Here is a 72,089-nt window from a genome sequence, read left to right as displayed (position 1 = left end):
GGAATGGAAATGGGAAAACATTACCATGGATTTCATTACTAAATTGCCAAGGACTGCTAGTGGTTATGATACTATTTGGGTAATAGTTGATCGTCTCACCAAGTCAGCACACTTTCTGCCAATAAGAGAAGATGACAAGATGTAGAAGTTAGCATGACTGTATTTGAAGGAAGTCGTCTCCAGACATGGAATACCAATCTCTATTATCTCTGATAGGGATGGCAGATTTATTTCAAGATTCTGGCAGACATTACAGCAAGCATTAAGAACTCGTCTAGACATGAGTACTGCCTATCATCCACAAACTGATGGGCAGAGCAAAAGGACAATAAAAACGCTTGAAGACATACTACGAGCATGTGTTATTGATTTCGGAAACTGTTGGGATCGACATCTACCGTTAGCAGAATTTTCCTACAACAACAGCTATCATTCAAGCATTGAGATGGCGCCGTTTGAAGCACTTTATGGTAGAAAGTGCAGGTCTTCGATTTGTTGGAGTGAAGTGGGGGATAGGCAGATTACGGGTCCGGAGATAATACAAGAAACTACTTAGAAGATCATCCAAATTCAACAACGATTGAAAACCGCCCAAAGTCGACAAAAGAGCTACGCCGACATTAAAAGAAAAGACATAGAATTTAAAATTGGAGAAATGGTCATGCTTAATGTTGCACCTTGGAAAGGTGTTGTTCAATTTGGTAAATGGGAGAAATTAAATCCAAGGTATATTGGACCATTCAAGATTATTGATCGTGTCGGACCAGTAGCTTACCGACTTGAGTTACCTCAACAACTCGCGGATGTACATAACACTTTCCACGTCTCGAATTTGAAGAAATGTTTTGCTAAAGAAGATCTCACTATTCCGTTAGATGAAATCCAAATCAACGAAAAACTTCAATTCATCGAATAACCCGTCGAAATAATGGATCGTGAGGTTAAAAGACTTAAGCAAAACAAGATACCAATTGTTAAGGTTCGATGGAATGCTCGTAGAGGACCCGAGTTCACCTGGGAACGAGAAGATCAGATGAAGAAGAAATACCCGCATTTATTTTCAGAAGATACGTCAACACCTCCAACTGCTTAAAATTTCGGGACGAAATTTATTTAACGGGTAGGTACTGTAGTGACCCGAACTTTTCCATGTTTATATATATATATTAAATGAAATTGTTATTTACATAATTAAGTGTTTCCAACATGTTAAGCAATCAAACTTGTTGAGACTTTATTAATTGAAATAGGTTTCATATAGACAATTGACCACCCAAGTTGACCGGTGATTCACGAACGTTAAAACTTGTAAAAACTATATGATGACATATATATGGTTATATATATAGTTAACATGATATTATGATGAGTAACCATATCATTAAGTATATTAACAATGAACTACATATGTAAAAACAAGACTACTAACTTAATGATTTTGAAACGAGACATATATGTAACGATTATCGTTGTAACGACATTTAATGTATATATATCATATTAAGAGATATTCGTACATCATAATATCATGATAATATAATAATTTAAAATCTCATTTGATATTATAAACATTGGGTTAACAACATTTAACAAGATCGTTAACCTAAAGGTTTCAAAACAACACTTACATGTAACGACTAACGATGACTTAACGACTCAGTTAAAATGTATATACATGTAGTGTTTTAATATGTATTCATACACTTTTGAAAGACTTCAATACACTTATCAAAATACTTCTACTTAACAAAAATTCTTACAATTTCATCCTCGTTCAGTTTCATCAACAATTCTACTCGTATGCACCCGTATTCGTACTCGTACAATACACAGCTTTTAGATATATGTACCATTGGTATATACACTCCAATGATCAGCTCTTAGCAGCACATGTGAGTCACCTAACATATGTGGGAACCATCATTTGGCAACTAGCATGAAATATCTCATAAAATTACAAAAATATGAGTAATCATTCATGACTTATTTACATGAAAACAAAATTACACATCCTTTATATCTAATCCATATACCAACGACCAAAAACACCTACAAACACTTTCATTCTTCAATTTTCTTCATCTAAGTGATCTCTCTCAAGTTCCATCTTCAAGTTCTAAGTGTTCTTCATAAATTCTACAAGTTCTAGTTTCATAAAATCAAGAATACTTCCAAGTTTGCTAGCTTACTTCCAATCTTGTAGAGTGATCAACCAACCTCAAGAAATCTTTATTATTTATAGTAAGATATCTTTCTAATACAAGGTAATACTCATATTCAAACTTTGATTCAATTTCTATAACTATAACAATCTTATTTCGAGTGAAAATCTTACTTGAACTTGTTTTCGTGTCATGATTCTGCTTCAAGAACTTTCAAGCCATCCAAGGATTCTTTGAAGCTAGATCCATTTTTCTCATTTCTAGTAGCTTTATACAGAAAACTTGAGGTAGTAATGATGTTCATAACATCGTTCGATTCATACATATAAAGCTATCTTATTCGAATGTTTAAACTTGTAATCACTAGAACATAGTTTAGTTAATTCTAAACTTGTTCGCAAACAAAAGTTAATCCTTCTAACTTGACTTTTAAAATCAACTAAACAGGTGTTCTATATCTATATGATATGCTAACTTAATGATTTAAAACCTGAAAACACGAAGAACACTGTAAAACCGGACATACGCCGTCGTAGTAACACCGCGGGCTGTTTTGGGTTAGTTAATTAAAAACTATGATAAACTTTGATTTAAAAGTTGTTCTTCTGGGAAAATGATTTTTCTTATGAACATGAAACTATATCCAAAAATCATGGTTAAACTCAAAGTGAAAGTATGTTTTCTAAAATGATCATCTAGACGTCGTTCTTTCGACTGAAATGACTACCTTTACAAAAATGACTTGTAACTTATATTTCTGACTATAAACCTATACTTTTTCTGTTTAGATTCATAAAATAGAGTTCAATATGAAACCATAGCAATTTGATTCACTCAAAACGGATTTAAAATGAAGAAGTTATGGGTAAAACAAGATTGGATAATTTTTCTTGTTGTAGCAACGTGAAAATTGGTAACAAATCTATATTAATCATATCCTAGCTAACTTATATTGTATTATACATGTATTCTAATATATTATGTAATCTTGGGATACCATAGACACGTATGCAAATGTTTTGACATATCATATCGACCCATGTGTATATATTATTTGGAACAACCATAGACACTCTATATGCAGTAATGTGGGAGTTAGCTATACAGGGTTGAGGTTGATTCCAAAAATATATATACTTTAAGTTGTGATCTAGCCTGAGACGTATATACACTGGGTCGTGGATTGATTCAAGATAATATATATCGATTTATTTCTGTACATCTAACTGTGGACAACTAGTTGTAGGTTACTAACGAGGACAGCTGACTTAATAAACTTAAAACATCAAAATGTATTAAAAGTGTTGTAAATATATTTTGAATATACTTTGATATATATGTACATATTTGTTATAGGTTCGTGAATCGACCAGTGGCCAAGTCTTACTTCCCGACGAAGTAAAAATATGTGAAAGTGAGTTATAGTCCCACTTTTAAAATCTAATATTTTTGGGATGAGAATACATGCAGGTTTTATAAATGATTTACAAAATAGACACAAGTACGTGAAACTACATTTTATGGTTGAATTATCAAAATCGAATATGCCCCTTTTTATTAAGTCTGGTAATCTAAGAATTAGGGAACAGACACCCTAATTGACGCGAATCCTAAAGATAGATCTATTGGGCCTAACAAACCCCATCCAAAGTACCGGATGCTTTAGTACTTCGAAATTTATATCATATCCGAAGGGTGTCCTGGAATGATGGGGATATTCTTATATATAAATTTTGTTAATGTCGGTTACCAGGTGTTCACCATATGAATGATTTTTATCTCTATGTATGGGATGTATATTGAAATATGAAATCTTGTGGTCTATTGTTACGATTTGATATATATAGGTTAAACCTATAACTCACCAACATTTTTGTTGACGTTTAAAGCACTCAGGTGAATATTAAGAGCTTTCGCTGTTGCATACTAAAATAAGGACAAGATTTGGAGTCCATGTTTGTATGATATTATGTAAAAACTGCATTCAAGAAACATATGTCGATGTAATATATTTCTATTGTAAACCATTATGTAATGGTCGTGTGTAAACAGTATATTTTAGATTATCATTATTTGATAATCTACGTAATGCTTTTGAAACCTTTATTGATAAAATAAAGGTTATGGTTGTTTTAAAAATGAATGCAGTCTTTGAAAAATGTCTCATATAGAGGTCAAAACCTCGCAACGAAATCAATTAATATGGAACGTTTATAATCAATATGAACGGGACATTTCAGTAAAGGATTATGTACGTTCTGAGGAGTTTGTAGACGCTGCCGTTGGGGATCACAGCACAACGGACCGGAGCGATAAAGACGACAAGGGAAACATCAAAGGTAATATAGGTAACAAGTATAAAGGAAGTGGTAGCAGCGGCCACAGGGGCTACAGACATTCCAGTCATAAGTCTGATCACCGTAACAACTACCGTCCTTATGAACGGTACGCACCCAAGAAGTTGTCAGCGGAAGAGGAAAGTTTGGTCAAGTCATTGTTAAAAACGCCTAAAGAAATTTTGGCAATGGAAGAGATAAGTAAAGATTTTCCGCACCAAAGCCGATGCAACCCCGTTTCGCTGTAGATGAAAGTAAATGGTGTATCTTTCACGAAGATAAAGGTCACGACATGGACGATTGTAGGGAACTAAAGAAGGTGATAGTCGAACGGATGAAATTGGGGGAACTTGACCACCAAAAACCGTCACGTGTCAAAGTCCCCGGGACGAAGAAATTTGCCTGGCAACGGGGAAAAGAAAAAGCTCCAGAAAAACACATCCACATGGTACAAATGTGGCACGCGGGTCACGTTCATAAGGCGGAAGTTTTGGAGGAATGGGAGTGTGCCCCTATCACGTTTCCTGCTTTCTGGAGGGTCTGCCCCACCGACCTACCGTAACGATAACCGCCAAGGTAGGACGATGCAAGGTCTCGAGAATTTATGTAGATACGGGAAGTGCCGTTGACGTCTTGTACAGGCATTGCTTCTTACAGCTACCACAAGATGTGCAGGACAAGCTAAAACCCCCACTCCATCCCATCGCGGGGTTCACAGGCAAAACGACTTGGCCTCTGGGTCGAGTAAGCATTGACGTTACATTAGAAGAAAATACGAAACGGCGAACGGTAGCTTTAAACTTTGTGGTTATCGGAAGCCAGTCGAAGTACAACATTATCATGGGATGGGAAACATTGTGCGAATTCATCACGATAGTATCAACTGTGCATGGCATGATGAAATTCCCAACTCCGTTAGGCGTTGCAACTGTATCCTCTGATAGGGTCCCGATTGTGGGCCAGTTTGAACAACCGTTGCATCAGACGGCACCGATTAAACAAGGGGGAAGCGTTATCATCAATCATTCCTTTCCTGAGAAGACAATACAGATTGGACACACGCTATCCGACGCAACGAAAAGTGCGTTATGTGAACTCTTGGCAAACAACGCTGACGTGTTTGCATGGCAAGAGTCAGACATGACGGGAGTACCTCGTACCATTGCAGAACATCGTTTAAACACCAACCCAAGTATAACTACAGTAAGGCAAAAGAAATGGGGCATGGCTCCAGAGCGTAGCATCTTCCTAAGGAATGAAGTCGAGAAGTTGGTACAAGCAGACATATTGCGAGAGTTTAAGTACCAACATGGGTTGACAATCCTGTACTGGTCAAAAAAGCGAATGGCTCGTGGTGGATGTGTGTCGACTTCAAAGACATCAATAAGGCTTGTCCCAAAGACAACTATCCGCTACCAGAGATAGACTGGAAGGTAGCGTCATTGGCGGGCTTTCGTTTCAAATGTTTCCTTGAGGCCTACAAGGGCTATCACCAGATCCAAATGGCGGAACACGACGAGGAAAAAACCGCGTTCCACACAGACCAAGGGATTTTTTGTTACAAAAAGATGCCCTTTGGTTTGAAAAATGCCGGCGCGACGTACCAACGTGTCATTGATACTGCGTTCAAAGAACAGATCGGTCGAAATGTGGAAGCATACGTCGATGACATAGTAATCAAAAGTCACGCCGAAACGGACCTTTTGAAGGACATTCTGTAATGACCCGGTTTTTTCGACTTGTTTCTGTACCTTGTGATTTTAGCGAAACTGCGTATTTATGCGTACTATGCTACTTTATACTCTGGAACCTTTATATACATGGTTTACTTTCATTTATATGTTAAAACGTGCCTTAGAGTACGTAGGATACTTAACTTGATCATCAGATGCTTTATGACCGTTAGTGTCACTTAACGTTTCGAATAAACCGCGAACTGCGCACACGTTTAACTTTTTCGTAATCGGAATATTATGACTACGAAATATTAATTATTATTTTATAATAATAATTACTTGGGTTTATGGATGCTTAATTATGCGTAGTAATTTAATTATGCTTACTAGTTAGTCTTGTTGGACTTTCTACCTTGTTGGACTTAAGCCCACCCTACTCTAGCTAGTAGCCCATTTATTTAGCCCACTTATTAATTACTAGTGACCCAATAATAAGTAAGACAAATGCCCATTTATTAGAGGGAACATGCTAGCATTTATGTCAAGTATTATCCTTAATGTTGCATGTGATCCCAACATAAGCATCAACTTTAGACAACCATTAACCAAAAAGCAAACTTTTGTCCCCCTTGTCCCCCCTCCAATTTTCGACCAACACACCACCACCATCCCCTCACCACCTATAAACATCACCCTTATTCCATCCATTTTAAACTTGCTTTCATTTGTATTTCACACACACTCACTCTCTAATTCTCTCTAGTTCTTTCTCTCTCTAAAAGTGTAAATATTTTGAACTTTTCTTCTTCTTCTCCTTCTCATCATCACAAAATCATAATCATCATCATCACGAGTCTAGCTTTTTAGCTTTTGATCATGATTACATCTTGTAGATTCAAACATGGATTTGAATCTTTCAAGAACATGGAAGATTCAAGCTTTCTAGCTTTGAATCTTCACCCACTTTGTAGATCTATATTTTTTTAACTTTAATCTTGTTATTTTGTTATAAAGATTCAAACTTGTGTTTGTAATCTTCATGTAACTTAAAGATCCAAGCTTTATGCTTCAAGATCTTCAAGAACAATCAAGATGCAAGCTTTCTAGCTTGGATCTTCATATCTTTTGTTGGATCTAAGTTTTCTAACTTATGATCTCATTATTTTGTTATAAAGATCAAAACTTGTGTTTATGGTCTTCATATAACTTAAAGATCTAAGCTTTATGCTTCAAGATCTTCAAGAACACCAAAGGTTCAAGCTTTCTAGCTTTGTAACCTTGCAACTTGTGTGAAAAGGATCCAAGCTCTCTAGCTTAGGGTTCCATCACTTCATTTGACTTAGATTATGTTCATACTTGTTTGATTGATATAAATTTTGTAACTTTGTTTGTAAATAGGACTTGTATTTGTGTTAAGGTTAAGGATGTGATGTAACCTTGGTTCATCATCCATCTAAGACTCTTAAATGAGTTGTGTTCTTACTTGGTCTTAACATATTGTGTGTTGATGGTAGAATATTGGTCAAGGTGATGCTAACCCATCAATGAGTTGTACACTTGAAGCTACAAGCATCAAGGATGAGAACCCTGATGAGCATCAAGCACCAAGAACCCCACCGGAGCACTTGTTTACTGTTTTTTGGGATCTGATAAGTAATCTGGGCTACTGTAAAGTTGATTTTCAGTTAGTTTGGTTCGAGTAGATGATTTTCTATTTAGGCCTCGTCTTAATCCGAGTTACGGTTTAGGATTTATGGCCTTCCGAAAGTCACTACGCCCTTGTAACGTTGTGCTGAAATTTCTGACCTACTCGCACTTAAACCATCGCCACGGTCAAATGAAGACGAGTTAGGTTCTGAAAATTGGTCAGTGGTTAGAGGACTCACATACGGAGCCCTAGCCACTGATTACGCGTCTTTTTGATTTACGTAGAGGTCGTAGCAGCTGACCAAAGTCAGCCTATTGTTTCGATCTCTATTCTTGTCAAACTTACTTAGCTTTTATGATGATGAATGATGATGATGATGACACTTAAACTTATTTTATGCACTATTAGAACTTATAAAGACAACCTACTGACCTAGTAACCTTTGATTTAGGTTGACGACCTTTCGGACCGACTTGCTACTTGCTTACTTTCATTACCGACTTTACCACTTTTATCACTGTGAGTTATAGCATCCTTTTTTACTTATACTATTTTTGGGACTGAGAATACATGCGCATTTTACGTTTTACTTACTTGATACGAGTACTTAAACTTTACATATGTGTGGGTTATACAACGGCATAAAGATTCCCCTTAGCACGGTAACGTTTAACTATTGGTTTTTGAACCGGTAGACGCGAATATTAGATATGGATCCATAGGGTTTGACATCCCCACTCGGGCTAGTCGCGCTAGCATTTAACGGTTGTTTAATACTTCGAGGACATATGCACTCGCCAGGTGTACTTTCAAGGGGTGATATTTATATTTACGTTAAGTCTAGTTACCATGTGCCCACGGTTAAACATATACTTTTCATACTATTTTGGATACTGATTTAAACTGCTGGTTGAAACACTGAAATCTCGTGGTCTACATTACTTTACTGTTTACAAACTATAGCTCACCAACATTCGTGTTGACTTTTTAAGCATGTATTTCTCAGGTGCTTAGACGTTGTTGCTTCCGCTGTTTAGACTTGCTGTCTTGGTGTTAAACTTGCTGTTAAGGACCTGCTGTGCTAGAATTTCCGCTGCATTACTTAGAGATGTCTCAATCATGAAACTTTTCCTTTGCATTCGTGGTTTATGTTATTATCAAATAATGACCTTGTAACGACCTTTGTGTCACATTATCTTTTGTAAATGCTATCTTTTATGAATGCAAAACTGGTTTTCAAACAGCATGTAGTACTTGACCGTGTAAAGATCCTGTTGTTGACGAATCGTACACGATGGTTTTGTACGGGGCGTCACATTTGGTATCAGAGCATTGGTTGTAGGGAATTAGGTTGCATTAGTGAGTCTAGACCGGACCAAGTAGGATTCACTAATAGGACTAATCTACAACTTGCTTGTTTACTTGTTTCTACGGAACCTGCTGCATGCTACTGTGTTATATTACTGCATGTTACTGCTTTCTATTACTGCATGCCACTGCTTACTTCTACTGTTGTATGAACTTGCTGCATGCTACTGTTTCCTTTTACTGCTATGAAACCTCGCTGTATGCTATTGCTTATCCTCACTACCACATGCTACTATCTGCTTTCGATTGCATGTTACTTCTGTTTAATACTATTCAGATTGCCATGCTATGTACTGCTGTAGACGATCTAGGATGCTGTAGTTATTATGCCCGATTACGTTCTTACTACATGCCTGCTATTCGCTATACCGACTTGGAGAACTTATCTTTCCTAGTTCAGATGTTTTTCTGAACCTTTTTCCCACTCGCCTAACCCTATGGACTAGAAATGTAATCCACCTGTTACTACCATTCCACTGTTCCGGAGATCGAAACATTACTTCCCGCAATCTAGGAGGAGTACCCCTCGGATTACACACCCACTAAGGTTGATCCTTGGAGGAGGAGATATGCGAGGACTTGTTGGAGTAACCGCACCCCGAACTCACCCTAATTAGCCATGTACAACGTATGAACATTAGAAGGATGTTCAGTTTCCGCAAGCTAACTCGTATCCTGTACGCTTTCATGACCGTCACTTATCTCTTTCATTCTTCACCACTACTCGACGATCTAACGACACTTCTGGACCTAGGTCCCCAACACTCTTAGGCATTGGAGAAGTCGGGAGGACATCTCATTTCACAAGGTCAGAGTGCATTCTACTGATGCTCAGCCATACCCAAAGACTTATCAGTCGCCTCAAGACATATCGTATTACTACTTGTTACACGCACAACTCGACACGAGACCTAGATTGAATTTCTAGAAAGGAACCTAATGACGTTACCTGAACCCGAAAATTTTGAAGAAATTTTGAGACATTTAGGCATTGATGCATGACCTACGGAACCTACGCACCCACTCTGAGAAACCATGAGATTAATTATGTAGATTTGGTTCTGAGATAGCATAGATAAAGCACCGTTAGACAAAATTGAGTAGAACTTGGAATGATCACATTACATTGACCATATGGAGTAATATTGGAATGAACGTACGATTTAGTACAATATAATGACGCCAGACCAGCGTGGTTATATTGAAGTAAATCATGCAAAAGTTCCAATGTTACTATATAAGGAATATGAAGTTATTCAAGGGAAATTTTGGTAGGAACCACTTGAGTATACGCATTATGGTCTGTTAGAGGTAGGGAAAGAATAACCACGTAGCTCAGATATTGTACAAGGAAGGCCTTTATTACAGAATTGATAACCCGAAAATTTGTTATAGATATAGACACCCTGGATACTTAAGGAAAAAGTTCTGAAATAGGAAAAACTTTGGACTCACTTGCGGTAGAGCGATCGTTATGGAAACTCGCATGGATCCTGATTATAGTTAGGGGACGATTCGTCACAACGTTTTATTGTCTCGAGGTTGTTTAATACCAGAGCAATAGAAACCTTATATCTAAGAACCTTCGTGTTATGACTGATAAGCCATTAACAACCATGAGCATTAAGTATTCTATAGGATAAGCTAATGGTAAGCTGGCAGAGATAGAGGAGTAATTTAAGGTAGTACCTTAAAATTAACAGGTGGGTCATTTGGAGATGACCTCATGCCAAAAAAACTTGGAAGTTTTATAGTAGTAGTTGGAAGGGATTAGTTACCTGCGCACAAGCAGATGTTATTTGAGAAGATTGATATAATTTTTCACGGCAGTATAATAAGATTTGGTTGGAATGAACCTTAAGATTAACCTAATACTCATCAAGTTAGGAAGCTTGATGTAAAAGTTAGAATGAACTTTAGGGTTAACCTAATACTCATCGAGTTAGGAAGCTTTGATGAAATAGTTGGAATGGACTGGCTTTCAAGGATGAAAGCGAAAGTTATTTATAGTAAGAAGATTATTCGTATACCTCGTGAGAATGGTGAGCCAAAAGCCATCTGGGTTACTTCAACAACCCGATATCCCATAATGGAAATGGGAAGGGATGACAATGGATTTCATCCCCAAGCTACCGAAAACAATAGGCAGTTATGACACTATCTGGGTTATCGTTGACCGCCTCACCAAATCTGCTTACTTTCTAACCATGAACGGAACCGATACAATAGACCAAACTACACAACGATACATAAAGGAAATTGTATCCCGTCACTCCAGCAATTCAAATTCTATATTAAGGACTACCCAAGAATCTTATCTGATGCTCATTCTTACGCGACTCTAAATCTTAACTTATTCCGAAGGAATTCTTAATCGATGATAATCACACCATCACCCTTCTTACGTCGATATTAGTCATACCCGTGCGAAACTTTCCAAAATCAATGGGTAGTTAATTCCCATCCTCATACTCTCCCATTCGTATCTCACTTATAAGCAACAACTTCACACTTAAGCATTTTTAGTCAAAGGACTTATGCCCTACTAATAGTCATCAACCACATTTAAATTCAACAGTTTTCATTACCTCCTGACATTGATACTCAAATGTCACCCGAAATTTTCAAAAATCTTTTACTCAATCCTCATCAATCCTTTTTCCAACTTGTAACCTCCGAAATATGAAAATTTTGTTTGCCAAAAATTTTTCACACACTATTTTACGGTACGATCCTCTCAAAGTTTTATAAAAGTAAATTTATTTTATTTGTCATTCGTGCAAATTTTTGAAATCGTATATGTTATATAAAATAAAGTAAATGATTACTTATTTTGACAAATACATAAGAAATTTTACTTTCGCATTTACAAATCAAATCTTTTATTCAAAAGATATTTCACTTTGAATGGTATATGTTGTACATAACCCTAGTTTACTAAGAACTTCGTTTCTTTCCTTACATTGTCACCTAAAACAGTTTCTATAAAACTTTCGTTGCTTATTATATAAAATTTTTCGTTGCTTATTCGTATCCAAATCATCGAGAAGACTTTACAACCGTCGAAACCGAGGGGTTCATGTGTGTGTATGTGAAGAAGGCACTTACTACCACGTCATGCAGAGCCTTCGGACATCCATCAACACTTAAAACATTCAAAATTACTGCGTTACCCAGGGATCTTATTCGTCACACCTGCCGGAGCGATGCTCTAACTTACATAACTCAAAGTCCTGACCTATTCCAAGGGATTCTCATCTAGAGATATTAACACCATTAGTATTCCGACTTTAATATTAGCCATAACCTGTTTGGCATATTGCAAAGTCAAGCAGCGATTAACTTCTCATCCTCATGCTCTATCCTTCATACCTCACCTTTTAGCAACGGCTTCGCACGTGAACATTTTTGGACCAAAGACTTAAGTTCGGATAATCATCAAAACTACATTTAATTCATTAGTTTTCATTACCTAGTAACATGTCAGCCGGTGATTCAAAGATTTTTCACTCGATCTTTTTCAACTCGTAACCTCTGAAATACGAAAAACTCTGTTTATTAAAATTTTTACACGTTGCTTATTTGTCCGGTCCTCACAAGATTTATGGACAAATGAAAGTACTAAAAAAAAAATTTCAGTCACTTATGCGATTTATAAAATCATATATGTATAAATTTACCCTTACTTATTTTGGGTTAGTACATACTAAGTTATACCTTCAAGATAATTAAAAATTGCTCATCTATTGAGTTGTTTTAAGTCAAATAATTTTGTGCAAAATGGTACTCGTTATACATACTTCTAAATTTACCAAGAACTTTGTTCCATTTATGTTGTCGCATCAAACGTTTAAATATTTTTCAAAACTTCCTCGGTTGATTTTATTAAAGGTTTTCGTATTAGACTACACCATGTAGGGATCACACTTCTTCTCTCCCTCCGTTAGGGATGAAGCTCACTATTAAAATCTTTGTTAAAAATGCTTGAGCCACTTTGGGTGGCAGATTTATAAAAATTTGTTAGGAAGTCTTTGTACTCGAAAAATGTTCCTTTTAAGGTTAGACATTGCAAAATCGCGGGCCGATAAATCAGTTTTCTGAGGTACACTCAGTGGTCACGCCATTATAGGAAGGGCACTAGGTGGGTTTCTATTCTCAATATTTCACGGCTAAACGCAACATCCTCGTAAACATCACCTCTATGAATCAGTAGGTTGAGGTACAAGGAATCGTTTTTGAGATTCTTTTCACTTAGAGTAAACCGTTCTTTAAGACCAAGGGTCCACGTATCTTCTCGTCCGTGCATCCCCTTAAGTATAAGGATAAATTCAGAACAAATCGCTTGAAGAGTTCACCCTGGTTCAAAGATCACACCTTTCGTGTGATTCTCTTTCAGAAATGTAAAGTAACATACTTTAGGAATCTATTAACCTTGTTATCCTCTTGGAAGGGGACTGCTTAAAGCTTTTACAGCACTGATGTGGATACTCTACATCTTCCTTCCTTCACTGGTTACAACTACATGTTGTTCTCGATTAATGTTAACCCTAACTTCAACATGTAACTGAAAGGATAAAGTTACATTATAGAACTGTGCTTTCATTCCATCTAAGGATAAGTTCACCTGCAGTATGGTAAACTGGGTGATATCCTTCATTGTTCATTCAGACCGTCCTGAAGACACTATAAATAATTATGGCTTGCATTGCATATAAGTCCGATTAGTTACTTTCAGCTAAAATTTCAATTCATTTAGTCAAGTGAAACGTTCATAAATATCGGGTTCTTCATACCTATGGTCTCCTTCCGAAATTAAGGGATTAGTACAAAATTCGTGGCTAACACTATCCAGACATCAAATCGCATGGTTATGATCACCATGTTTTCCATTCTACCTGTCAGTTTGTATTGCGACATAAGGTGCTCAATGTTTTAGATGAGTTTAAAAATATTCATGATGTATTTCATGCATCCAGCTTACTGAAGATGCCCGTGAGGCTAAAAACATCATCATTCCTTTTGTGAGTATATATTTCGGATGACATATTTATGATAGCAAGAAACGAAATCAATTTGTTGATCTCTTAGGACAAGAAACTTAATTAATGGCATATACCTATTCTTACTTTTATACGCCCAAGTACCTTTCGAGGTAACTAACTCACTTCTGAGCCCACGAGTCTCACGGAACCATAATACGCTACTTCTTATTTAAATACGGTACCATTTTTAGTCACTCCTCAAATTTCGGGACAAAATTTCAATTAACAGGTGGGTAATGTAACGATCCAGCTTTTTCGACTTGTTTCTGTGCCTTGTGATTTTAGCGAAACTGCGTATTTGTGCGTACTGTGCTACTTTATACTCTGGAACCTTTATATACATGGTTTACTTTCATTTATATGTTAAAACGTGCCTTAGAGTATGTAGGATACTTAACTTGATCACCGAATGCTTTATGACCGTTAGTGTCACTTAACGTTTCGAATAAACCGCGAACTACGCACACGTTTAACTTTTGTCATAATCGGAATATTATGACTACGAAATATTAATTATTATTTTATAATAATAATTACTTGGGTTTATGGATGCTTAATTATGCGTAGTAATTTAATTATGCTTACTAGTTAGTCTTGTTGAACTTTCTACCTTGTTGGACTTAAGCCCACCCTACTCTAGCTAGTATCCCATTTATTTAGCCCACTTATTAATTACTAGTGACCCAATAATAAGTAAGACAAATGCCCATTTATTAGAGGGAACACGCTAGCATTTATGTCAAGTATTATCCTTAATGAAGCATGGGATCCCAACATAAGCACCAACTTTAGACAACTATTAACCAAAAAGCAAACTTTTGTCCCCCTTGTCCCCCCCTCTAATTTTCGGGCAACACACCACCACCATCCCCTCACCACCTATAAATATCACCCTTATTCCATCCATTTTACGCTTGCTTTCATTTGTATTTCACACACACTCACTCTCTAATTCTCTCTAGTTCTTTCTCTTTCTAAAAGTGTAAGTATTTTGAACTTTTCTTCTTCTTCTCCCTCTCATCATCATGAAATCATAATCATCATCATCATGGGTCTAGCTTTTTAGCTTTTGATCTTGATTACATCTTGTAGATTCAAACATGGATTTGAATCTTTCAAGAACATGTAAGATTCAAGCTTTCTAGCTTTGAATCTTCACCCACTTTGTAGATCTATATTTTTTTAACTTTAATCTTGTTATTTTGTTATAAAGATTCAAACTTGTGTTTGTAATCTTCATGTAACTTAAAGATCCAAGCTTTATGCTTCAAGATCTTCAAGAACAATCAAGATGCAAGCTTTCTAGCTTGGATCTTCATATCTTTTGTTGGATCTAAGTTTTCTAATTTATGATCTCATTATTTTGTTATAAAGATCAAAACTTGTGTTTATGGTCTTCATATAACTTAAAGATCTAAGCTTTATGCTTCAAGATCTTCAAGAACACCAAAGGTTCAAGCTTTCTAGCTTTGTAACCTTGCAACTTGTGTGAAAAGGATCCAAGCTCTCTAGCTTAGGGTTCCATCACTTCATTTGACTTAGATTATGTTCATACTTGTTTGATTGATATAAAGTTTGTAACTTTGTTTGTAAATAGGACTTGTATTTGTGTTAAGGCTAAGGATATGATGTAACCTTGGTTCATCATCCATCTAAGACTCTTAAATGAGTTGTGTTCTTACTTGGTCTTAACATATTGTGTGTTGATGGTAGAATCTTGGTCAAGGTGATGTGTTGATGCATGTTCTGTAAGTCCCTAGACATCTTGCCTACGTTTGTGATTAGTACTTCAGTTTATGGGATACCATGATCGCTCGTTATTATCCTATCTGTGTTTGTATGTGGTTACAGGTACTGCAGGAACGCGATACGGATGTTTGACTATGTTAGACTTAGTCAGACGTACGAGTGAAGCATCACTCGTACGGCTGACAGGCTCACACGCACAGTTGATGCTGAGCTAAGTCATAATTATAACCTGAATGAGAAGACATGAGTGAGTGATCACCCGTACGGCTGATGAAGCCAACTCGTACGTGTGATGGATGACTCGTACGGGTGAGTCAACAGCAGGAGTATATAAAGTCTTATGTTCTTCATTTTAGGTTAAGCCTCTCTCACACACAATCACTCAGATCTGGTTCACCTGATCTGATTCTCTCTCAACCCAAATCACTCCTGGTAGTGAATAATAGCTCTAGGCATTAATCTAATCACAATCCTTGTTGTGGTTTGACTAATTTAATCCCAAAAAGCTACCCATATTCACTTTGATTGGTTTGATTCACTAATTCTGCCTTTATGTGAATTAAACCTGTTGATCTCGAAGTTCCTAGTCATGTTTCATCATTGGTATCAGAGCGTTGGTTGTGATTTCAACACCATCAAGTGATTTTTGGTGATTAATAGGGTTTATTATTTGGGTTTTTGAGATAAAAGTGATTTTAATTAAAAAGGAATCATTTTTACGTGTGTAATTGTAATTATAGAGTGTGTTTATGTTTGTTTAGTGCTAATCCAGCTTTTGGACGAAGAAATTGAGGTTTAACATCAATTTTTAGGGTTTTTGGGTGATTTGAGCTGAACAGAAGTTCACACGAGTGGGTCAAACTTTTTGATCACACGCACGGTTGACCACACAGTTTATCGTCACTCGTGAACTCACACGCACGGATTAGCATAACCTTTTGAGGTTAAGTGACTACAGTCTGATCACACGAGTGATCAAACGGTTGATTGTGACACGTACGAGTAATCACACGGGTGATTGTCACTCGCACGGTTGTTACTTGTGTTTATTTTTGTTGGTTAAGTAGTAACACATACGCTTGAGTCTGTGACACATACGGTTGATACTTTCACACGTACGGTTGATACTATCACACGTACGATTGATAACCTGAACCGCACGGTTTACCCTTTGGTAAAGTTTTCAAGATGTTTAATTCAAATGATTACGCGTTGGCCGCACCGTTAGTTCAGAGCATTACGAATATGACTCAACGATTACTTCTTGCTGAGAGTGAATCAGGAAGTGGTACGAAATGTTCGAGGTTACTGAATATGGATAATTATTCTACTTGGAAGTCGAGGTTTAAGATTTGGTCTGATGGTCAGGACACGAAGCTTTGGAAGTACATTGAAACCGAATTTCAATGGCCACGTTCACCAGTTACGAATGAGTTGTATACATTACACAACATGCCTTTTGAAGAACGTGAGGAGTATAACTTGGAGAAAAAGATGTACTGTGTCATGATAATTCATTACACAACATGCTCTTGATGGTCCGATTTTCCATCAATTTCTGTGTCATGATAATTCATTCAAGATATGGGAAGCACTTCGTACTTTTAATGAAGGAAATTCATCTTACAGAACTAGAAAAGGCTTAGAGCTGAAAGTTGAGTTTGATCGTTTTCACTGGCAAGTTAGAGAGTCTATTACAGAATTGGTTGAAAGATATCGTCATTTGCTAGCTGAAATACATAAGCATGATGTAACTATTGAAGAGAAAGACAAAGTGACATGTCTAGCTGGAGCATTACCGTTAGAATGGAATGGTTTTGTATTAACTATGAAAACTAGTGGAGAATTAGCTACTGCTACAGTGAACTCATTTATTGCAAGACTTCAGGAAGAAGAACTAGAGTTGTTAAACAAAGTCAAGAGGTCTAAACAAGTTCAAGACACCAAAATGTACTGTCCAAATGGCTACACACCGCCTAAGTCGGCTCATGCACCATTTCAAACAGCTTTTGCTACTAACAATCAGAATATGTATGGTTTGAATGTTAGCAGTGTACCTATTCAACAAAATTCGTATCCACCACAAGTTTCACCATGTTCACTCAACAATCAATCACGGCCTACTTCGAATACTACTGAGTCATCTACGTCGACTGCATCAGATGTTCTTTCTACACTTAAGATCGAAAACATGAGGAAAGCTGGGAAACAAAAGATTAGTGAAGATATAGCTTTGCTGTCAAGCCTTGTTAATTCTTATGATAGTTATCTTGATGGTCGCGTAGGTAATATTCATCTAACAACTGAAGATTATCATGAACTTGATAAGAACGAAGCAGAGAAGATGGATATTATGTAGGGTATGGCAAATCTTGTAAGACGTGCTAGAGATTATGAAGAGCGAACTGGGAAACCGATCAGTCTGACCAAGGATACAAAACTGGGTTTTGATATGAATTCTGTTACTTGTTACAACTGTGGAGAATTAGGTCATTTTTCAAAACAGTGCACAAAACAGAAGAAGCAGGGTAATCGTAATCCATTCAAGAATCAGAACTACAGTTCTTAGAGTCATTCAACTAAACATGAGATCTACATTACTGATAAAGTATATGAAGCTGATGCAACTGAAAGTCCGAACAAAGCTTTGGTTGTTATTCATGGAGACAACGATGATTGGTCTATGAAGTTAAATGTGGCTGATCAGCAACCTAAAGCCAACATGGCAAAGATCACCGAAGTAGAAGAAGACTGTGTCACTAGTCAAAAAATAATTGAGAAACTGACTGCTCGTGCTGAAAGAGCTTAAGAATTGTCAAGAACCATTCGAAGAGAGAAGGTTCAGAAGCAAGTTGTGAGAAAATTCAAAAAGGCACGTGATTCAGTCCCTCGTACACATGAATCTGGAAGTGTTTCACCGACATCATCAGAGGACTACTACTTCAACAGTTGGAAGGATAAGTATGGTGATACCTCAGTGTTTGAAGACAATCTAGAGGCAGATCATAGTGAAGAAACATTGGTTGATGCTGATAAGGAATTAGACGAATGGGGTAGAATGATTGCTGTTGAATTGGAGATGTTAGTTCTTTTGGGTGAAGGTTCAGATCTCGAGAGTGTAAATTCTGAAATTGATGATTCGAACAAGACGTCAGAATCAGAGGTTAAAGATAAAGCTGATCATACTGGGATAGATCAAACTGATTTTAAAGCATTGAACAAGCAAGCAGTAGACTTATTGAAGATGTGCTTATCAGCTAGTGATCTTGAAAAGGTTTCCGGTTTGACAAAAGCTAAGGATATATGGGATAAACTTGAGCAGATTCATTTGGGTAAAGATGCTGATACTTCAGAGTTTCTTACAGACTCGTCAGAATCAGAAGATGAGCTCGATGATGGGAAGAAGACTGATTTCTTTGCATTTATGGCTGAGACTTCCTCATCAAATAATGCTCAACAGGTGTCTTCTGATCCATCTACTGTTATTGAATGTGTTAAATGTGCTGAATCTAAGATAACAATAGATAATTTAACTAAGGCATATGAGGATATGAAAGAAAAATGGCATACTGACCATGTGACCACTAAGGTTGAAAATGAGTTGAAAGAGCAAATCAAAGTTTATAAAAAACAACTTCACGATCTGAAATGTTATAACTTTGATATAAATCAAGCTTTAGTTAAACGTGTTGACACAATAAATGAATTGAAGAAAGAAAATGAATGTGTTAAAGCTGATTTAGAAGCTATGTCAATTAAGATGAAATGTTGGGCAAGTGCGTCACAATGGAATGCATTAATGGTGGAATTAAATGGCACCAAGGGAAAGGGTATTGGATTAAAGGCCGCAGCTCCACCGTTTTAGAACAAATTTGTTAATGCAAATGTTGTTGATGGATGACCAGAAGACTGTATTCCACCTAGTTATGAGGACTATGTTAAGAAGAACAAAAAGTGTAGCTCAACTGAGAATGCACCTTCTGATGATACCACTGAAGGATCTTTAGATCATGAGGAAGATAAGAAAACTGGTCTAGGAGATAAGTCGGAGAAAAGGAAGGTGATAACACCTGATGAGCTAATTCGGATTATGAAAAATCCAAAGTTTACTAATAGAGTGGTTCCACTGGTTACACCTAAACCTGTATCTAAACCTGTTCCTAGAAAGAGTTCAAACGATTCTCCCGTGTTTGCAAAAACACAAGATCCCTCTTCCTCTAACTCTAATAATCAATATCAATCTAGAGGATATAGAGAATTTCGACAATGTTTTAGTTGTGGTGTGTTTGGACACATTGCTGCTAACTGTCCTACAAGGTATAGAACACCAAGACGTAAGATTGACCTCACATATGATGATCACCGATCACCTCATGTTCACAGAACAGGTTCACCTGTTCGTGATGAAGTTCGCACTAGAAGACATACGACAAATGTTGTCTATGAAGACTATAAGAGAAAGAACTTCAATAGGTCAATTTCCCCTATGAAGATTAAGGTTCCTAAGAAGGATACCGAGGCAAGAGTTGCCAAATCAAGTGATCAAGGTAAAGCCTATGAATTTAAGGCACGATCACCTTCGCAAAAAGCTAGTCGTAGGAAATATTTTTCCCGTACCTGACCACGAGTGAATCGCTCTGAAGATGAGCAAAATGTGAAAAACCAGAAGAGCAATGTTACTTCTTCTAAACTGTCTAAGTTTATGGTTTCAGACGATGAGATTCCACCTGACTCAAATGGGAAATGGATGGAAGTTCAAGCTATGGGTGTTAATGGACAACCTACTGCCGTCTGGGCGTGGGTTCCCATTATCAATTAATTCTTTTAATGTGATATGCAGGGAACCAGGCTACCTGCAAACAACACCTGGATAGTGGATAGTGGCGCTTCGAGACATATGACTGGACAACTATCTCTTCTCTCGGATGTACACCCAATTAAGGGAGGTTATGTTGCATTTGCTGGAGATAAAGGAGGTCACATTTTAGCTCAAGGTTTGTTGAAGAATGATAAATTTAGTTTCAACAAAGTAAACTACTATCAAGAGCTTGCAAACAATTTGTTATCGGTTTCACAAATCTGTGAAAAATCCTTCAAAGTAGCATTTGATGACGAATTCAGCTACATTTTGAAACCAGAGTTTGTGATTCCTCCAGAAATGATTTTGATGAAGGCTCTTAGACAAGCTGATTTATACATGCTAGATATGAATGTTGCCAACTGCTGAACATCATCAAGCTTTTATTTCTAAAGCGACTGAACAAGATTCTATTACATGGCACAAATGCATGGGTCATTTAAGTTTTCAGAAGATGAACCATCTGGTTCACAACAATCTTGTAGAAGGTATTGATCTTCGATCTTTTCAGATTCCAGGAACATGTGTTCCGTGTAAGAAGGGTAAGCAAAGCAAGAAAGCTCATAAGTTGGTGAAGTACAATCCTGTCTCTGCTCCACTTGAATTGTTACATATGAATCTTTTCGGTCCAATTCGTTTTGAAAGCATTGATGGAAGTAAGTATTGTCTGGTGGTAACTGATGATTATTCAAGATTCTCTTGGGTAATGTTTTTGAAAGAGAAGTCTGATACGTTTGAGAACTTGAAAGTGCTAATCAATCGATTAGAGACAGGTTTTAATTTGGAAGTTAGTTACTAAGCCGCATGGTAAAGTAATCGACCTCAAATGGGTTTGGAAGTGAAAATTCGACGAAGATGGCAATGTTACCCGTAACAAAGAAAGATTAGTTGCTAAAGGTTATCAGCAAGATCCTGAATTTGATTATGATGAAGTTTTCGCTTGCCAGATTGGAAGCGATTCACATTTTCTTGACTTTTGCGTCTTTTATGAAGTTTAAAGTTTATCAAATGGATGTTAAGAGTGCATTTCTTTATGACAAGCTAAATGAAAGAGTATATGTCAGTCAACCTCCGGGTTTTAAAGATCATCTTCATCCTGACAAAGTTTACAGATTACGTCGAGCCCTTTATGGTTTACATCAAGCTCCTAGAGCTTGGTACGGACGGTTATTAAGTTATCTGATTGAAAAAGGATATCAAATGGGCACGGTAGACTGTACTCTGTTCACAAAAGTTCAAGATGATGACATTATTTTAGTCCAGAATTATGTTGACGATATTATCTTCGGTGCTACTAAGCAGGAACTAGTAGATGAGTTCGAACAGGTGATGAAGGACGAGTTATAAATGAGTAAATTGAGTCTCTTACATTACTTTCTTGGTTTACAAGTCGAACAGACTAGTAATGGTATTTTTCTTCATCAAGCAAAGTATGTAAATGATATACTCGAACGATTCGGTATGATTCAAGATCGTCCCGTGTCAACTCTGTTAGCTATGAATCATGGTATTTTGCTAGAGTGCAAAGGAGAACCTATTGATCCTACGTATTATCGAGCAATCATCGGATCGCTCATGTATCTCACTCCGTCCAGGCCAGATATTATGTTCGCAACATGTGTGTGTGCTCGTTATCAAGTTAATCCGAATACAGTTTATCTTACAGCTGCCAAAAGAATTCTACGTTATCTGTTGCATTTGCCAAATCTCGGCATCTGGTATTCGAACGATGAGAAGTTTGATCTTGTAGCTTATAGCGATTCAGATTATGCTGGTTGCAAAATCAACAACAAGTCTACATCAGGAGGATGTCAATTTCTAGGTGAAAGGCTGGTGACCTGGCAATGCAAGAAACAAACTGCAGTTGCTCTTTCCACGTGTGAAGCTGAATATATAGCTGCTGCTAGTTGTTGTTCGCAAGTTGTTTGGATCCAACAACAACTTCGCGATTACGGGCTAAGAATCTCTTTCTCTCCTCTTTATATTGATAATACTGCTGCTATAGCAATTACTAATAATCCTGTGCAACATTCTAAGACTAAACACATAGGTGTTAAATATCATTTTCTTAGGGATTGTCATGAGAAAAAGATTATTGAGGTTAAGAGAATAGGTACTAAGGACCAAAGAGCTGACCTATTCACTAAGGCTTTTGATAAACCTAGGTTCTTACTCCTACTAGAGATGAATGGCATTGTTGATCGAGATAAAGTAATTACGGATGTTGTGAGTGAGGGTTAGTCAAGCTTTTAGACTTTTCATGTAGGATGCATGACATGTAGATTTTTGGTTGTTAATTATCTGTATTGCATATTTTCGCTTTCTGTCTGCATTCCTCTGCATGATTTATTTTATGTTTTCATGCTAGTCTGTAGTTATTTTCTGTTTGGTTAAAATGCTAAAACACAAAAAGATTTTATATTTCAGCATTTTAGGGGGAGTATATGTTATCAGCAGAAAATACCTAAAAAGTGAAAAATGCCTCACCAGAAAATCTTAAAAAGTTGAAAAATCCAAAAATGAGCGTGTTTTGATTAATATATTGGACGTGAAGAAATTACTGTACTGAGAATTGATATATTTGATAAGTAATAACTGATTTGAATGTTTATGTCTATCTGTTGTGTGATGTACTAATAGATGTGACTTATGAATTCTTGGCATTAGACAATCATAATAAGAATAATGAGCATCTAAGATTCAGAAGTCATGGACGATCTGTAGCGTTTGAAGGTAATCACCTAATTATCTCTGAAACTGTATGAAATGATAGTTGTTGAGGAATTCAACAGTCGGTTGAGGGTATCCCCTATCATAATTGATAATCGTTAGAGAAAGTTGGTGTTGGATGTCCCCAAGCAATATTCAACGTTGCTCTACCAATTCAGCTTCACAGCTATGAATGGGACATTCAATAGATCATTTAAGGGGTTGAGGATTATCTGTTTGGCTGGTGCATACCACGTTGTCACGGGCCCGAGACTTAATAATCGAAACTAAACCCTGAAAATACAGAGAAAATTAGTTATGTCGAAAGTAAGTGTCCCTTCTCGCTTAAGGTCGAAAAGTATAATTCCTTATTGCGGACCGTTCAAGCATTTAAGGGAGAACACCTTCGAGTGATCTGAGCACACAACAAAGAAACATGAGTTCATGCATAAAAATGGGAAATCCATTCATGATGGCGTTCAAAATCAATATATCGAAAGACAGTGATATGCTGAAAAATAAAATATCAAAAGAAAATCAATGTCAATAAAATTGACGTATCAAGATGGCAAAGTCCTGAAAGTATGAAGAATGCTGATTCATGAGGTGCTCATAAAGAACTCAGATCATTCTTAGTGTGACGCCTCCGCGCAGCTTGAATTGTTTAATCACAATGTTCACACTGAACTATCAAGATTCTTGTCGTCTGCAATATAGAGTTATATCCATTAAGACTGTAAGTTGGAAAGATACTTATCTAGATATAATCTAATTAAATATATATATGAAAGTTTAACTTTCGATTCCGTTTTCCATGACAACTTGAACATAAAGAAGTTAAGGGCCTCGAGATTTATTTCGTGTGACGACTGGTCATCAGGCAAGTCTGCTTTAACTGTAGACCAATCCCCGCGGTAAATAGTGCGCCTATTCGGATAATCCAATATACTCTGAGATCTGCCGAGCCAACTAGATTGAAGATTGTCAACACATTGGTAGAAGCCAAAGGCTGACAGGGTTATTCAAAATGCCATGAGAACCATCCTGTTCAATTTTAATGAAGTACATGGAAAGAGATAACGGAAAGTTACTTGTAATGAATTGACAACCTAATAAAAATGCACAATCATAAGTGATGGAAGAATCAAAGATTAATGAACTTAGCATGATCTCAAAAATCATTGCTTTATAGTGTTCAAGTAATTAATGCCAACATGATTGTCAAAGTGTCTGGAATGAATATGTTCATGTTTAATGAGGATTGATATCAGTAATTGCATGATAATAGGCATAGACTGGATAATTAGGAATGAATAACAGAAATTGATTCAATATGTCTGTTCTGATCCATTTTTAAATAGTTAACCATCTTGCTCACAAAAAGAATGTGGATTTGTATGTCTTATATATATTTGTTCTGTTAATTTGTTTGCATTGTAATCTATAAAACAAAAAAAAAAGATTTTGGTTTGCATGTTATTGCATTTCATGAGATATTGTCTTTCATTTGCATAATTTTAGTTGCATGACTTCTTACATCAGAAAATTCATAAAATTTTTTATCATTTCCTTGTTTTTCTGATTATCCTCTGAGTGCATAACGACATCTGAAAGAACTTTGTTGAGATTAAGATATTGGGCCACCAAATCCATGAGATAGAAGTTCGTAGAGTTTGTGACTGATTGAAGGACATTGATGATTTAGATTGCTAATGAACTTAAGTTGACATTACACTGTAGGATTTACTCTTGGAATACCGAATGACTTGAGTAATAACCTTTTTTAGGTTAGGATTTTTTATCTTCCTAGGTGTTAATGGTCATTTCTTGAAGGTTTAGTGATTTTCGACTCAAGTTGAAAGTGCTTGTTATATCTATGATTGCCGAATGAGTCGAAATCCTAAGGTTGTAAAATTTTGAAGTTTTGAAATTGCCTAAGTGCTCACTTGCACGCTTGATGTGTGAACCGTACGATTGACCACACGTTTGAGGTTAACCGTACGGATGACCCTGATCAATAAAGTCCTAAGACAATTGGGTCAGACGCACGTGTGATTTAGGTGAGACGCGCGTTTGATGGTGGATCATGTGATCAACCGCACGGTTGATCACGAGAGTATAAATAGGGGTGATGAGCTCAACAGCTCACACTTATGCATCCAACTCGTTTTCTCTCTCTAAATTCGATCATCACCGATCAAGCTTTCCTTTGCATCAAATGTTAAGCATCTTTAGACGATTCCAGTGCCACCTATTAGGTATGATTTCATCGAGTTTTAGTACCTTAATTTGTTGTTTTAATGAGTCGAAACCCTAAGTGTGTACAACTCGAATTTCATGAAATTGAAGGTTGTTTTGATGTGTATCTGTAATTGTTTTGTGTTTTACGGTACCTTATAATGCTATCTTGATGTAAATCGGTCCATAAAATGCACAATTATGTGATTTTGTTGATTTGAAAAAGGCATTTAATATTCGGTTTCATCAGACATGCATGAGTGACGTCACTCGCACGTGTGAGACATGACTCGCACGAGTCAGTGCACGGTTGATGATCAACTGTGTGGACCTTTAAGCTCACTCGTTTGTCTTGATTTTATTGATTACTCGTCTGCAAGAGCTGACACGTGTGATTAACCACACGAGTCACCACACGGTTGACTCACTCGCTTAGAATTTTTGCCTCAACCGGGTACTTTGTCTAAAACCATATTACTGCTCAAACGTGTCAATAGTGATACGAGTGACTATATCACTCGCACGGTTGATCTCTCAGCCGCACGTGTAACACTGTCACTCGCACGTTTCATCCTGTTCAACACTTTTATGATGCATTGATGCAAATGCTTTAATGCTTTATGTTGATTGATTTATATATCTAACATCTCTGTTATCATTTCAGTTTCTGTTTAGATATCATCAAATGGCAGAACAACAAGTAAACGTTCCAGTTGATAACGTTGAAGGATAGGGGGAGCAACAAGTTAATCCACAAGCTAATCCTATCAATCCACCCGCTCAACAAGAGATTCCGTTAGAAATGGGAAAAATGAATAATCAAGTGGCTCTTTATGATACTACTCTTGAAAGAGGTTCTCACTTTAAGGAGATTGTCGAGTTTCTTAAGAGATCAAGGATACACACTGCTATTTCTACTGAATGCACTGCTTACTACAGTCATCAGAGAGAGTTCTGGAGAAATGCTGTGTTGGATGTTGATGAAGATAAGCTTGTTAGTAAGATTCAAGGTCATGATATTACTATTTCTAAGGATGTGATTAGAAGGATTTTGGGTTTCAATGACGAGAACTGCTCCCATATGACTATCAGTAGAGAATGAATCCATGGTTGTTTCAGAAGATGTGCTCATTCTGGTTACCTTATTGGCAAATCTGAGCTGGTGAAGACATGTCTGGCACCACAGTTTAGATATCTTGCTCATGTAATCATGCATTGTTTGAGTGGACGCAAATTTGGCTTTGATAAGTTGAACGAGAAAGTGCAGAGTATGTTTGCGGCACTTGTTCTCAAGGCTCCATATGATTTTTCGGGTTTTGTTTTCTACTATTTCAAGGTAAACCACTTCAGTTCTTCTCAGAGATACCTGATCTATGCCCGCTTTCTTTAATTAATCATTAATGATGCTGCACCTGATCTACCTAAGCTTGAAGAGGATATTATCCACCTGAAGCCGATGAATCCGATTACTTTCCGCAGAATGGAAGAGACAAGGATTGCTGATTTAAAGCCTAACTTTAATAGAAAGCTCATTTGTCATCTTATCAAGGGGAACTATCGATGCCCAGCTGGTAATGCGTGGAGAAATGAGGATTCAGACTCTGATTACGAAGTTTCTGATAAAGAAGGTGAGGGTGATAATCAACGAGCTACTGGTGAAGCTCAAGGAGGAGGTAATGTTGATAATGAGATTATCGAGGGTGATGATGAAGTGACAGAGGAGGATGCCAGCTTAATTCAGAGAAAAAGGAAAGGAAAGGATCCTATGACCGTAGAACAACTCAAGAAGAAGGAGAAAAGAACGAAGTATTCTTATGAGTTACCTCAGAAATCATCACAGGGAGGTTCAAGGCAACAAGCTCAGAGAAAGCCATCCGGTTTCATGAAGGATGCAAGGGCTGCTATTACCTCACCAAAACCTGCCACAACAACACCTCAGGTCACGTCAGATGAATATAAGACTCAACAAAATCTGTTGATGTCTTTGGTCACGAAAATAACCAATTTGGAGAATCATGCTACCGAGGAGAAGAAGATCAGTAATGCTAAGATTGAATCGTTGGTGGAAGAGAACAAGAGGTTATCTGATAGACTGGACCGTCAGAAGGAAAGGACAGATAAGTTGAAGAAGAAGTTTTTGGTGATTAAGAGTGCGAACAGGGAGAAGATGAAGAAGTTGAATGAAAAGATTGAACAGCTTACCTCTGGTAAAAAAAGTTGATTAAGGAGAGAGAAGAAGAGTATTCTTCTGATTTGGGAGAAGGTGATGAAGAAGATGCTGGAACTGGAGGACCCTCTTTTGTTATACCGTTAGTGATACCTATTCGAAGTTTTAATGAATATGGTGAGGTCTTTACTGCTAAATATTATATGAATTATTCAAATGTTTTTAATGATGCAGAAAAGGGGGACGTTCCACCAAGTGAGTTTCTGATGGAACAGCTTGCTGCTCTGGCATATGATAGCGAAAATGATACGGAGAATGCAGAGTCAGTTGAAGCTAAAAACAAGGCTCCACAAGAAGAGTCATTGTCAAGTATCCCTCCCGAATCAATCCAAAATATCAACTTAAGTGATTTCGATAATTTGTTTGCTGATGAGAAGAGTGAAGATTCTGTTGGTAAAGATAGTTTGAAAGAGGATGTGATTATCGAGTCCGAGGACGAATTTGTGACAGAATTTGATGCTGAAGAAGAAGAAGAAGAAGAAGAAGTTGAGATTGTTATGCCTTCGCTTGAGCCATACTCGCATCCGTCACTCAACACCTTAAGTGATTTCTTTAATCTGAGCTGTGAGGAGAAAAGAAAGAACTTAATTGAGTTAGAAAAGGCGAGGAAGGTATACAAACAACAAGTTAAAGAAATGGATGTTATGTTAGAAAGGAACAAGAAGATCCGACATGAGAAACTGCTCGTTGAGAAAGAAAGAAAAGAAACAGAATTGAAAGATAAGAAACTCCGAGCCGAACAAGCTAAAGCCGAGACATGGAATGAGATTAATGAATGGTTCAAACATGATAGGGTTAAAGTGAATAGAAATGTTAAGGAAGACGAAGATCGTCAAAGTTAGTGGAGACAAAACATTGTTAACCCTGATCAAGTAGATAAGCCAGAACTCGAGCCGAAGTTTGTTAGTTTCTATGAGAAAGGTAAAAGAACCAAGAAATACTCCAAGGGTAAAATTTTGAGTTGGGGCTATTTCAAGGAGATCAACTGTTTTGCGATCAAGAAGGAAGGAGGAGTAGATTATATGGCACGTCCAAGTCACTTCAAAACTCTACCGTACTTCAAGATCATGCAACTTGCTAAGCTGAAGATGTTGAACGCTGAAGATTGTGACCTTTCCAGGTTGTTTCAAAGAAAACTCAGATATGAGTATAAGACAAGGAAATGGGACATCTTTAAGTCAACGACCGCTAGGTTTTCCATACACCCGACAAAGAAAAATTCTAAGGGAGGACCTATCCGTGTTGTTAAGTTCTGTCCAGCTAAGTATATGAAACAATCTCCCTTAATGCCATTACCCAAGGATATCTGTAAGAACTTCAGATGGTGGTTCTATGATGAGTTGTCGGAAGAAGCAGTGATCTTGACTGCAATTGAGAAGGATGATGGAAGCATACAGTTCGACAATGTGAGGATTCTAGACCCTATGTGGCTGAGGAACTTGTCGAGATTTGATGTGGAGACTCTTCATTGCTATCACATTACATTCAGAGACGATCGAAAGGAGGAAGCTATGAGATATCAACGTGTGATCGATGTCCTCTATGCATACCTCAACAGAGAAAGTGATGCTACTTTTAGACTTATGTGTATTTCACGAACGTTTACTTTATTGTAATCGATTTTCTAGGTCCTAGGGGGAGTTGTTGATGCATGTTCTGTAAGTCTCTAGACATCTTGTCTACGTTTGTGATTAGTACTTCAGTTTATAGGATACCATGATCACTCGTTATTATCCTATCTGTGTTTGTATGTGGTTAGAGGTACTGCAGGAACGTGATACGGATGTTTGACTATGCTAAACTTAGTCAGACGTATGAGTGAAGCATCACTCGTACGGCTGACAGGCTCATACGCGCGGTTGATGCTAAGCTAAGTCATAATTATAACCTGAATGAGAAGACACGAGTGAGTGATCTCCCGTACAGCTGATGAAGCCAACTCGTACGTGTGATGGATGACTCGTACGGGTGAGTCAACAGCAGGGGTATATAAAGTCTTATGTTCTTCATTTTAGGTTAAGCCTCTTTCACACACAATCATTCAGATCTGGTTCACCTGATCCAATTCTCTCTCAACCTAAATCACTCCTGGTAGTGAATAATAGCTCTAGGCATTAATCTAATCACAATCCTTGTTGTGGTTTGACTAATTTAATCCCAAAAAGCTACCCATATTCACTTTGATTGGTTTGATTCACTAATTCCGCCTTTGTGTGAATTAAACCTGTTGATCTCGAAGTTCCTAGTCATGTTTCATCATGATGCTAACCCATCAATGAGTTGTAAACTTGAAGCTACAAGCATCAAGGATGAGAACCGTGATGAGCATCAAGCACCAAGAACCCCACCGGAGCACTTGTTTACTGTTTTTCGAGATCTGATGACTAACCTGGGCTACTGTAAAGCTGATTTTCAGTTATTTTGGTTCGATTAGATGATTTTCTGTTTAGGCCTCATCTTAATCCGAGTTACGGTTTAGGATTTATGGCCCTCCGAAAGTCACTACGCCCTTGTAACGTTGTGCTGAAATTCCTGACCTACTCGTACTTAAACCATCGCCACGGTCAAACGAAGACGAGTTCGGTTCTGAAAATTGGTCAGTGGTTAGAGGACTCACATACGGAGCCCTAGCCACTGATTACGCGTCTTTTCGATTTATGTAGAGGTCGTAGCAGCTGACCAAAGTCAGCCTATTGTTTCGATCTCTATTCTTGTCAAACTTACTTAGCTTTTATGATGATGAATGATGATGATGATGACAGTTAAACTTATTTTATGCACTATTAGAACTTATAAAGACAACCTACTGACCTAGTAACCTTTGATTTAGGTTGACGACCTTTCGGACCGACTTGCTACTTGCTTACTTTCATTACCGACTTTACCGCTTTTATCACTGTGAGTTATAGCATCACTTTTTACTTATACTATTTTTGGGACTGAGAATACATGCACATTTTACGTTTTACTTACTTGACACGAGTACTTAAACTTTACATATGTGTGGGTTATACAACGGCATAAAGATTCCCCTTAGCACGGTAACGTTTAACTATTGGTTTTTGAACCGGTAGACGCGAATATTAGATATGGATCCATAGGGTTTGACATCCCTACTCGGGCTAGTCGCGCTAGCATTTAACAGGTGTTTAATAATTCAAGGACATACGCACTCGCCAGGTGTACTTTCAAGGGGTGATATTTATATTTACGTTAAGTCTAGTTACCATGTGCTCACGGTTAAACATATACTTTTCATACTATTTTGAATACTTATTTAAACTGCTGGTTGAAGCACTGAAATCTCGTGGTCTATATTACTTTACTGTTTACAAACTATAGCTCAACAACATTCGTGTTAACTTTTTAAGCATGTATTTCTCAGGTGCTTAGATGTTGTTACTTCCGCTGTTTAGACTTGCTGTCTTGGTGTTAAACTTGCTGTTAAGGACCTGCTGTGCTAGAATTTCCGCTGCATTACTTAGAGATGTCTCAATCATGAAACTTTTCCTTTGCATTCGTGGTTTATGTTATTATCAAATAATGACCTTGTAACGACCTTTGTGTCACGCTATCTTTTGTAAACGCTATCTTTTATGAATGCAAAACTGGTTTTCAAACAGCATGTAGTACTTGACCGTGTAAAGATCCTGTTGTTGACGAATCGTACATGATGGTTTTGTACGGGGCGTCACACATTCAGGAAACGTTCGATTCTCTAAGAAAAATCAACATGAAGCTGAATCCGGAGAAGTGTAGTTTTGGATTTGAGGAAGGAAAGTTCTTGGGGAACGTCGTCACAACCCCTGGCATACGGGAAAACCCTAAGAAAATTCAAGCTATTGATGAAATGGCAGCACCGCGAACGAGAAAGGAGGTACAAAGTCTGAACGGAAAGTTGGCAGCGTTGTCCAGATTTCTGTCAAAGGCGGCAGAACGGTCACTTCCATTTTTCAAAGTGTTGAAAGAAAACGTGGGACGGAACTTCAACTGGACTCCTGAAGTGGATCAGGCTTTCCAGGAAATGAAGGCTTTGATAAGGACGTTGCCGACGTTGACGGCACCAGTACCGGGTAAAGTAGCCGTTCCGTAATATTTTTTACAAATTTATAAATATTGTGATGCTAACACGTTAGAGTTCTCAGGCGAAACTTTGACAATTTACTTGACGGCGGGAACTGATGCTGTTAACTCGGTGCTCGTCACGGAGCATGGCGGCACACATATGCCAGTTTATTTTGTGAGCAAGGTACTACAACATGGTGAAGTCAACTACAAACCGATCGAGAAGCTCATTTTCTCGTTGGTCCACACCGCAAGACGGTTGCAACGGTACTTTCAACCGTACCCAATGCTGATGCTAACTGATTTGCCTATTAAATAGGTACGGTACGGCGATTGAGAACGGAGTACCTTGGCAGAAAGTTATTCTAACAAGTTTTTCATGCAGGTATTGAGCAAACCGGAGGTTTCTGGCAGGCTAGCCAAGTGGGCAATCGAACTGGGTGAACATGAAATCCATTACGCCCCCCGTACCGCTGTCAAAGGCCAAATCATGGCAGATTTTATGGTTGAATTCATATGCGCCACGCCACCAGCGCCGGTCGTCGAAGAAGTACCGAATATCGTCACATGGGAACTATTCACGGACAGAGCATCGAGTTCTGACAAAGCGGGTGCAGGTCTAATTTTAATTGGTCCTGATGGAGAGGAACATACCTACGCGTTGCGTTTTGAGTTCCCCACCTCCAATAATGAAGCGGAATATGAGGCATTGCTATCTGGTTTGAGAATGGCTGAAAAGATGGGAATAAAATACCTAAAGGTGTCGGTTGATTCCCAACTCGTGGCGAATTAGATGAACGGGACGTTTGAAGCTAGGGATCCGGCTATGCAAAATTATTTGGCATTGGCAGAAGAAATGGCCAACAAATTCGAGCATTTTTCAATAACGCAAGTGCCGCGATCCTTGAACAAAAAGGCCGACGCACTCAGCAAACTCGCATCAAGCGTGTTCAGCCACTTCGCCAAGGACGTTTGGGTGGAAGTCCTTAGTCAAAAATCTACTGACGTGGTACAGGTATTGACTTGCTTAGATAACAAACACGCTATACGCATAATCTGATTATAACACAACGTACACATGCCCTGATTTTCTTGCAAAATAATCACAGGAGGCAGCCACTGTAGAAGAGGTCGAGACGTGGATGAGTCCTATCGTTACGTACCTAAAGAGCGGGATGTTGCCTGTTGACGGGGCAACGGCACGTAAGATTCGTATGAAAGCACCTATGTACATGTTAAGGGATGGAGTTCTGTTCAAGAAATCCTTCACGGCACCGCTTTTAAGGTATGTTGGCCCAAGCGAGGCAGAAACAATCGTAAGGGAGGTGCATGAAGGGACTTGTGGCATGCATTCAGGATTTAGGACCGTTGTGGGGAAGATAATGCGGCTAGGGTATTTTTGGCCGTCCATGTACCGTGACACGAAAGAGATCATCAAAGCTTGTGCTTCATGCCAACGTCACACCCCACAAATTCACATGCCAGCGCATGAGTGATAATGCTAAAAATGAACATATATTTCATAGCATTATCCCTCAAGAAAGACAAGCTTTTAGTTGCAATTGTTCTATTTACAAGTGATATTCGTTTAAATATTAAAAGGTGAAGACAAAAGACAGATTCGACGAATTGAAGACGCAAATGACCAAAATGCTAAAAAGTACAAAGTACAATTCAAGTGGTTCAATTTATTAATAAGAAACGTCTAAAAGTTACAAGAGTACGAGCCGCAAAACACAAAGTACAAGATATTAAATTGTACGCAAGGACGTTCGAAAATCCAGAACCGGGACCAGAGTCAACTCTCAACGCGCGACCCAACGGACTAAAAATTACAAGTCAACTATGCACATGAATATAATATAATATATAATTAATTCTTAAAATTATATATATATATATATATATATATATATATATATATATATATATATATATATATATATATATATATATATATATATATATATATATATATATATATATATATATATATTATATATTAAAAACCGTCGGCAAACTAGAAAACAAGAGAATGTGGTCTGATCCAGCTGGCCATGCGATCACATGGCCTGGAAGAACAAAGCTCATGCGATCGCATGACAGCCTGTAGCAGGTCAGGTCCTATAAATTTCGCGTGTTTTGGCCGAATTTAATACACCTGTTTCAATTCAATCTCTCACTCTCTACGATATATATATATATATATATATATATATATATATATATATATATATATATATATATATATATATATATATATATATATATATGTGTATATAATTTTAATTTTAATTTAAGATTAATAATAATAAGGTTATGGTAGCAAATGTTGTAAGTGTGTAAGTTGAAATTCTGTCCGTGTAACGCTACGCTATTATTACTCATTGTAAGTTATGTTCAACCTTTTAAAATTAATGTCTCATAGCTAAGTTATTATTATGCTTATTTAAATCAAAGTAATCATGATGTTGGGTTAAATATTAAAGACGGGGTAATTGGGCTTTGGACCATAATTGAGGTTTGGATAAAAGATCGACACTTGTGGAAATTGGACTATGGACTATTAATGGGCTTTATATTTGTTTAACTGAATGATAGTTCATTAATTTAATATAAAGATATACAATTAGACGTAATTATAAATAACTACATACACTCGATCGGACATGATGGGCGAGATATTTATAAGTACTAATAATCGTTCATTTGACCGGACACGGAAATGGATTAATAGTCAATGGACTCATTAAAACAGGGGTGGATTACATGCAAGGACACTTGGTGTAATTGATAATAAAGTATTAAAACCTTATTACAGTTTAAGTCCCCAATTAGTTGGAATATTTGACTTCAGATATAAGGATAATTTGACGATGACACTCGCACTTTATATTTATGACTGATGGACTGTAATGGACAAAAACCAGATTGACATATCGAATAATTCAGGACAAAGGACAATTAATCCATGGTAATAAATTAAAATCAACACGTCAAACATCATGATTACGAAAGTTTAAATAAGCATAATTAATTTATTTTTTATCTCGTCGCAATTTTATTTACTGTCATTTTATTTATCGCACTTTTAATTATCGTACTTTTTAATTATCGCAACTTTTATTTACTGTCATTTTATTTATCGCACTTTTAATTATCGCAATTTTATTATCGTCATTTACTTTACGCTTTAAATTAAGTTATATTTATTTTAAATATTTTACGTTAGGTTTTAATTGCGATTTAAGTTTTAAAATCGACAAACCGGTCACTAAATGGTAAAAACCCCCCTTTTATAATAATAATAATATTACTTATATATATATATATATATATATATATATATATATACATATATACAAATATAGTTTTTAAAAATATAGCGTTAAACTTGGCTAGCTCCCTGTGGAACGAACCGGACTTACTAAAAACTACACTACTGTACGATTAGGTACACTGCCTATAAGTGTTGTAGCAAGGTTTAAGTATATCCACTTTATAAATAAATAAATAACTTGTGTAAAGTTGTATCGTATTTAATAGTATTTCGCAATAAAAATATAACTATTTCGTACACCTCTGCTTTAACATCAAGTATTTTTGGCGCCGCTGCCGGGGAATCGACGAAGCGAAACGCTATAAAAAAAAGATTTTTATTACGTTTTAATTTCTTTTTGTAAAAATACGTTTTAACTATTAAAAATACAAAAATATAAAAAGAAAAACGAAATATATATATTTTTAAGAGTTTGTTTAAAATATAAAGTTTTTCTATTTCTATTTTAGTTTTTAAAAGATTAAGTTTTTATTTATTTTATATAAATAAATTAAAAACAGAAAAAAAATAATAAGTAAAAGTAATCGGGCCCAACTGTAGCAGCCCATCAGCTGGCCTGGATCCACACACCATGCGATCGCATGGCCCAGAAGAGTTAAAACCATGCAACCGCATGGCCTATTCTGACACGCCAGGTCTAATCATAGTACAACATTAATTACGGAATATTAATAATTATTATTATTAGTAACCCTAATTAGGGTTTAATTAATTAATTAACTGTTAATATTAGTTTTAGTTTTATTATTTTTAATTTGTAATATTAAGTTTTAATTAGTTTTATTATTTATAAAATTAATACTTTTATAAAATAAATAATATAAAAATAATATTTTTATAAAAATTGTATTTTAAAAAAAAACTTTAAGTTTTATTTTTATATTTTATATCTTTTTATTCGCAATTTGTATATTTATCGTTCGTAATTAGTTTTAGCCGTAGTTATTTATATTTCTAGATTTTTATGCTTTGCCGTAAAATCCCTTAAATACTTTTTCTTTAGACTAAGATTTAGATGCTCTAGAATTTTACGACGTCGCTTATCGCTTAAATATTTATTAGATTTTAGTGACTTTTAAGTTATTGCCGTTTTGAATATAGAATTCTTTTTAAGCTTTAATACCTTTAGACTTAAGTTTTAATTTTTAGTATTTAGTACCTTTTAAGTTTCGATGCTTTATTTTCTTATTTTTATTTTTCGACTGTTTGTTTTTCGACCTTTTATTTTTCGACGTTTTTCGACGCACTCTTTTTCTTTCTTATTCTCGACGCTCTAGTTTTTAGGACATAGAATTTTCTATTTCTTCTCTAAAATTTCAAAACGAAAAATTATTTTAAGCGGTTAAATTGATTGACATCCAAAATTTTCTGGTTCGTAGTAATAGTTGGATTTGTTTGTGGCGAGTTGTGGGCTTCCGATTTAAAGGGTCCTGGCTACCTGCTGCATCTATTGGCTATTCAAAACGTGGGCAAAATCAGAAAAGTCTATTAATTTGATAACTTATAAAATTTTTATTTTTTAACTAATAGGATATTCAGTGAATGCACCGAGCAAAACGTTCACCACCTTTCATTCGTTCATCACCTGTAACTAGTCGACCAAGTATTCCAATTCAAATTTCCGATAATCCATTTTTTGAACCCGACCTCACAATTGAGAATCCGGAGGATATTCAGAGACAATTCAGAGATCCTGAACCACTAATCATTCCTCCTGAACCACAAATGACTCATCCAGAAATTGTCGAGGAAGAAACCATTAAGTCAGAATCCTCTAGTGATTCAGATTCAACAAATTCAATCATGGAAAATCTAGAACCTCTAAGTATGGAAGACCGAATGAGGGCTAAACGCACTGGCCAAGGTCATGCAATTACTCAACTAGACATTAATGCGCCAGATTATGAAATCAAAGGACAAATCCTACACATGGTAACTAATCAATGCCAATTTAGTGGTGCGCCGAAGGAAGATCCAAATGAACATCTTCGTACCTTTAATAGGATCTGTACTCTATTTAAAATCAGAGAAGTTGAGGATGAACAGATCTATCTCATGTTATTTCCCTGGACTTTAAAGGGAGAAGCCAAAGATTGGTTAGAATCGTTACCTGAAGGGGCGATTGATACATGGGATGTCTTAGTTGAAAAATTTCTTAAACAATTTTTCCGGCATCTAAAGCCGTGAGACTTCAAGGAGAAATTGTTACGTTCATGCAAAAGCCAAATGAAACTCTATATGAGGCGTGAAAAAGATTTGGAAAGTTATTGAGAGGATGTCCACAACATGGTTTAGACACTTATCAAATAGTACAAATATTCTACCAAGGATGCGACATCACTACAAGAAAAGACATCGATATAGCAGCTGGTGGTTCCATTATGAAGAAAACCGTAACTGAAGCTTACAAAATTATTGATAACATGCTTCCCACTCACATGAGTGGCATCAAGAAAAAAATATCGTTAGATCATCTAAAGCGACTAGAGTCGATTCTAGCCATGACTTTGATTCCATTTCCGTAAAGATAGATGCTTTTGAGAGACGAATGGAAAAGATGACTAAAGATATTCACGCTATACGAATTAGTTGTGAGCAGTGTGGAGGACCACATTTGACAAAAGATTGTCTCAGTATTGAACAAACAATGGAACAAAGAGAGAATGTTTCATACATGAACCAAAGGCCTGGAAATAATTATCAAAATAATTATCAACCGCCAAGACCAATCTACAATCAAAATCAGAATTATAACCGAAATGTTCCATACAACAATCAACAAGGTCCTAACAATCAACAAGTATCCAACAATATTTATAATCAGTAAAGACCTATTTTTCCAATTAAACCACCACAAACCGATGATAAAAAGCCAAATTTAGAAGACATGATGTCAAAGCTAGTTGAATCTCAAACGCAATTTTTCACATCTCAGAAACAAACCAATGAACAAAATGCCCAAGCATTTAGAAATCAACAAGCTTCTATCCAAAATCTGGAACAAGAAGTAAGCAACCTAGCAAGGTTGATAGGTGAAAGAAAACCGGAAAGTCTACCTAGCGATACAAATGCTAACCCCCGGAATGAAACAACTAAAGCTATTACCACGAGAAGTGGTATTACACTTAAACCACCTGAAATACCTGAAATTTCTAATGACTCTACTCCTACTACACAAGAACCACAATCTGAACAAGAAAAGGAAACAGAACCGATAGTTGAAAAAGTTAATGAAGATAACACAGTTAAGGCAAAACCTTATGTTAAACCATACCAACCACCACTTCCTTACCGGGTAAAATGAGAAAATAAAGACTTGAAGCCGAGCAATCTAAATTCTTGGATATATTTAAACAAATAAATGTCAATCTTCCTTTCATTGATGTGATTTCAGGAATGCCAAGATATGCTAAATTCCTGAAAATCTAATCACAAATAGAAAGAAAATGGAAGAACTCTCGGCTGTTACTATGAATGCTACTTGTTCTGCAGTGTTGTTGAAGATATCAGAAAAACTCTCTGATCCAGGAAGTTTCACAATTCCATGTTTTCTGGGTAGTCTTAGTTCAATAGAAGCATTGGCAGAGTTAGGTGCTAGTATAAATTTAATGCCGTATTCACTATACACTAAACTAGACCTTGGAGAATTGAAACCAACACGAATAAGCATACAACTAGCTGATCGATCAGTAAAATATTCTAGAGGGATAATTGAGAGCATGCTAGTTAAAGTTGGTACTTTATTATTTCCAGTAGATTTTGTTATTCTGGACATGGAAGAAGATTCTCGAGTTCCTCTCATATTAGGAAGACCATTCTTAAACACAGCTAAAGCAATAATAGACGTGTTTGGTAAGAAACTGACCCTAAGTATAGAGGACGAGAGTGTTACCTTTTCTGTTGATAGAGCCATGCAACAACCGCAATCTGCAGATGATACATGTTATTATATTCAAACTATAGATTTACATGCAGAATTGTTAAAAGAATTTCCAGAATTACAAGGAACAGGAGAATGTTCTTTAGGAGAAGGAACTGATCCAATTGATGAAGCTGAAATGTTAGCCACACTCATGGCTAATGGATACGAACCCACAACAGAAGAAATTCAAATGCTAAAAGAAGAAGACAGATATCGATACAAATCATCGATAGAAGAACTACCGACATTAGAGTTAAAGCCACTTCCAGACCATTTGGAATACGCTTACTTACATGGTGAATCTGAATTACCTGTAATAATATTGTCTTCTCTTACTGAAAATGAAAAATCTCAACTCATTTCTGTGCTAAAAGCTCATAAACTAGCTATTGCATGGAAGATTCATGATATTAAAGGAATAAGTCCTTCGTATTGCACACATAAAATTCTTATGGAAGAAGGTCATAAAACCTATGTGCAACGTCAATGAAGACTAAATCCTAATATGTAAGATGTTGTTAAGAAAGAAATTATTAAACTGCTAGATGTAGGTTTAATTTATACAATCTCTGATAGTCCATGGGTAAGCCCAGTTCAATGCGTACCTAAGAAGGGTGGCATGACTGTCATCACAAATGTAAAAAATGAGCTTATTCCTACTAGGACTATAACAGGATGGGGTGTCTGTATTGATTATAGAAAATTAAATGACGCCACCAGAAAAGATCACTTTCCCTTACCTTTCATTGATCAAATGTTGGAAAGGTTAGCCGGGAATAGTTACTATTGTTTTCTTGACGGTTTTTCCGGATATTTTCAAATTCCAATAGCACCCGAGGACCAAGAGAAAACCACATTCACGTGCCCCTATGGTACTTTTGCTTACAAACGCATGCCATTTGGACTTTGCAACGCCCCTGCAACCTTTCAAAGGTGCATGATGGCGATTTTTCACGACATGATAGAAGAATGCATGGAAATTTTCATGGATGACTTTTCAGTCTTCGGTGAGACTTTTGAAACATGTCTAGTTAATCTTGAATGAATGCTTATTAGATGCGAGCAATCAAATATAGTTCTTAATTGGGAGAAATGCTATTTCATGGTTAGAGAAGGCATCGTTCTTGGTCATAAAATTTCAAAGGAAGGAATTGAAGTAGATAGAGCTAAAGTAGATGTAATTGCTAAACTTCCACATCCCACCAATGTTAGAGGAGTTAGGAGTTTTCTAGGGCATGCCGGTTTTTACCGACGTTTTATAAAAGATTTTTCTAAAATTGCCACTCCTATGAATAAACTCCTTGAAAAGGATGCTCCATTCATCTTTTCGGATGAATGCATCAAATCTTTTAATATTCTTAAAGAAAAACTCACTAATGCGCCAATCATGATAACTCCAAATTGGAATCTACCATTTGAACTCATGTGTGATGCAAGTGATTTTGTAATGGGAGCCGTTTTAGGACAAAGGATTGAAAAATGATTTCAACCTATTTATTACGCTAGTAAGACGTTACAAGGAGTACAAACGAATTACACAACTACTGAAAAAGAACTCCTTGCTATTGTCTTTGCTTTTGATAAATTTTGTTCATATCTCGTTCTAGCTAAAACGGCGGTCTATACCGACCATTCTGCTCTTAGATACCTATTTTCAAAACAAGATGCCAAACCATAATTAATCCGTTGGATCTTACTCTTACAAGAGTTTGATATTGAAATTCGAGACAAAAAGGGAGCAGAAAATCTCGCAGCTGATCATCTTTCTCGTCTTGAAAATCCCGAATTAGAAGTTCTAAATGAATCGGCCATACAAGACAACTTTCCTGATGAATATCTATTGAAGATAGATTATAGTGAAATTCCATGGTTTGCAGACTATGCAAACTACTTAGTATGTGGATTCCTTGAAAAAGGGTTGTCGTACCAAAAACTAAAGAAATTATTTAGTGATATAAAACACTATTTCTGGGAAGATCCACATTTGTTTAAAAATTGTCCCGATGGAATAATACGCCGATGTGTATTCGGAGATGAAGCTAGTCAAATCTTAAACCATTGTCACACAGGACCAACAGGAGGGCATTATGGGCCTCAACTTACAGCAAGAAAAGTCTATGACGCTGGATTCTATTGGCCTACAATTTTCAAAGACGCACACCTTCTTTGTAAATCCTACGATGCTTGTCAAAGGGCCGGAAAAATAAGTGAACGTGATGAAATGCCACAAAATGTCATTCAAGTATGTGAAGTATTTGACGTTTGGGGTATTGAATTTATGGGTCCATTTCCAAAATCTCATAATAATCTCTACATTCTCGTTGCCATTGATTATGTATCTAAATGGGCGGAAGCACAAGCTCTCCCAACTAACGATGCACGAGTTGTAGTCAACTTCTTAAAACGTCTTTTTGCAAGGTTCGGAACACCGAGAGCTTTAATAAGTGATCGGGGTACTCATTTTTGTAACAATTAACTTGAGAAAGTTCTCAAAAGATATGGAGTAACTCATAAAATCTCAACCGCTTATCATCCACAAACAAGTGGACAAGTTGAAAATACCAACCGAGCTTTAAAACGTATTCTTGAGAAAACCGTAGGATCAAATCCGAAGGAATGGTCCATGAAATTGGAGGATGCACTCAGGGCTTTTAGAACAGCCTACAAAACTCCAATTGGAACCACACCTTTTAAACTCGTTTACAGAAAAGCATGTCACCTTCTAGTAGAAATTGAGCACAAAGAATTTTGGGCTTTGAAGACATGTAATCTTGATTTACATGAAGCCGAACGTCTACGGTTAAGTCAACTAAACGAATTAGAAGAATTAAGACATGACGCATATGAAAATTCGTTAATCTATAAAGAAAGAACAAAGAAATGGCATTATAAAAGAATCAGAAGTTAAAAAGAATTTAAAGAAGGAGACAGAGTTCTTCTTTTCAATTCACGATTCAAGCTATTTCCTGGAAAATTGAAATCAAGATGGTCTGGACCATTCATAGTTAAAAAAGTTTTTCATACGGAACAATAGAGTTAATAAATTCAAATGTGATTGAATTTAAAGTTAATGGTCACAGAGTTAAACATTACATACATGGTCCAAAGGAAGTTGACAACGAAGTGAATCACAATTTCGACACCACGGCTAACTAAGTGTGGGGAGATTCGAGTCTTTTAAGTATAATATATATTTCTGTTAGAGTTAGATATTCTGTTTTCGTGTAGTTTCTGAAAATGGAATCCGAATGGTCTTTCCCTAGCAGACCCTAAAGAACTAGTCTTCTCCCTCCATTCTGAATTTTTATTTCTTTTAGGCTTTATGAGATGAAGAATTCATTTGATCTGAACCATGGTCTACTACTACACGCTATGATTACTAAACGTAATAATAACATCTTTTCGAGTGAACTGGTATCCTTCATAAGAGTAAAAATAGACGAAGTGAGGAAAGAACTCAGGAAAGATCATCATAAGATACATTTTAGTAAAGGAAAATCAAAATCCGCAACAAAAAGAAGAGCACGACACCTTGAAAGATGTCATAAATGCGAAAAATGGTCACACGAAGGTAAATGTTCAAACAATCAAACATATTCAAATACCGAATTTGTTACTCTATGCAGAGAAGGACCGTTCTTATGTTTAGAAGAAAAGTTATTAAAGAATCGAGGTTACGCCTACGTAGCTATGGAAAACCAAATCACACGACTCTCCTATGAGTCGGCTAAAGCAGGTCTCTGAGAATTCTTTCTCACAGGTAAGTATGTACAGTTTTTATTTTTGTTTTTATTTATTGCTTTTAACCTTTTGATAATAAACGCTGAATCGTTCGCTATAAAGTATTAAATTGGTATTCAATAAAATTAGGTACGCGAAACCGAAATTATTGATATCATACAAAAATTTATTACATCACTGCGAAATTTACTTTATTCTTAAGGTATAAATATCTTTAATCAATCAACCAAAATATTTCAAAAATTCGTCAGGAGTAAAACTAGGTTATGGAACCGAAATTACTTTACTGAAAAGAGGGGCGTATATTTTTGATAATATTTGATTGATTAAAGTGGGATAAAAGACCAAAAAGATTTTTAATTTTATCTTTACCATGTTTTTAAAATTAATATTATAAATTTTTAAAATCAATATATTTAAGTTTGTAAATATTTTAAACTAGTATTTTTAATATAAGTTTGTAAAATTAAAAATATTAATTATATTTAAATGAATTTTTAATTTTATGCATTTTAAATTTAAGTTTGGTGTGAATTTAAAAACAAAAATTTACTTGATTTCACTAAGTTAAAAATATGATTTTTAAAATTCGTCGTGAGTTGAAGACTAGGTCGTTGAACCGAAATTGCTTTACCCAAGGGAGGGACGAGAAATTTTATTATCATTATTTTTAATTTTATTGATCTAAAATATGCCAAAAACATCTAAAAACCCAAAAATCTTTACTTTTTAAACAACGCTTTAAAATGACAAATTTTAAAATGTTGTCGAGGGACGGACTAGGACAACGATCCGAAACGACCTCGTCCTAAATAACAAGGAAAACAAAATTTTAAATTTATTTAATTTTTATTTTATAAGTATAAGGTTTTTATATAAAAAAAATAAAATACCTGGGCCCAGGCGATCGCATGGGATTTGCAAGAGGGATCCATGTGATCGCATGGAGGTAAAAAGCTGGGCAGAAACATTAAACTAGCGTGCTGCTCTCTGTATCTTCACAACACACACATATTCACGAACACACCCACAAACCCACTCAAAAATTCGCCATTTTTCACCAAAATCAACCAAATTTCTCATAATAATCCGCTATAATCACGCCTTTCTTCAGATGGGGAAGCAAAAAGGTAAAGATTTCACCCCTAAAACTCTTTAAAATTGAATTTTAGTATTCTTGAGCTAAATTTTACCTAATTTGATTTTGTTAATTTCTAGTGTAATTAGAGTTAAATTGTTAGTATATTATGCATGTATAACCTAGATTGATGCTATTTAACATGATTTGAAGCCAAAAACTTCAAAATTTTTAGAAATCTAGGGTTTGTGTTCTTGAGTAATTTGGGGCTTTTTGATATAAACAGGTTATGGCCGATTTTGTCATGAATTATTGCTAAATTAAGTAGTGTAACATGTTTAGGTAGCTAAATGATCCAAACTTTGATCCTAAACATGATTTTTGAGAATTAAATTGGACTTTTCAAGTCTAAAATTCATGAACTTGATTAAATTGATTTAAATGCCATTTGAAACTTGTTTAATTACTAATAATGGTTATTTTAACATGTTATTTGAGTTGAATGCTTATGAATTTTGTAAACATTTTCATATATGCTTATTTGAAAAAGTGTAGAATTGATAAAAATATGAAAATGAGTATAAGTTTAATATGGATTAAACATGTTATTGTAATTGTTTTAATTTATTATTTTGCTAACACTAATGCATATTTGGATGCACAAATTTTGTGTTTAATGTGTTTTGCAGAGAAATACCGATACGGACGGTGCATCATCATCCAGATAACCTGAAAACGAACCACAGCCAGAAATGCAATATGAGCCACAATATGAACCAGAACCTGAACAGGAACAACAACAAGAACAACAATATCATAATGATCAACACATACCATATTATGATCCACAACAAGAATATGTTAATGCCTACATACAATTTCTGATTCATCCAATAATAGAACACCCAACGATTCATGAAGAGCTGTTGCATCCCAATTTGAGATTTGATCGAAGTTAGAGAGATTACCCGACGTACCAAAGTAACAAATTTAAACTGGTACCGAAAAATGTAGAAGTACCGAGGGTAATCGATTGGGAGCCTTTGGAAAGGGTCCAACTAGCTAACTCAGTTAGGCAGCATCTGATCCAAAGGTATGGGAACTCTTCTTTTCCCGATTGGGAACGTTTATTCACCATTGGTAGGCCTGTGTATAAGGAATGGTGTGTTGAGCTTATGAGTACTATATCACTTGATACAGATGTAGTTAGGTTAGACGATAAGAATTTTCTTAGATTTTTACTTGGCCGTAGGATGTATAGGATGTCCATGCTGGACATGGCCAGGGCTTTACAGATTTACACTCCCGCTGAATTACTATTGCCTGATTATACAAATTTGATTTATCATGGTGAAAGGGTAGATAGGAATTTTGACGCGGACGCCGTTTAGAGGCGTATGTCAAATTATAATGTTTTTACGCGGGGAGGAAGACACTCATATTTAGATATTAACAAAGCCGAGCTTCGTATAATACATAGATTCTTAGCAAACTCGATTACACAAAGAGGTAACAACAAGGAGAAAATGACTCTACACGATTTATTTTACCTTAAGTGTATTCAAAACACTAGAAGCTTTGTTAATATTCCCTACTATGTTGGTTTTTATCTGTCCAAAATGGCGGAAGGAATACAGGACGGGGGAATAATAGGAGGAGATATTTTTGTTACTCTCATTGGAGAGTATTTAGGCGTAGATAGGGATCAAGGGGGTCCACTGATGGTATGTAGAGAACAGGTTGAGACTTTAGGATTGCGAGTCTATCAGGGTGCAAAGGTATTAAAGAGCAAACGCAATCAGGCAGTACCATACCAGGGCCCTCATCCACAGGTAGAGAGAGGTTCAGATGAGGAAATGGAGGAAGCGGATGACATTAGGGATGTCATTAGGGAGGCTGTCACTGATGTTTACTAGCGTATAGATGAGGAAGAAATGACAAACGAGGCTAGACATAGTCAGTATGAGAAGTGGCACACCGAGAATGTGTACGAGCATTCCAGGAAACAACAGTATGATAGATGACACTATTATCAGCATCAGATCATGAGCCATCTATCACCTTAGGTACCAAATAACTACGTACCGACTCGACCTGCTTACTATCCGCAAAACCAGCCCGATACGCGACCACCATTTACTCTCTACGACCCCAGCCAAGCCTATCAGTACACCTATAACCAACCGTGGAACCCGACCGACGACATGAACTGGAACCCCTATCCAGATTGATATAGTTCACGTTGGTGATTTTTATCTTTTATTATTTTTATTTACTTATGTTTAAAACATATAATATTGTGATACTTTTATGTAATTTTTAACATTTTTTTATTTTGTTACTAATATTTCGTATTTATAATTTGAAAGTGGGATGTTAAGTCCCATTTCAAATTACTATGCATGTTATTATTTGTATGTATGTATATTGTCAATTGTACACAACAGGGTAAAATAGCGAACTTTCAAAGACTGGCATTAAGTTCAGCAAAAGCTACTAATTTTGATGACAAAACGAAAAAAACAAATGTGATGTAACAACAAGACGGAATGAACAAATGATGTGCACCATTTATCATTCAACAAACAAACGTCAATATGTTTGGAAACTTTTGTAAAATTTAATCATTTTTCTACGCTAATCACCCTCAATAATTTAAATTATTACTGATTTCTTGCAAATGAGGGCATTGCAAGATCTTAAGTGTGGGAAGGGGTTAAATTCTTTCGGATTTTTAAAATTTTAAATTTAAACACTTGGTTACCATTAAAAATACTAGTAACGCAGTAGTTGTATTAGAATCTAGTGCTCTCTGATAATAAAGAACAGCCCTAGTCTTATATACTGACTACCCAATTCTAGTAAAATTTTTAAAAAATTTCAAATAAATGAATTCAAAATCATGTTTATACATATTTATGAACGATAAAATTAGGTGTTAACACCGAAATTATTGTTACCTCGTAAAGGACATAAATTGAGAAACAAACCAAAATGTTAGAATTCATTTAAAATAGAATAGAGGAAAATAAAAAGGCAAAGAAAGGAAAATAAAAGCCAAGTGTGGGAAAAATTTACCAAGTTATTTAGAACATATGTCACATATTTTTGACCAAATAATTGAAGATACTTTTGTTTTGGACAATATTAATCAGTTTTACCCAGTTTATTGTAATATAAATGAAATTTAAAAGGAAGTAAAGTCTTTCGAGAGAAAAATACATGCGCTTCTTGATTTAGGTCAGGAAGTTGTCATCCAGACCAGTTGTAGAGTCTACGAAAAACCTTGAAAAGTTTTCTCGAAAATCAGCTAGAAATCCACGGACCTCAGTATCAAACTGGGTCGCCAAGTGGTCAGACTTATCCTAACCATGAGAGGATCTGTCTCGTACAATGGGGGGGCACCGTGCAAATTAGCTTATAAGACTAATGAATCAGATTCCCAGAAAGGATAATCTCCTTAAAGATCAAAAATCAGCTTTTAAGCCTGATATTACTCAATCCTTGAGATTGACCTTAAAGATTGAGAATTACAAACTCATGGAATTCGATGATATCTAAACTCGAGTTTGAACGAGAAAATATTTTGATCAAAATTACAAACTGATTTATTTTCTGAAAACCCATTTTTAATGCCTTCATTACCATTGAACGTAAAATCCTAAGAATTCACCGGAATTCATTAGGTCACCTGAACCAAATCGGGTGTCAACCGTAAGAACGGTGGTTGCATAGCATGGTCAAAGACAGGACCTTGTGCCAGACCGAAAAACTATAGGGTGATCTTTACTATTGCTCCTACCAAGGATAGTAATTGCATCCGACACGTTATAGATCATAATCAAAAGCATGTCACGGGACATTGTCTCAACAGTTGCTTGTTCAACGCTTTCCTTTACAACCGGACGGTAGTTTACCGAAAGGTAATATACGGAGCAAGTATACTGAACGTGTTGCTTTCCTAATACAAGGTTAGCAAGTGGGTGACACAAAACCATAAGTTTTGAGCTAAAATTTTCAAATCTGAAACTCACCTAACCCACAAAAATATTTTGCAAACACCGGTGAAGGGTTATTCCGGAAGACTTATCTAGAGTAAAAGCTAGATTGAAATTTTCAAAAGATCAAATATTTTCATAAAGATCCAATTTCCTAAAGGATCTAAATTTTTATAGTCATGTAGGACTGTAAACCACATCGTTACTATCATTGTTCATACCACCGTATAGAAATCACTGATGTACAAAGTGTGAAGAATAAAGAAGTGATTCAAGTATGTTTTTATTTCAAGACTATATTGCTTGAGGACAAGCAAAGCTTAAGTGTGGGAATATTTGATAATGCTAAAAATGAACATATATTTCATAGCATTATCCCTCAAGAAAGACAAGCTTTTAGTTGTAATTGTTCTATTTACAAGTGATATTCGTTTAAATATTAAAAGGTGAAGGCAAAAGACAGATTCGATGAATTGAAGACGCAAATGACCAAAACGCTAAAAAGTACAAAGTACAATTCAAGTGGTTCAATTTATTAATAAGAAACGTCTAAAAGTTACAAGAGTACGAGCCGCAAAACGCAAAGTACATGATATTAAATTGTACGCAAGGACGTTCGAAAATTCGGAACCAGGACCAGAGTCAACTCTCAACTCGCGACGCAACGGACTAAAAATTACAAGTCAACTATGCACATGAATATAATATAATATATAATTAATTCTTAAAATTATATATATATTATATTATATATTAAAAACCGTCGGCAAACTAGAAAACAAGATAATGTGGTCTGATCCAGCTGGCCATGCGATCGCATGGCCTGGAAGAACAAAGCTCATGCGATCGCATGAGAGCCTGTAGCAGGTCAGGTCCTATAAATTTCGCGTGTTTTGGTCGAATTTAATACACCTTTTTCAATTCAATCTCTCACTCTCTACGATATATATATATATATATATATATATATATATATATATATATATATATATATATATATATATATATATATATATATATATATATATATATATATATATATATATATATATATATATATATATTTTATAATTTTAATTTTAATTTAAGATTAATAATAATAAGGTTATGGTAGCAAATGTTGTAAGTGTGTAAGTCGAAATTCTGTCCTTGTAACGCTACGCTATTATTACTCATTGTAAGTTATGTTCAACCTTTTTAAATTAATGTCTAGTAGCTAAGTTATTATTATGCTTATTTAAATCAAAGTAATCATGATGTTGGTTTAAATATTAAAGACGGGTTAATTGGGCTTTGGACCATAATTGGGGTTTGGACAAAAGATCGACACTTGTAGAAATTAGACTATGGACTATTAATGGGCTTTATATTTGTTTAACTGAATGATAGTTCGTTAATTTAATATAAAGATTTACAATTGGACGTAATTATAAATAACTACATACACTCGATCGGACACGATGGGCGGGATATTTATAAGTACTAATAATCGTTCATTTGACCGGACACGGGAATGGATTAATAGTCAATGGACTTACTAAAACAGGGGTGGATTACATGCAAGGACACTTGGTGTAATTGATAATAAAGTATTAAAACCTTATTAAAGTTTAAGTCCCCAATTAGTTGGAATATTTGACTTCGGATATAAGAATAATTTGATGAGGACACTCGCACTTTATATTTATGACTGATGGACTGTTATGGACAAAAACCAGATAGACATATCGAATAATCCAGGACAAAGGACAATTAACCCATGGTAATAAATAAAAATCAACACGTCAAACATCATGATTTCGAAAGTTTAAATAAGCATAATTCATTTATTTTATATCTCGTCGCACTTTTATTTACTGTCAATTTATTTATCGCACTTTTAATTATCGTACTTTTTAATTATCGCAACTTTTATTTACTGTCATTTTATTTATCGCACTTTTAATTATCGCAATTTTATTATCATCATTTACTTTACGCTTTAAATTAAGTTATATTTATTTTTAATATTTTACATTAGGTTTTAATTGCGACTTAAGTTTTAAAATCGACAAATCGGTCACTAAACGGTAAAATCCCCCTTTTTATAATAATAATAATATTACTTATATATATATATATATATATATATATATATATACACACAAATATAGTTTTTAAAAATATAGCGTTAAACTTGGCTAGCTCCCTGTGGAACGAACCGGACTTACTAAAAACTACACTACTGTACGATTAGGTACACTGCCTATAAGTGTTGTAGCAAGGTTTAAGTATATCCACTTTATAAATAAATTAATAACTTGTGTAAAATTGTATCGTATTTAATAGTATTTTGCAATAAAAATATAACTATTTCGTACACCTATGCTTTAACATCAATGAGCTAATTCCCGTGACATCTGCTTGGCCCTTTTACAAATGGGCAATTGATTTGGTAGGCCCCTTCCCGGATGGAAAACACTTGGTCGTTGCAATTGACTTTTTCACCAAATGGGTTGAAGCCAAACCTTTAAAGAGCATAACGGGTAAACAGATTGTGAATTTTGTCTGGGAGGAAATCATGTACCGTTTCGGAATACCACACGAAATTGTAAGTGATAACGGCAAACAGTTTGCTCACGATCCGTTTTCATGGTGTGACGGGTTGAATATCAAACATACATTTAGTTCTATCGCCCATCCGCAGGAAAATGGGCAAGTCGAAGTCACCAACAGGGATATCGTTGCCGGGATAAGGGCAAGGTTGGACACGGACAAGAAAGGTTGGGCAGATGAGCTTCCACAAGTATTATGGGCGTTCCGGACCACGCCAAAGGGAAGTAATCGAGAAATGCCATTCAGCCTTGTATATGGTACCGAGGCGGTGATACCCGCTGAAATTGCTGTCCCAACCCAATGTGTAGTGCAATTCAATGATGAGTCCAACGTCATTAGCTTGAAGGAAAATTTGAACTTGTTGGAGGAAAGGCGTGATGCTGCCGCTATCAGGGAAGCGTCAAACAAACAGAAAATTGCCAAGTATTACAATCATCGTGTGAAGGAACGTGCTTTCCGCCCCGGTGATTATGTGTGGCATAATAATAACGCCAGTCGGGTCGAGAATACTGGAAAATTGGGATCCAATTTGGAAGGCCCGTATGTGATTGCAGATGCACTTGGCAACGCAGCGTATAACCTAAAGATGCATGATGGCAAATTTGTGCCGCGTACTTGGCACACAAACAATTTAAAGAAGTTTTATGTTTAAATATTTCGAATCGTTTCGTTGTTGAATTTTTTTCTTTTTTCTACCAAGTTTGTGATTGATCACCACAAATGTAAGCGTATCGAGCATTAGACTTCTTTGTTTTCAGTTTTCAATTAAATGCATTTTTCAATCTTCATTATTAATGTATTGTGTAACTGTTATGGCCGCGCTTCAGTGTTATAAATGTAAGTCCACTCGCAAGTTACTTATGCCATGAACAAGGACATCATCTAATCTTTGGACGGCATTGGCGATGCTAGGCGTATTGGAGGTACGCCTAGCCCTCAGAACGGGATGCCTTCAGATTTCGTATCTGTTGCATTAATCCCAGCACTAAGTAGATGAGTGCAATGTCAACAATCATCAAGTGTAACCTTGACAAATGGTACGTTACCGTGACGACGGTACGTACATATTTATATAAACATGTTTTACTACAGTTGGAACACAGTAAAATAACAAGAATCATAAGGAAATGATATTTCATTGACTTAATTACAATCATTACATTAGGATTAAAAATGAATACAGAATTACAAAAATCCCTACAACTACGGGATCATCTTCTTCACTTTAGCCAAAGTAAGGTCCGGCGTCGACCCAATCTGTTCAATAAACGGTACCTTAATGGCCGCGCAAGCATTGACCGCCGCATCATGGAGGTTGTAGGCGTCCTCATCTGCCATGTTTCGGAACACCTCTGGAATTGGTTCTGCTATTTAAACTTGTTCCACCAACGTGGTATACGCGTCCAAACGCTCCACTTTCCTCGTAGCGTCAACCAAATTCTGGAACGGCTCCTTCACCTCCGGCACTTTGAGAGCCTTATAAAAAATAGAGGGGATGAGGATGCAAAACTCTTTAAAATCGTCCGCTACCTTTCGGTTGGCAGTGGACAACTCTTGGTTCTCGGCGGTGAGGAGTTCCTTACTGGCTCTCTCCTCCGCCAGCTCTTTATGCGCTGCCTCCAGGTCCTTTAGCGCAGTTTGTTCTTTTTCGACACACAAGGCCATCTCTTTAATAGCCTTTTGGGCCTCCCTCAGGGTCTGCTTCTTTTCAACCTCTGCTGCGGCAGCGGCTTGCTTAGCCTGTTCCAGCTCCTCCTTGACCTTGACAATTTCAACATTCAGCTCTTTACCGTCAGCCTCCGCGCGACGGGAACGTTGGTCCAGATCAATAGTCCGTTGTAGCTCGTCCCTGGTCAAAACCAACCCTTCATAAATGTGCTGAACCCTGGCGCAACGAGCGGCGCTATCGGGCATTTTTCGGACCGCCTCATAAAGTACCGGAGGGCAAATCCTTTGCAGATACTCAAATTGCGACAGAGCGTCACTGTGAGAGACGTTCCACATGGTCTCCATATGGCTGAAGGTGGGTTGTTTCCCAAAACTAGGAGAATAAGGCTCCTCCAAAGAAGTAGAACGTTGGCCGGACGCGCCGCCAGAACCGAATGCCGTCAGTATGTCTTTTTCCGACGCCTTTCCATGGGCGTCGGATGAATCTTGGAGATGGACGATAGGGACTCCCATGCGTAACCCTGGAGAAATAACAAACTTGATTATTTTCTCCCATTGGGATTCTGGTGACGTAGTGGGGTTATTATCAGGGTTTTCATAATACCCACCTTGGCTGGGAATCTCTTCAAAAGTTTTTAAGTTGCTTTCTGCAACTTCTCGTGGCGTTTTCCTCTTCTTGTGACCACCAGCTGTGACTGTCACTTTTGGGGGAGAATGGGGGCGTTTCTGCTATTGAAGTTGTTGTTCCGGCTGAACCGGGGGAGCAGCGACGGATATCGGATCCGGATTGGTGAAAGGAGTTGAGCCGGTTGTAGGTTGTGTCGTTGCCATGTCGCTGGCAGTGTTGGTGGATGAACCAGCAACAACATCATCTCCCTTCAACGGATGACCTTCCGGAAGGTTGGCTTTTGGGAATCTCTTGAAGGAGACGCCGTCAAGAGATGGGCGGCGGAGAACTCTGTTGAAATCCATCTCTGCAAAAGAAATTGAGTTAGAAAAATTACATGAGTAGAATACTTACAAGTTTAAAGACATAGCGGCACGAAGAGCATACCCCTTCCGTCGCACATGATTAATGGCACTCTGTCACTCCATGGCCAATAATACTGAACATTGCAGAGTTTCAGCATCACCTCGCCGTAAGGACGCATCTCTAACGTAGCGTCCTTACACAAATTAAAAAGCTCCCACTCCCCTTGGTCAAGGTCTAGAGTTTTGGATACATCCGGAGAACGTTTGGAATGCCATTGTGCGAGGTGGGCACGCCCTTCACCCAGCATTTCGGTCCCGGCAAAAAAAATCATTCCCCTCCAATCATGGAGGGACGGAGACTTCTTGGTGGTAAAGTTGCACTTTTTCTCAAAAGTGTACCATCCCTTTCCGGAAGCAGTGAGTTTGAACGTCGCTCGGAAAACGTTCAGACTGGCGGGTCTATTTTGTGCCCTAAAAAACATCTCAAAAATAGTAACACGCTGCCATGCGTGAGGATGTAATTGCGAGATGCTAATGTGATAATGGTCTAGCACAGCCGCCACGAATGGGCTCAACGGAAAACGCAAGTTGCCCAGTGCCACCGCTTTCCAATACAAGGTAAAGTATCCTTGTGGCGGCTCGTCAGCACGATGGTCGGGTATCACTACCATTGTCGGTATGTTTTGAAGTACCGGATACTCGGCTATAAATTTCTCCATCTCTTCCGTCGTAATGGTAGTGTTTTCCATAGAAACATTAGCCTTAGACATTTTGGTTTACCTTAGAATGAAAACGGCACGCGTATGGAGAGGAGATAAGAATTTTTTAATAACAAGGAAGCCAAGATAGAGATGTAACAATGAGAAGGTAAAAATGCCATATTTATAGAAGAAACTTACTATGGGCCCAGTTCATGGGCTTTGATCCTGATCGAACACGTGTCCTGGGGATGTTGAACCATAGCCATTGGATTCGTGGCGTTTCATTTTTACAGTTGTAAAACATAATGATTGCTAACATCATCCCCTAGTACACCCTACGAGGAAACAGGATTTGACGTTTACAGCATGTCAGTAATGATGGCCTTTTATAATATTTTATTCAATATAGTTCGGTTACAATTAAAGGCAATTTGATTACAACCAAACTGGGGGGACTTAATGACGTACGTCCCACCATGGCCGTCACGTGTGACGCATGGCGTATCCTGTAGCTGGACGTTAGCTTCAACTCCTGGTTGAATACCAAGTCAACGCAGCTATTAGGCCACGATTACTCTTACGCTACGTCACCCGTAGCGTGCCGTTAGCATTTGACTTGGTTTGCACAGATACTTGTCCGTCCAAAAAATTAGGAGAACGTGGAGCAGTTAGTGGGCATGATTAGAGGATTCCAGGAGTGGTAATCGTGGTCTAGTGGGCTAGTGGTTGTTATCCTTGGTAACCGCCATCTTATGCCTATAAATACTGCTCATAATCACACATTTGGCAATTAATCAACACTTTACACTTACCACAGCTGATTACTCTTCTAAGCTCACCTTGGAGGCTCCGCAAAAGTTAACCACCACAAAACCCCTCATACTCATCACGCAAACCGAAGGAAACCCTTCCGAAGGTTAGTCATTCAACTAATTGCACTCAATTCAATTTTGGCTTGATCAATTAACAAATTTAGTTTTGATCCATCAACCGACGTTGACCGATTAATTAAACGAATTTTTGAAATTTGGAACTGATTGTTCTTAAAGATGAGTAATCGGAGAATAATCGAGAGTAATTAGAATTTTTTACAGTGGTGAATATTAGTGCAGACAATACACTAACATAGTAACATACAACATTGTTGGGAAAATGAAAATAATAATCTGATGAGTCAAAAGTATTTTGCAGATTTTAGAGTCTGGAGATTTAGAGTCTGAAGTTGCAGACTCTGGATTTGCTGAAGTCAACGTTTAAAGATTTCTTGAAGCCAAAGCTAAAGATTATTCTGGAGATATGTTTGCAGATTAAGAAGATTTGTTTTGAAGATTCAGTTTTATCTCCAGAGTTGACTTTCGATTTATTAGCAAATTAGTTTGATTTTTAGTTTATCTTTTCCATTTTTATAGCTAAGTAGTTTTGGAAACCAGATATCCAGATTTGGTCTTTATCTGTATAAATAGGGACGTATGGTTCATTTGAAAGATGTACTTTGTACGATAAACATTATCAATCTTTATTTCATTATCGTGTTCTCTCATTTTCTGCACTTAAATTCTTTATATATAGTATAAAGTGAGAGTCTGGTATTCATAGTTATATTACTGTGAACTAATAACTAGTATCAGAGCGGGAAAGGTGTAAATCCTATCACGGTGATCTTTAAAAACGATCCATATTGTTATCAAAATGTCTACCAGTACCATTCCTACCCCAGTTATGGCTGGAAAAGGTGTGCCAATATTCGATGGCACAGATTTTGCAACTTGGAAATTGAAAGTCCTATGGTTTTTAGGATCTATTCATGAAGAAGCTGAACAAGTTCTTACAACAGGACCCATTATTCCTGGTTCTATGATAGCTGATGTTCCTGCCTCAGATACTGTTGTTGCACAACCTGCCTATTTTCGTGAAACACCTAGAGAAAGGTGGACTGAAGCAGAAGCCATAAAGTTCAAACTAGATAGCAAGATAAGGAGTATTATTGGAAATAATGTTACTGTTTCAATTCTCAGAAAGATCAGTCATGCCAAGACTGCTAAAGTTATGTGGGATCTGTTGCTTAATGACTATGAAGGAGTCACTGTTGTTAAGGCTCAGAAGAAGAAGAATCTGATTAGATGCTATGAAAATTTTGCTGCTAAGCCTAAAGAATCTTTAAGTGATCTTCATTCAAGATTTCAGGTTCTGATAAATGATCTTGAAAGTGTTGGTGTAGAGAAAACACAACAAGTGTTGTGTCAAAAGTTCATTGAACTGCTACCTTCAAACTTTGAATCTGTGATTACCTCTATGATAATTAGTGAGAAGATAGATGATTATGAGCTAAGTGAGTTGTTTGGTATACTATCAAACTTTGAGAAAACACAACTAAAGAACAAGATCAATGCTAAGAAAACTGCTAAAGATCCAGAAGCTGCATTGGTGGCTACCACAAAAAAGAATAAGCAGTTATTCTCTAGTTACTCCAGCAAGGTTGAATCTGAGAGTGATGAAACTTCTGATGATGATAGTGAATCTGATGTTGATGAGGAGATCAAAGATCTGGAAGTCCAGATGGCTCTTTTGACTCAAAGAATTGAGGAGAAAAAGTTTAGTTTCAAGAAGGGTAAAGGCAAGGGTGCTTTTGATCCAAAGAAAGCTAAATATTTTAAGTGTGGAAAATTAGGTCACATAGCTACTGACTGCTGGTCTAAGGGTGAAGGAGGTTCAAACTCCAACAAGTCTGTTGACAAAGCAAGAAAGTACAAGCTGAAGTACATGAAGTTAAAAAGTGAAGTAGAAAAGTCAAAGAACAAGAGAAAGCTTTGTACACAGAAGCATGGGAAGATGAAGACTCATCATCTGATGAGGAGGATGACAAGTGTCTTATAGCTATAATTGAAAAGGATGGTGGTTCTAGCAAGTTTGAGGAGGATCTGAAAGCTGTTGAGAAGATGGATAAGGACACTACTTGTAATAAAGTTTCTGCCTATAAGGTACAAAACTTTGTGAACTATCTTGATAATGAAAAAGTGAGAATGTTTCAGTACTTGCTGCTTGACTTTCAATGGTGTTTAGATGATATTGATAGGTTAAGAACACAAATTTTTTATCTTAAAAATGTTATCAAAGACAAAGATGCTGAAATTAAAGTCTTAAAAAAATGTGAGGTTGAACTTGACACATATAAAATGGCATATACAGAAGAAACTAAAATATATATATTGAATTAGAAAGATCCATTAAAAGGTCAAAACACTATGAATTAATTTGTAAATCTTGGTGTGTATCTTCCAAAAAAATTCTGATGCTATTGCCAAACAAATTCCAAATGATGTCAAAGCTATACTAGGTGAAAACTACATATTAGATAATAATGTGGAAGTTGATCCAAGTGTATTCAAACCTGACATCCTACTAAACACATTTGTAAAATTTGATGGTGACAAAAAGATTTTAACCAATGCTTTTGTAAGGTCATTAGATCCTGTTGAGCCTTCTGAGACTATAATACTTGAAAGTAAAAATCCATTAGAGTCTGAACTTTCGAAACCTTCAGACTCTAACAGTTTACTCTCTCAAAATAAAAGTGTGTGTTCTGACATAGAGTCTGACACTCAAGAATCAAGTTACAAGGACAATTCTGAATCATCCTCTGACACTTGTGTTTGTTCAGATCCAAAAAGGTCAACTAAGAGAAGGTCAAAGTCAAATCAAGCTAAGACTATTCATAAACTCAAAAAGAAAATCTCAAAACTCAATGAAAAAATCAAGAGTCAAGAAAAACCTTCAGTTAAAAGAACATCTTGTTTTCCTAAGAAAATTAAGAAGGTATGGAAACCCAAAGCTTGTGAAAATATAAGTGTCTTAAAATCTATCAAGGACAAGTTGATCTGGATTGGAAACAAAACTTTTGTCCGGAGAGTGAAGAATACTCCAATTGAACCCACTGAAAAGTGGGTTACCCTTAAAAACTAATCATTCTCTTTTGTTTGTGTCTTGTGTAGAGGGTAATATGTGGTATCTGGATAGTGGCTGCTCAAGACACATGACTGGATGCAAAGAGCATCTAGTAGGGTTTGTTGAAGAAAAGGGTCCCTCTGTAAGATATGGGGATAATTCTGTTGCAAAGACTATTGGTTATGGTACTGTTAAAGCTGGAAGTGTAACATTTAAGAAAGTTACTTTAGTTGAAGGGCTGAAACATAATCTGCTGAGTGTGAGCCAAATTGTTGATGAAGACTGTGAAATCAGAATTAGGAAGAAAGCTGGTATTATTTATGATCCTAAAGGAAGACCAAAACTTGTGGCCTGGAGATTTCAAAATGTGTATATGTTAGATCTAGAATCTGTTGATGCTGGAATTGAGATATGTCTGTACTCTCAGACTGTTCCAGAGCTCAATTGGCTTTGGCACAAAAGGCTTTCTCATCTTAATTTCAAAAATATCAATGAGCTTTCCAAAAAGAAGCTTGTAAGAGGTCTTCCACAATAACCTTTCAAGAAAGATAAACCTTGTTCTAATTGTATTATGGCTAAACAGACCAAAACAAAGTTTCCCTCAAAAACCCTAGCTACCATTAGTGTTCCACTTCACATGCTTCACATGGATCTGTTTGGTCCAATAAACACTAGTAGTCTGGGTGGAAAAAGATATACTTTGGTAATTGTTGATGAGTATTCTAGATTTACATGGGTTATTTTCTTAGCTGTAAAGAGTGATGCTGATGTGTGCGAGGTGTACTAGGAAATAGTATTATTTTTACAAGGAAATACTATTAAATACGATACAATTTTACACAAGATATTTATTTATTTATAGAATGGATATACCTAAACCTTGCTACAATACTTATAGGCAGAGTACCTAATTGTACAGTAGTGTAGTTTTTAGTAAGTCCGATTCGTTCCACAGGGAATCTTTTAAACAAAGCTTAACGCTATATTAGTTTAACTTATAAAAAAACAAGTATATATATAAGTAATATTATTATTATAAAAGGGGGTTTTTACCGTTTAATGACCGGTTTGTAGATTTTTAAAACTTTAGTCGCAGTTAAAATCTAATGTAAAATATTAAAAATAAATATAACTTAATTTAAAGCGTAAAGTAAATAACGATAATGAAATTGCGATAAATGAAATTGCGATAAAATAAAATTACGATAATTAAAGAGAACGATAATTAAAAGTGCAATTAAATAAAATGACAATAAATAAAAGTGCGATAATTAAAAGTGCAATTAAATATGAAATAAAAGAATTATGCTTATTTAAACTTCCGTCATCATGATGTTTGACGTGTTGATTTTTAGTTTATTCTCATGGGTTAATTGTTCTTTGTCCTGGATTATTCAATATGTCCATACGGATTTGTCCATAATAGTCCATCAGTCATAAATATAAAGTGCGAAAGCCTTCGTCAAATTATTCTTATTCCCGAAGTCAAATATTCAAACTAATTGGGGATTCGAATTGTAACAAGGTCTTAATACTTTGTTTAATGAATACACCAGGTTATCGACTGCGTGTAACCCAAGGTTTTACTACTTTGTTAACAATTACACAAATTACCCTTGAATGTAATCCACCCCTATTTCAACAAGTCTATTAACTATTAATCCAATTCCGTGTCCGGTAAAATGAACAATTATTGGTATTTATAGATATCCCGCCCACCGTACCCAGTCAAGCGTATGTGGTTATATATAAATACGTCAAATTATAAGTCTATATATTAAATTAACGAGGTATCGTTTAGTTAATATAAAGCACATTAATAGCCCATAGTCTAATTTTCACAAGTGTCGTTCTTTTGTCCAAACCCCAATTATGGTACAAAGCCCAATTACCCAATTTTAATATTTTAGCCCAACATCATGATTACTTCGGCATTAAATAAGCATAATAATAACTTAGCTACGAGACATTAATTTAAAAATAACATTAACCATAACTTACAGTGATTAAAAATAGCGTAGCGTTACACGGACAGAATTTCGACTTACACCCTTACAACATTCGCTAACATACCCTTATTATTAGAATTAAAATTAAAATTAAAATTAAAATTATAATATATATATATATATATATATATATATATATATATATATATATATATATATATATATATATATATATATATATATATATGTTTACGTATGAAGGAAGAAGAAAAAGATGTTAAATTTCGTCCAAAACTCGCGAACTTTATAGGACCAGGCCTGGATTTCAGGGCCATGCGATTGCATGGTTTTTGTTCTTCCAGGCCATGCGATCGCATGGCCAGCTGGGAGAGCTCAAAAGTCTTTAAAAACGTGGGCTGCTTATTTATTTATTATATAATATAATATATATAATTAAATATAATTATATATATATATATTATATTATATTCTTGTACTCCGTTGACTTGTAATTTTAGCTCCGTTGCGTCGCGCGTTGAGAGTTGACTTTGGCCCCGGTTCCGGATTTTTGAACGTCCTTGCGTATAATTTAATATCTTGTACTTTGTGTTTTGCGTCTTGTACTCTTGTAATTTTGAGACGTTTCTTATCAATAATTGGAACCACTTTGATTGTATTTTGTACTTTTGAGCTTTTTGGTCGTTTGCGCCTTCAATTCGTCGAATCTTTCTTTTGTCTTCACCTTTTATTATTTAAACGAATATCACTTGTAAATAGAACAATTGCAAGTAAAAGCTTTTCTTTCTTGAGGGATAATGCTATGAAATATATGTTCGTTTTCAGCATTATCAAATATTTTCACACTTGAGCGTTGCTTGTCCTCAAGCAATATAGTCTTGAAATAAAAATACTAGAATCACTTCTTTATTCTTCACACTTTGTACATCAGTGATTTCTATACGGCGGTATAAACAATGGTAGTAACGATGTGGTTTAAAGTCCCACATGACTATAAAAATTTAGATCCTTAAGGAAATTGGATCTTTATGAAAACATTTGATCTTTTGAAAATTAAATCTAGCTTTTACCCTAGATAAGTTTTCCGGAATACCTTCACCGGTGTTTGCGAAATGTTTTTGTGGGTTTGATGGGTTTCAGATTTGAAAATTTTAGCTCAAAACTTGTGGTTTTGTGTCACCCACTTGCTAACCTTGTATTTGGAAAGCAAAACGTCCAGTATACTTGCTCCGTATATTACCTTTCGATAAACTACCGTCCGGTTGTAAAGGAAAGCGTTGAACAAGCAACTGTTAAGGCAATGTCCCCTGACATGCTTTTAATTATGGTCTATAACGTGTCGGATGCAATTACTATCCTTGGTAGGAGCAATAGTAAAACTCACTCTTATAATTTTTTAGTCTGGCACAATGTCCTGTCCTTGACCATGCTATGCAACCACCGTTCTTACGGTTGACACCCTATTTGGTTCAGGTGACCTAATAAATTTCAGGTGAATTCCTATGATTTTACATTCAATGGTAATGAACGCATTGAAAATGGGTTTTCGGAAAACAAATCGGTTTGTAATTTTGATCAAAATATTTTCTCGTTCAAGCTCGAGTTTAGATATCATTGAATTCCATGAGTTTGTAATTCTCAATCTTTAAGGTCAATCTCTAGGATTATGTAATATCAGGCTTAAAAGCTGATTTTTGATCTTTAAGGAGATTATCCTTTCTGGAGATCTGGTTCATTAGTCTTATCCAGCTAATTTGCACGGCGTTCTCCCCATTTTACAAGACAGATCCTCTTATGGTTAGGATAAGTCTGACCACTTGGCGACCCTGTTTGATGCTGAGGTCCGTGGATTTCCTGCTGATTTTAGTGATGACTTTTCTAGATTTTTCGTCAACCTACAGCTGGTCTGGACGACAACTTCATGACCTAAATCAAGAAGCGCGTTTCTTTTTCGGAAGACTTTACTTCCTTTTAATGATGGAATTGATTCATCGTGTAGATCCATCTTTCTTTCAAATATATTACAGTAAATTGGGTAAAACTATTTAGATTAGTCCAAAGCAAAAGTATCTTCAGTTATTTGTACAAAAATATGTGATATATGTTTTAAATAACTTGGTAAATTTTCCCCCACTTGGCTTTTATTTTCTTTTATTTGCCTTTTTATTGTCCTCTATTCCATTTTAAATGAATTCTTAACATTTTATTTTGTTTCTCAATTTATGTCCTTTCCAAGGTAACAATAATTTCGGTGTTAACATCTAGTTTTATCGTTCATAAATATGTATAAACATTATTTTGAGTTCATTTAATTGAAAATTTTGAAAAATTTTACTAGAATTGGGTAGTCAGTATATAAGACTAGGGCTGTTCTTTATTATCATAGAGCACTATATTCTAATACAACTACTGCTTTACTAGTATTTTTAATGGTAACCAAGTGTTTAAATTAAAAATTTTTAAAATCCGAAAGCATTTAACCCCTTCCCACACTTAAGATCTTGCAATGCCCTCATTTGCAAGAAATCAGTAACAATTTAAAGTATTGAGGGTGATTAGCGTAGAAAAATGATTAAATTTTACCAAAGTTTCCAAACATATTGGCGTTTGTTTGCTGAATGATAAATGGTGCACATCATTTGTTCATTCTATCTTGTTGTTACATCACATTTGTTTTTACGTTTTGTCGTCAAAAGTACTAGCTTTTGCTGAACTTCATGCCAGTCTTTGAAAATGCGCTGTTTTACCCTGTTTTATACAATTGACAATATACATACATACAATTTCAAATCAAATATAAACAAGTATGGCAATTTGAAATGGGACTTAAAATCCTACTTTCAAATCAAATATGAAACATTAGTACAACAAATAAAATTATTAAACATTACAATAAAAGTATCACAATATATTATGTTTAAACATAAATAAACAGAAATTATATAAATTAAAAATTATATAAATTACCAACCGGAACTAAATCAATCTGGATAGGGGTTCCAGTTCATGTCATCGTCCGGGTTCCATGGTTGGTGATAGGTGTACTGGTATGCCTGGTTAGGGTCGTATAGAGTATAAGGCGGTCTCATCTCGGGCTGGTGTGGAGGATAGTAAGCTGGTCGGGTCGGGATGTAGGGCTCCTGAGGTGATAGCCGGCTCATAATCTGACACTGATGATAGTCCCATCTATCATGCTGTCATTGCCTGGAATGCTCGTAATCATTCCGGGCTTGCCACTGCTCCATCCGACGAAATCTCTCCGCGTTTGTCATGTCTACCGCTGGTAGACATCAGTCATAGCCTCCCGAATGACATCCCTAATGTCATCCGCTTCCTCCATCTCCTCGTCTGATCCTCTTTCTACCTGCGGATGACTACCTACATAGGGTATTGCCTGGTTGCGTCTACTCTTCAATACCTTAGCACCCGCATAAACCCTCAATCCTAAAAGCTCAACCTGTTCCCTACATTCCATAAGTGGACCCCCTTGGTCCTTATCTACACCTAAATACTCTCCAATGAGAGTAACAAAAATACCTCCTCCAATTATCCCCCCTTCCTGTATTCCTTCAACCATCTTAGATAAATAAAAACCAACACAGTAGGGGATATTAACAAAGCCTCTTGGGTCTCGAATACACTTTAGGTAAAATAAATCATGTAAGGCCAATTTTTCCTTGTTGTGACCTCTCTGTGTAATCGAGTTAGCCAAAAATCTATGAATTATACGAAGCTCGGCTTTGTTAATATGTAAGTAGGTATGTGTTCCTCGCCACCCAAAAATATTATAGTCCGACATACGCCTCCAGACGGCGTTCGCGTCAAAATTCCTATCTACCCTTTCACCACGATAAATCAAATTCATACAATCGGGTAGTAGCAATTCAGCGGGCGTATATATCTGTAATGCCCTGGCCATGTCCAGCATGGACATCCTGTACATCCTACCGCCAAGTATAAACCTAAGAAAACTTCTATCATCTAATCTATCTACATCTATATTTAACGCTATAGTACTCATAAGTTCTACACACCATTCCTTATATACAGGTCTACGAATGGTGAATAATCGTTCCCAATCTGTAAAAGAAGAACTACCATACCTTTGTATCAAATGCTCCCTAACACGGTCAGCAAGTTGGACCCTTTCCAAAGGATCCCAATCAATTACCCTAGGCACCTCCACATCTTTCGTTATTAATTTGAATTTATTACTTTGATATGCCGGGTAATCTCTCCATCGTCTATCGAATCTCAGATTAGGATGCAACGTGTGTTCAGGAATCGTTGGGTATTCTATAGGTGGATGCATCGGAAATACTATGAATTCATTAACAAACTGTAGCGGATCATAATAAGGTACATGTTGATCAGGCTGATGTTGTTGTTCCTGTTATTGTTCTGGTTCGGGTTCTGGTTCTTGAGCAGGTCGTCTAGATGATGATGATGATGAACCTCCAGTATCGGCTCTCTGCAAAACACATTAAACACAAAATTTGTGCATCCAAATATGCATTAGTGTTAGTAAAATAACAACTTAAAATAATCACAATAACATGTTCAATCAAAATTAAACTTATACACATTTTCACAATTTTTTTTACAATTCTACACTTTTTCAAATAAAAACATATGAAAATGTATACAAAGTTCATAAGCATTTAATTCAAATAACATGTCAAAATAGTCATTACTAGCAATTAAACAAGTCTCAAATGACAATTATATCAAATTAATCAAGTTCATGAATTTTAGACTTAAAAAGTCTACTTTAATCTCCAAAAATCATGTTTAGGATCAAAGTTTGGATCATTTAACTACCTAAACATGTTACACTACTCAATTTAGCAATAATTCATGACAAAAATCGGCCATAACCTGTTTATATCAAAAAGCCCCAAATTGCTCAAGAACACAAACCCTAGATTTCTAAAATTTTTGAAGTTTTTGGCTTCAAATCATGTTAAATAGCATCAATCTAGGTTATAAATGCATAACATACTAACAATTTAACTCTAATTAAACTAGAAATTAACAAAATCAAATTATGAAAAATATAGCTCAAGAACACTTAAAATCAAATTTAAAGAGATTTAGGGGTGAAATTGTTACCCTTTTGATAAACTCCTTATCAAATTCATGTTTAGAGCGGATTGTAGCAAGAAATTTGGTTGAATTTGGTGAAAATTTGATGAAAATTGAGAAGTTTTGGGGTGTATGTTCGTGTTTTGTGTGTGTGTTGTGTGAAGAACAGACTCGCTGCCCTTTTTGATTCTGGCCAAAAATTCAGCTCCATGCGATCGCATGGAGTTGAAGTTCAAAACCCATGCGATCGCATCGGCCTGATATATTTTTTTTTTTAAAAACCTTACACTTTTAAAACATGTAATTAATTAAAAATTAAAATTTTTTTTCTTTTTAGGACGAGGGCGTTTCAGATCGTTGTCCTAGTCCGTCCCTCGACAAAATTTTAAAATTTGTCAATTCAAAGCGCGGTTTTAAAAGTAAAGATTTTTGGGTTTTTTTTTTGTTATTTTTGGCATACTTTAATTCAATAAGATTAAAAATAATGATAATAAAAGTTCTCGTCCCTCCCTCGGGTAGAGCAATTTCGGTTCAACGACCTAGTCTTCAACTCACGACAAATTTTAAAAATCAAATTTTTAACTTAACGAAATAAAGTAAATTTTTGTTTTTAAATTCACACCAAACTTAAATTTAAAATGCATAAAATTAAAAATTCATATTAAAAATTCACACCAAACTTAAATTATATTTTTATTTTTATACATACAAACTTATATTAAAAATATTAATTTTTCAAATATTTACAATTTTAAATATATTGATTTAAAAAGTTTACAATATTATTTTAATATTAATTTTAAAACAAAGTAAAAATAAAATTAAAAATCTTTTTGGTCTTTTATCCCACTTTAATCAATCAAATATTATCAAAAAACATACGCCCCTCTTTTCGGTAAAGTAATTTCGGTTTCATAACCTAGTTTAACTCATGACGAATTTTTGAAATATTTTGGGTTGATTGATTAAAGATATTTATACCTTAAGAATAAACGGTAAATTTCGCAGTGATGTAATAAATTTTTGTATGATATCAATAATTTCGGTCGCAAGACCTAATTTTATTGAATACCAATTTAATACTTTATAGCGAACAATTTAGCCTTTATTATCAAAAGGTTAAAAATAAAAATAAAAATGAAAACTGTACATACTTACATGTGAGATAGATTTCTTAGTGATATGCTCTAGCCCACTCATAAGATAGTAGGACTAATTGGTTTTCCATAGCTACATAGGCGTAACCTTGAGCATTTAATGTTTTTTCTTCTAAACATATGAACGGTCCATCTCTGCATAAAGTAACGAATTCGGTATTTGAATAGGTTTGATTATTTGAACATTTTCCTTCGTGTGACCATTTTCCGCATTTGTGACATCTTTCAAGGTGTCGAGCTCTCCTTTTCGCTGCGGATTTTGATTTTCCTTTACCAAATTGTAACTTATTATTTTCGTTCCTGGATTCTTTTCTTACTCCGTCCAATTTGCCTCTGATTAATGATACTATTTCACTTGGAAGGGTGTCATTATTACGTTTAGTGATCAAAGCGTGTAGCATTAGACCATGGTTTAGTTCACAATGGGGGGAGAAAACTAGTTCTTTAGGGTCTGCTAGGGAAAGACCATTCGGGTTCCATTTTCGAGAACTACACGAAAATAGAAAATCTAACTCTAACAGAAATACATATTACCCTAAAAAGATTCGATTCTCCCCACACTGAGTTGAAATTGTGATTAACATTATTTTTAATTGGATCATCAATAACTTGTATATCTCTGACTTTTACTTCAATCCATTTGTTGATTTCCTCCGTAACTTTCACAAATTCAACTAACATCGCCTTTTCTTTTGGCGATAAATTGGATATTAATCGGTTACATAACTTAAAGTTTCCCTTAATCTTAGCATCGTGAATTCGTTTATAAAGTTTCTTCGTTGAACTGTTAAAAATGGGTTCATCTAATTTCTTATCATCAACGGGGTTCTTTGTGATCGGATCATCATTAAGTGTTTCTTCATCTTCCCCACACTTATGCATTTTTATTGGTTTAACAGTTTTGGTTGGTGGAGATCTAAACTTTCGATTCACAAAGGTGATCGATTTATCACCATCCCTAAGTGTCATTCTACCTTCTCTTACTTCAATGAATGCCTCGGTGGTTGCTAAAAATGGGCGACCTAAAATTAGACGAATATCAAGGTTTTCCTCCATATTAATCACTATGAAGTTTGCAACAAAGGTTAAACTTTCCACGTTAATAAGTAAATTATTTGCTATTCCAACCGGGTGTTTAATGGTTAGGTCAAATGATTGAACACCTATTTTGGTTGGTTTTAATTTACCCATACCTAATCTTTTGTATAAGGAAAGAGGCATAATATTTGCACTTGCTCCTAAATCTGCGAGTCCATTATATACAACACCTTCATTAAGCAAGCAAGAAATAAAAAATTCACCCGGGTCTCCTGCTTTAGTAAGTCGAGTTGGTTTGTAAACCTTTTTCGGGTGTTCTTTTCTTGGTTCTTTCACTTCTATTTGAACTTCTTGTTCACATTTTTCTTCGTTTCTTGGAATGGGAGGTTTGTATAAGAATTCTTCTTCATCACTCAAATTTAAATCCTCCCTATTTTCCAATTTTGATTTTTCATATGTTGTTGATAACATATTTATGTTTTCATTTTGAAGGTTTTCTTGGGTGGTGAAATTATGATTGACTTCATTGTCAACTTCCATCGGACCATGTATGTAATGTTTAACTCTGTGACCATTAACTTTAAATTCAATCCCATTTGAATTTATTAACTCTATTGTTCCGTATGGGAAAACTCTTTTGACTATAAATGGTCCAGACCATCTTGATTTCGATTTTCCAGGAAATAGCTTGAATCGTGAATTGAAAAGAAGAACTCTGTCTCCTTCTTTGAATTCTTTTGAACTTCTGATTCTTTTATCATGCCATTTCTTCTTTCTTTCTTTATAGATTAACGAATTTTCGTATGCTTCATGTCTTAATTCTTCTAATTCGTTTAGTTGACTTAATCGTAGACGTTCGGCTTCATGTAAATCAAGATTACATGTCTTTAAAGCCCAAAATGCTTTGTGTTCAATTTCTACTGGAAGATGACATTCTTTTCCGTAAACGAGTTTAAAAGGTGTGGTTCCAATTGGAGTTTTGTAGGCTGTTCTAAAAGCCCAGAGTGCATCCTCCAATTTCATGGACCATTCCTTCGGATTTGATCCTACGGTTTTCTCAAGAATACGTTTTAAAGCTCGGTTGGTATTTTCAACTTGTCCACTTGTTTGTGGATGATAAGCGGTGGAGATTTTATGAGTTACTCCATATCTTTTGAGAACTTTCTCAAGTTGATTGTTACAAAAATGAGTACCCCGATCACTTATTAAAGCTCTCGGTGTTTCGAACCTTGCAAAAAGACGTTTTAAGAAGTTGACTACAACTCGTGCATCATTAGTTGGGAGAGCTTGTGCTTCCGCCCATTTAGATACATAATCAATGGCAACGAGAATGTAGAGATTATTATGAGATTTTGGAAATGGACCCATAAAGTCAATACCCTAAATGTCAAATACTTCACATACTTGAAGGATATTTTGTGGCATTTCATCACGTTGACTTATTTTTTCGGCCCTTTGACAAGCATCACAGGATTTGCAAAGAAGGTGTGCGTCTTTGAAAATTGTAGGCCAATAGAATCCAGCATCGTAAACTTTTCTTGCTGTAAGTTGAGGCCCATAGTGCCCTCCTGTTGGTCCTGTGTGACAATGGTTTAAGATTTGACTAGCTTCGTCTCCGAATACACATCGGCGTATTATTCCATCGGGACAACTTTTAAACAAATGTGGATCTTCCCAGAAATAGTGTTTTATATCACTAAAGAATTTCTTTCATTTTTGGTACGACAATCCTTTTTCAAGGAATCCACATACTAAGTAGTTTGCATAGTCTGCAAACCATGAAATTTCATTATAATCTATCTTCAATAGATATTCATCAGGAAAGTTGTCTTGTATGGCCGATTCATTTAGAACTTCTAATTCGGGATTTTTAAGACGAGAAAGATGATCAGCGGCGAGATTTTCTGCTCCCTTTTTATCTCGGATTTCAATATCGAACTCTTGTAAGAGTAAAATCCAACGGATTAATTGTGGTTTAGTATCTTGTTTCAAAAATAGGTATCTAAGAGCAGAATGGTCGGTATAGACCACCGTTTTAGCTAGAACTAGATATGAACGAAATTTGTCAAAAGCAAAGACAATAGCAAGGAGTTCTTTTTCAGTAGTTGTGTAATTTGTTTGTGCTCCTTGTAACGTCTTACTAGCATAATATATAGGTTGAAATCTTTTTTCAATCCTTTGTCCTAAAACGGCTCCCATTGCAAAATCACTTGCATCGCACATAAGTTCGAATGGTAGATTCCAATTTGGAGTTATCATGATCGACGCATTAATGAGTTTCTCTTTAAGTATATTAAAAGATTTGATGCATTCATCTGAAAAGATGAATGGAGCATCCTTTTCTAGGAGTTTATTCATAGGATCTAATAAGCATTTCTCCCAATTAATGGAGCATCTGAAAAGATGAATGGAGCATTTGAAAAGATGAATGGAGCATTTCTTCCAATTAAGAACTAGATTTGATTGTTCGTATCTAATAAGCATTCGTTCAAGATTAACTAGATATGATTCAAATGTATCACCGAAGACTGAAAAGTCATCCATGAAAACTTCCATGCATTCTTCTATCATGTCGTGAAAAATCGCCATCATGCACCTTTGAAAGGTTGCAGGGGCGTTGCAAAGTCCAAATGGCATGTGTTTGTAAGCAAAAGTACCATAAGGGCACGTGAATGTGATTTTCTCTTGGTCCTCGGGTGCTATTGGAATTTGAAAATATCCGGAAAAACCATCAAGAAAACAATAGTAACTATTTCCGGCTAATCTTTCCAACATTTGATCAATAAAAGGTAAGGGAAAGTGATCTTTTCTGGTGGCGTCATTTAATTTTCTATAATCAATAAAAACACGCCATCCTGTTACAGTCCTAGTAGGAATAAGCTCATTTTTCTCATTTGTAATGACAGTCATGCCACCCTTCTTAGGCACGCATTGAGCTGGGCTTACCCATGGACTATCAGAGATTGGATAAATTAAACCTGCATCAAGCAGTTTAATTATTTCTTTCTTAACAACATCTTGCATATTAGGATTTAGTCTTCGTTGGCGTTGCACATACGTTTTATTACCTTCTTCCATAAGGATTTTATGTGTGCAATACGAATGACTTATTCCTTTAATATCATGAATTTTCCATTCAATAGCTGGTTTATGAGCCTTTAGCACAGAAATGAGTTGAGATTTTTCATTTTCAGTAAGAGAAGACGATATTATTACAGGTAATTCAGATTCACCATGTAAATAAGCGCATTCCAAATGGTTTGGAAGTGGCTTTAACTCTAATGTCAGTGGTTCTTCTATCGATGATTTATATCGATATCTGTCTTCTTCTTTTAGCATTTGAATTTCTTCTGTTGTTGGTTGATATCCATTAGCCACAAGTGTAGCTATCATTTCAGTTTCATCAATTGGTTCAGTTCCTTCTCCTAAAGAACATTCTCCTGTTCCTTGTAATTCTGGAAATTCTTTTAACAATTCTGCATGTGATTCTATAGTTTGAATATAATAACATGTATCATCTGCAGATTGCGGTTGTTGCATGGCTCTATCAACTGAAAAGGTAACACTCGCGTCCTCTATACTTAGGGTCAGTTTCTTACCAAACACGTCTATTATTGCTTTGGCCGTGTTTAAGAATGGTCTTCCTAATATGAGTGCTACTCGAGAATCTTCTTCCATGTCCAAAATAACAAAATCTGCTGGAAATACTAAAGTACCAACTTTAACTAGCATGTTCTCCATTATCCCTCTAGGATATTTTACTGATCGATTAGCTAGTTGTATGCTTATTCGTGTTGGTTTCAATTCTCCAAGGTCTAGTTTAGCGTATAGTGAATACGGCATTAAATTTATACTAGCACCTAAATCTGCCAATGCTTCTATTGAACTAAGACTACCCAAAAATATGGAATTGTGAAACTTCCTGGATCTGATAATTTTTCTGGTATCTTATTCAACAGCACTGCTGAACAATTAGCATTCATAGTAATATCAGAGAGTTCTTCTATTTTCTTTCTATTTGTGGTTAGATCTTTCAAGAATTTAGCATATCTAGGCATTCCTGAAATCACATCAATGAAAGGAAGATTTACATTAATCTGTTTAAACATATCTAAGAATTTGGATTGCTCGGCTTCAAGTCTCTCTTTTCTCATTTTACTCGGGTAAGGAAGTGGTGGTTGGTATGGTTTAACATAAGGTTTTGCCTTAACTGTGTTATCTTCATTAACCTTTTCAACTACCCGTTCTTTTTCCTTATCTTGCTCAGATTGTGGTTCTTGTGGAGTAGGAATAGCTTCATCAGAAATTACAGGTATTTCAGGTGGTTTAAGTGTAATACCACTTTTTGTGGTAATGGCTTTAGCTGTTTCATTTTGGGGGTTAGCATTTGTATCACTAGGTAGACTTCTCAGTTTTCTTTCACCTATCAACCTTGCTAGGTTGCTCACTTCTTGTTCCAAATTTTGAATAGAAGCTTGTTGATTTCCAAATGCTTGAACATTTTGTTCATTTGTTTGTTTCTGAGATGTGAAAAATTGTGTTTGAGAATCAACTAGCTTTGACATCATATCTTCTAAATTTAGCTTTTTTATCATCGGTTTGTGGTGGTTTGTTTTGAAAAATAGGTCTTTGCTGGTTGTAAGTATTGTTGGATACTTGTTGATTACTAGGACCTTGTTGGTTGTTGTATGGAACATTTTGGTTATAGTTCTGATTTTGATTGTAGATCGGTCGTAGCGGTTGATAATTATTCTGATAATTATTTCCAGGCCTTTGGTTTATGTATGAAACATTCTCTCTTTGTTCC

General features: G+C 36.0%; 1 protein-coding gene across 1 annotated transcript; it reads left to right on the top strand.

The window, feature by feature from the left end:
* Window positions 1–32,871: 32,871 nt before the first annotated feature.
* Window positions 32,872–33,574, top strand: LOC139864381 (uncharacterized). The gene is made up of 2 exons (XM_071852959.1): window positions 32,872–33,093; window positions 33,188–33,574. The coding sequence occupies exons 1-2, from the start codon at window positions 32,872–32,874 to the stop codon at window positions 33,572–33,574; spliced, it is 609 nt and encodes a 202-aa protein (XP_071709060.1).
* Window positions 33,575–72,089: the final 38,515 nt, after the last annotated feature.

The sequence above is a fragment of the Rutidosis leptorrhynchoides genome, chromosome 8 (assembly GCF_046630445.1).
Source record: "Rutidosis leptorrhynchoides isolate AG116_Rl617_1_P2 chromosome 8, CSIRO_AGI_Rlap_v1, whole genome shotgun sequence".
In the NCBI taxonomy this organism is placed as follows: domain Eukaryota; kingdom Viridiplantae; phylum Streptophyta; class Magnoliopsida; order Asterales; family Asteraceae; genus Rutidosis; species Rutidosis leptorrhynchoides.
The sequence above is the reverse complement of the archived record's forward strand: the minus strand, read 5'-3'. Positions and strand labels throughout refer to the sequence as shown.

Coding starts and splice junctions, on each gene's coding strand:
- LOC139864381 (XM_071852959.1), top strand. CDS start 32,872: ATGAACGGGACGTTTGAAGCTAGGGATCCGGCTATGCAAAATTATTTG. Junction 33,094..33,187: donor AATCTACTGACGTGGTACAG/GTATTGACTTGC, acceptor AAATAATCACAG/GAGGCAGCCACTGTAGAAGA.